General features: G+C 43.1%; 1 protein-coding gene across 1 annotated transcript; it reads left to right on the top strand.

Moving 5' to 3' along the window:
- Nucleotides 1-11,963: 11,963 nt before the first annotated feature.
- DRD3 (dopamine receptor D3) lies at nt 11,964-70,947 on the top strand. The gene is made up of 7 exons (XM_030205029.1): nt 11,964-12,154; nt 13,093-13,399; nt 16,735-16,847; nt 18,898-19,034; nt 50,238-50,434; nt 58,547-58,904; nt 70,751-70,947. Exons 1-7 carry the CDS (start codon nt 11,964-11,966, stop codon nt 70,945-70,947), a joined length of 1,500 nt encoding a protein of 499 aa, XP_030060889.1.
- The last annotated feature ends 1,142 nt before the right edge of the window (nt 70,948-72,089 follow it).

Raw genomic sequence — 72,089 nt, 5'->3', positions numbered from 1 at the left:
CATGATACAATGTGAGTGGAGGTAACCTGTGAAAAAGGGTCCCACTCCAAAGGCTTTTGGAAGTTAAATGAGAGTTTATTGGAGATTCCAGCAGTGCAAGAGCATATCACACAGGAGTTGGATAAATATTTTAGCTGTATTGATAATGGGCAGGTTAGCCAAACTACACTTTTGAAGGGGATGAAAGCAGCTATTAGAGGGCATTTATCTCTATGGCAGTGCATGTTAAGTAGGAGAAACAACATAGAGAAAGTGACCTGCAGAAACAGAGGACTTACAAAAATGTCATGAGGCCATGGGTGCAAGGAAGATGTACTGGAAGTTGGTAAAGGTCAAGAAGGGGTTGGACTTGGAGTCAGCATGCATAGTGTGTACCAGTAAGACCGTATTAAAGCAACAATATTTTGAGCAAGGCAATAGAGCCTCAAGACCATTAGCAAATAAGTTGAAGGCATAAGAAATGAAAGCTAATATACTGAAGGTGAGAGGTAAAAGTTAAAAACCCACCTTTTGATGCTGCTTTTAACTCCTAACCCTTATTCACTTGTTCAGAACCCTTATTTTATCATCCTCACTTTAATAGTCCCTTATCTCTTGTTTGTCCTGTTTGTCTGTCCTAATTAGATTGTAAGCTCTGTCGAGCAGGGACTGTCTCTTCATGTTCAAGTGTACAGCGCTGCGTATGTCTAGTAGCGCTATAGAAATGATAAGTAGTAGTAGTAGTATACAGGGGTACTACAAGAATATGATGTGCATAGCCAACAAATGCTTCCAGGAGTTTTACAAAGAATTGTATAGGCAGGATTTGGTTTTCCAGGAAGCATAAGTAGAGGAATACTTGGCACAGTTTGCCCTACTGAAGCTAGAGGGGGAAGAGACCAGGGAATTAGGCCATGAGATCACAGTGAGTGAAGTGGAGGCCACAATAACTTAAAAATGGGTAGGCCCCAGGCTTATATGGCCTAATGGCCAAGTGTTATAAACAGTTTCAGAGTCAATTAGCCCCTCAGTTGGCAGCTTTATTTAGGGGTCCTTTTACAAAGCTGAGGTAAAAAGTGGCATGCAGTAGTGTGGGCACATCTTTTTGGTGCACACTGGGCCACGTTTTACCCAATGTCTCTGTTAAACTTAGATATTAAATTACTGGTGAAAATATTAGCTCAGAGACTTATAAGGTTTTTGCCTAAGCTAATCCACAAAGATCAGGCTGGATTTATGCTTGGAAGGGCACTGGAAGATAATATGAGGAGGGTTATTAGTCTAATGTGTTGGGCAAGACAATACTGTCCTTACTGTTGACCACAGACACTGAAAAAGTACTTGACGGAGTCAATTGGTCATTTATGTTTGCTAATTAAAGAAGATGGGCTTTGGGGACAGTTCCTGTGGGTTGATCAAGGCGATGTGCTTAATTCCTAAAGCACAGATTAGAGTGACTGGCACTTACTTGCAGGAATTCATATTGGTGAGAGGTACAAGACAAAGGCATCTGATATTCCCGCTATTATTTGCCATAACAGTACAACCCTTGGCAGCAAGTGGTCAGGCAAACTATAATTGTCAAAGGAATAGCAGTGGGGGAATTTATGTCCAAGACTGTTTTATACACGGATAATATTTTGTTTACTGTGGCAAATCCTAGGTTGGTATTGCCAAAGGAAATGCAAAGTTACAGTGTAGTTTCAGCCTTTAAGGTACATTATGAGAAATGAGAGGTGCTAAAAATACACTTGGAGAGGGGGGAGGACGAGAATTTGAGGGAGACATTCCCAGTTAGGTGGGTGAAAATACAAATTAAGGTGTAAAGATTGCAGCACAGCTGGAAGATCTATTTGCTCTTAATTACAAGATTTTGATATCTCAATTAGGAGAAAATTTGGACAGATGGGACTGTCATAATTTTTCTTGGCTAGGAAGGATAACCAGTATTAAAATGAACCATCTGCCAAAATTGCTGTATTTATTTTATAAGTTACCTGTTAAGGTCCTAGTGGAGCTTTTACAACTCCTACAAAGAAATATTTTTGATATATCTGGAAAAGAAGACTCCCAAGGGTGTCAAGAGAGGTGTTATATAGAAGGAGGGAGTTGGGAGATCTAGTGATCCTTAATTTAGTAGAATATTATAGAGCAGTGCAATTTACCATCCTATTAGAATTTTGTTGCTCCACTTGGGCATAATTTACACTGTTGACATACGAGGTTTAGGAGCCTGTGCAAGGCATGTTTTTGGAGGGGAAGAAATTTTCTAGATAATAAAGAATTTACTACTGGTTTAATTTATAAAGCCTTCATTAGATGGGAGAAGTTGGGCTTAACAAAAGTCATCAGAAAACAACAAGGCAAGGAATCCACCAAATCCAACATGAACATTTATAAAACCAGGAGGCAAATCATATAACCGGTTAGCACTGAACTGAAAAACGGCTATTTCAAGAGTGTTCCAGGGGTGGAGTCAGCATCTGGTTGGTTAAGTGCCAATATTCAGCACTTAACCAGCCAGGTTAACTGCATAAATAGGACTGCATAAAAGTCAGTCCTATCTTTATGCAGTAATTTATAGCTGCTTAAGTGTGATATATCGTACTTAGGGCCCTGTTTAAAAAGCAGCACTAAGGTGCGCTAGCGTATTTAGCGCGTGCTAAATGCTAAAAACACCCATAGGAATATATTTATTTATTTATTTGATGCATTATGGGTGTCTCCAGTGTTTAGCACATTCTAATTTTAGGCACATGCTAAAAACGCTAGCGCGTCTTAGTAAACAGGGCCCTTAACCAGTTACGGTTTAGCCAGCTCCAGAAACTCAGAAATTCAATGGCGCATGGCCTGGTATTGAATTTCTAGGTTTAATGCCAGCCACTGGCTGAATATCAAGCTCATAGCTTCTTGCCCTAGAGCAGGGCTTTTCAACCCAGTCCTTGGGACACACCAAGCCAGTCTGGTTTTCAAGATATCCATGCATGAGATAGATCACATTCATTGTGAGTATCCTGAAAACCTGACTGGCTTGGTGTGTCCAAAGGATTGGGATGAGAACTCCTGCCCTTAAGCAACTCTAATTCACCTTTTAACCAAACTATGCAAATTGACCTACCTTATGAAATATTCTTTGTAGTTGTCCTGAACATCAGATCTGATTGGTGGAGTGGAAAATCACCTTTTTCTCAAAGAATTCTTGTCAAGGAAATTAAACTAAACTGGGTTGCCACTAGTCCTAACAGGTGTTAAAAGAGAATACACTTGCACATGTAGTATGTTGCAGTGTTCCCATAGCTGCATTTCTAATCTCAGATATCAGAATGATTAATAGAAACCCAGCTGCCTCATTTGGCTTTATTTCTTTAGGAAAATTGCAGTAAAAGAACACAGATAACATATCTAATTCCATTAAGGGGGCTTCTGATTTTAGGTTTTCACTGATAATCACTAATAAACATCTCTAGTGTAAAAAAAAGTAAAGTAGATGTCTTATGGGTAAACAACAGAAAACCCCCACTTCCTTCTGCACTCTGTGGCCCTCCCCCTTCCCTACCTTGAATTCTCCACTATATTCATGTGCCTTTTCGCTGCTGAGGACTCAACAGCTGCACAAATGTATGTATATGATTCTACCGGAAAAAGAACCTACCAATGACACCTTGGTCAGGAAAACACAGATTTTTTTTTTAAATACTTTCAAAAAGCTCTTAATTATCTGGTGGGGGGAGGGGCAAACATCCACATTTAAAATATACAACACCAAAGTACTGAAGCCTAATTATAAGGTGCCTGTGCCTGTTATATGAATACATCTCGTCAAAATTCTAGAACAAAATAACAGTATTTTTGTAGGAGAAGTTGTCAAATAATAATTCCCCTTTTCCTCCTGTGGTTGGTCTTTAAACTGTATTGTATTGGCATGTTTCTTTTCCTTTTTCTCACCTTCCTTTGATTTCCTTATTTAGTTTTAAATGAAATCTCTTTGGCGACTTGTTTTCTCCTCCTTTTAAGCTAGCACGTCTTCCGTTTTGCAACACAGACTGAACTGAGTTTTGCTTGCTTTCCTGGTCCCCTCCATTCCAGATTAAAATACATTGATAAAAGAGAGAGATCGACATCCTGTGGACAATAGATAGCAAGAAAACGTGAGAGAATATAGAACAATTAATAACAGAACTGAACGAAGCATAACTGTGGCGGCAAGAGCTAGAATGATGGATGGTAATAGCAAAACGTAACCAGGGGGAAAAAAAAAAAGCAGAACGTAGAAATAGAGAGACCAAAAATATCAGTCAGAATAAGTTAAAAGATAGAAGTAAATAAAAGAGCAGAAGAAAGACACGGAAGAAAATGGAATAAGGGGAAACGGAGAAGTCTCCTGCTTCAGCACCAAGGACAGAGACTCTCTCAACCGCAGCTAAGTGACGTATCGGATTCACCCAAATCAAATCCCAACAGAGATGTTAAAAGATGTAAATATGTGAGGCGCCTAGAACAGTGACTTTTTCATCAAAATGGATAATTTTCTCTTGAGCACTTTCGACTATACTGAAAGGACAAATATTTGCTTCTTTACCATGGTTTTGGAACTATATGGAAGGAAGAGGTGAAGTGTTAAAAGTATAAGCTTCAGATATTCGCTCTAAGTGTAAAGGTAAGTCTAAACACACCGTTTGTTTTATCAGGCTTTTTCATTATTCTATAAACCTGTCTTTTAGAGCAGTCTTTGGCTTCCGATAGTGATCCATTTTTATAGAAACAATCTAAAATAGCCTAAGATCATTGAAAAAAGTAATATCTTATGTTATTGGTGTTTCTGTCTGGCATTCACCCATTTTCCTTTATGGTTACTTTTTTCCCCTCTTATTCCGTTTTCCTTTATTACATTGTTTTCCATCCATTTTTGCACTCCTTGACTTTCTGTAGCCTCTTTTCCCAATGTTCCTTCTCTACTTTTTTTTTTTTTAGTAGTTCTCCCTTTTATATATATTTTGTATTGCATTTTTTTTATTCTCTGTCCCCACTTCTCCTTTTCTATTACAGAATCTGCACATTTGGATTACTATAGTCTTGTTTCCTTGCAGTTAGGAAAGCAGTTGGTGTGTCCAAACTATTTTTGTAATGGATTCCTTTTTTGCGGTTTTCTGTGACCTTCAGAACAGTGCATTTATCCAAAGTGTGGGGAACTAATACCTAGATGTACACGCTAGAATTTTGAATGGAATTCATTTCCTATTTGTTTTAGAAGATGTCATGGGGTGAATTTAATGTATAAATAACCCACTGACTGCAGTTAGAAATAATATTTTCCAAGAATCGTATTAGATATTTTGGTTATTGTATAGTGTTTTAGTGGACTTCTTTGATTTGGTATCACAGACCACCATTTAGCAACTTTAGAACTGAAATGTATACACATATAACCAAATCAAAGCACTTTAGATGAACTTAAGAACATAAGAAGAGTCAGGCTGAGTCAGACCAAGGTCCAGCCCAGCAACTTGTCTCTCAGTGGCCAATCTAGGTCATCATACCCAGCAGATCAAAAAAAGTCCATAGCTCATTTCCAGGGATGAGCAATGGTTCTCTCAGGGTAGCTGCTAATCTTTTATGAACATTTCCTTCAGGAACTTTTCCAAACCTTTGTTGAATTCTGCTATGTTACATACATGGAATATGTTACATACAGAATGAGGAGTGGCCTAGTGGTTAAACCACCAGTGTTGACATCCCAAGGTGGCAGGTTTAAATCCTACTGCTGCTCCTTGTGATTTTGGGCAAATCACTTAACCCTCCATTGCCTCAGGTACAAAATTAGATTGTGAGCCCTCCAGGGACAGAGAAATACCCAGTGTATCTGAATGTAGCTCACCTTGAGCTACTACTGAAAAAGGTGCAAACAAAATCCAAATAAATGCCTTAACTACAACCTCTGACACAATATTCCACAGTTTAAGTATGTGCTGTATAAAAACAAATTTTGCAAATTGTTTTCATACTGTTGGTCATTAGTTTTATGAAGTGTCATCCTGTTTTATTGCTATCTGAAAGGTTAAACAACTGTTCCCTATTTAAATGTGCCACCACACTCATGGTTTTAAACACTTAATTGTCTTAATTTAATCTTTTTAATTGTCTTTTCTTCATGCTACAGAGCCCTAACCTATTTAGTCTTTATTCAAAAAGGAGGTGTTCTATCCCCTTTATCTTTTGGTTACCCTTCCTCTGAACTTTTTCTTGTTCCTCTATATCCTTTTTGAGAATAGACTGGATCTGCACACATTACTCAAGGTGCAGTCACATGAAAGACCTATCCTTTGGATATTTGTCCATCTTTTTAGTTAAAGGCAATTCATTCTCAAATCTTAATATGGCCTGCCATAGTTATAAACAATGTGTTGCTGTAAGGTGTTTACCCTAATGAAATTGCTTTGATTGCTCTTACTCCCATTCCTAAAAATATAGAAGGAGAGCTCACTCAAGTTGAAAATTTTAGACTAGTGGCGAGTATTCCATGGATAGCAAAACTCCTTGAGTTTGTGGTGAACTATCAATTCTCACTTTTTAAAAATAAGGATCTATGTATTTACATTCCTCACAGCATGGGTTTCACCCAATGCATAGCACGGAGACAATGCTTATAGGGGGAATTCTATATATAGCACCTATAAAATTGGCACTAAAATCAGTGCCAACTAAGTGTATTACTACTACTACTACTACTTAACATTTCTAGAGCGCTACTAGGGTTACGCAGCACTGTACAGTTTAACAAAGAAGGACAGTCCTGCTTAGTTGATATTTCAGCACTTAAATCTATGTGCATCCATTTACACCAATGAAAATGTGGCGTCAATCCCAGCGCATAGATTTAGGCACACTGGGCTATATTCTATAACTAGGAGGGCCATAACCGAACGGGGCCAGCCATCTCTAATGCCGGCCCTGTCAAGCGGCGTACCTGACTGTATTATTGAAACAAGATGGCCGGCCATCTTTCATTTCGATAATACGGTCGGGGCAAGCCAAATCTCTTAGAGATGGCCGGCGTTAGAGATGGTCGCCATTGGTTTTTGCCGCTAATGGAAACTAATGGTGGCCATCTCAAACCCAGCCAAATCCAAAGCATTAATATTCCCTTATCTCTTGTTTGTCCTGTTTGTCTGTCCTAATTAGATTGTAAGCTCTGTCAGGCTGGGACTGTCTCTTCATGTTCAAGTGTACAGCGCTACGTACATCTAGTAGCGCTATAGAAATGATAAGTAGTAGTAGTAGCTAGCTTTCTAAAACTTAATACATAGAAAACAAAGTTAGTATGGTTTATTAGAAAAGGAATGGAAAACAAAAATTAAGATGTTATAATGCCTTTGTATTGCTCCATGGTGCGACTGCACATTGAATATTGTGTTCAATTCTGGTCACCACATCTCAAAAAAGATATAGTGGAATTGGAAAAGGTGCAGAGAAGGACGACCAAAAAGATAAAGGGGTTGGGACGACTTCCCTATGAGGAAAGGCTGAAGCTGCTAGGGCCCTTCAGCTTGGAGAAAAAATGGCTGCGGGGAGATATGATAGAGGTCTATAAAATAATGATTGGAATGGAAAGGGTAGACGTGAATCACTTGTTTACTCTTTCAAATATACTAGAATTAGGGGACATGCAATGAACCTACAAAGTAGTAAATTTAAAACAAATTGGAAAAAATATTTCTTCACTCAACGTGTAATTAAACTCTAGAATTCACTGCCAGAGAATGTGATAAACGCAGTTAGCGTAGCAGGGTTTAAAAAAGGTTTGGCTATCTTCCTAAAAGAAAATCCAATGCTTATTTCTAGGATAAGCAGCATAAAATGTATTGTACTGTTTTGGGATCTTGCCAGTTACTTGTGACCTGGACTGGCTACTGTTGGAAACAGGATACTGGGCTTGATGTTCTTATGTTTTTATGTTATGTTAGAAGGTTTTTTCTGAAATAATAAACCTTTCCTCAGATACTTCTTTAAAAATCTAATATAATAAAACTCACCCTCAACGTTCTGAGGACAACGTTCTGAAGTCACTCAGACTCCCAGAACGGTTCGTAAGTTCATGGTGGTGAAGCCACTGACCAAGACTCGCTGCCCCGCCCTCACGTCAAACGTAATGACATCGAGGGCGGAAAACCAAAAGAAAAATGAAAGAAGGGACCGCATCCAGGCAGGGGGAGGAGTAGGGAAACACGCTCCGCGTGTTTCCCTACTCCTCCCCCTGCCTAGGAAACGCTGGGAAACAACCTCGCAAACCACCTGAAAGCTACGAAGTTAAAATGAAGCCCCGCACACAGAATGACCGAGGACCAACACCCCCCCACCGCGCCGCCCCCACCTCGCGCACCGCCCCACCAAAACAACCAACAAAGCTCATCAAAAGAAAAGAAGCCCAGCCAACAAAATGATGGAGGTGCAAACAACCACCCCCCCCCCTGAGCTGCCCCCCCACCCCTAAAGCCACCCACCGTCGGGTAGCTTTGCTGGCGGGGGACACGAAACCCCGCCAGTACAAGTCCTGTCTTCAGACTCCGGCGTGAACTTCAGCATTTACTAGCCTATGCAGGCAGGGCTTCTGTGCATCTGACGTCATGCACGTGCAGGACGTCCGACGCAGAGAACCCCGCCCAGCAAAGGCTAGCAATGCCGAAAAACAAGCGGAGTCAGCAAACAACAAAGGACTTCTGCTGGCGGGATTTTGGGCCCCCCACCAGCAAAACTACGTAACAAAACGGTGGGGTGGGATGGCGGCGGGGGGGGGCATTGCGGTGGGTGGGATGGCGGCGGGGGAGGAACATCGCGCGGAGGAGGCAGTGACGGCAATAAACGAAAAAACCCCTGCAATCTGGCAGCGCTACCTTCCCTCATCTTCAAAACAACGCTTCCAAAAACCCCTGCCCCCCCCCACACACACTCACTCACTCACTCATCTGGCAGCGGTTCCTGAACCCCCCAACCAAACACACACACTTACTCACTCACTCTCATTTGGCCACACTTCCTAAACGCCCCCCCCAAACACACACACACACACACACACACTCACTCTCTCATCTGGCAGCGCTTCCTGAAAACCCTGCCCCCACACACACACACACACACTCACTCACTCATCTGGCAAACCCCTCTCCCCCCCCCCCCCCCCCCCCCACACACACACTCACTCTCTCGTCTGGCAGCGCTTCCTGAAACCCCTGCCCCCCCCCACACACTCACTCATCTGGCACCGGTTCCTGAACCCCCCCCCCCACCCACACCCCCTCCCCCCCCCCCACACTCTGTCTCATATGGCAGTGCTTCCAGAAACCCCGTACACACATACATACACACACACTCACTCACTCTCATCTGGCAGCGCTTCCTGAAACCCCTGCCACAACCATACACAGTCACTCACTAATCTGGCAGCCGTTCCTGAACCCCCCCCCCCCCCCCCACAGACACACACACTTACTCACTCACTTTCATTTGGCCACACTTCCTGAACCACCCCACCACCACCTCCACACACACACACACACACACTCACATCTGGCAGCGCTTCCTGAACCCCCCCCCCCCCCCCCCCCCACACACACACAAACTCACTCTCATCTGCAAACGCTTGATAAACCGGCCCCCCCCCCCACATACACTCACTCATCTGGCAGCGCTTCCAGATCCCCCACACACCCCTCTTCTTCCAAGCTGAACCACCCAACACATCCAACACATCCCTCCAACATACACACTCTCTCACTCAAAATCTCATCTGCCATCGCTTTCTGAACCCCCCCTCCACCCCCCCATACACACTCACTCTGTCTCATCTGGCAGCGCTTCCTGAACCCCCCCTACCCCCCCACACACACACTCACTCTCTCTCTCTCTCATCTGGCAGCGCTTCCTGAAACACCATACACACACACTCACTCTCTCTCTCATCTGGCAGCGCTTCCTGAACCCCCTGCCCCGCCCCCACACACTCACTCACAATGTCATCTGGCATTGCTTAATGACCCCCCCCCCCCCCCCCACACACACACACACACTCACTCTTATCTGGCAGCGCTTCCTGAACACCCCAAACCCCTCTTCTTCTAAGCTGAACCCCTCCAACACATCCCCCCCACACACACACACTCTCTCTCTCCTTCACCAATTGCTTAGGTGCAGTGGCGGCAATCTCAGACACCAGAGAGAGAGGGGGGCCTGACACCATAGAGAGAGAAGGAGGGAGGTATCTCTGTCACACACACACTCTCTCTCACACAGACAATGTCTTTCTGTCTCTCACTCTCACACACTCTATGTCTCACAGTGTATCACATTCACTCTCTATGTGTCACACAGTCACTTACACACTCGCTTGGTCTCATACACTCAGTCTCACAGAGAATCAGTGTCTCACACACACTCTCGCACACACTGTATCTGTGTGAAACACACTCTCTCTCTCTCTCTCTATCACACTGTGTCTCACATACGCAATTGCACACACTCTCATTCTCACACACACACACTCTCTCACAGACACACTCACACCCAGATTCACTCTCTCTCTCACACACACACTCGCACTTTCACTCTCTCTCTCACACACAGTCACTCTCACATACACTCTCCAAAACATACACACTATGAGGAAAAACTTGCTAGTGCCCGTTTCATTTGTGTCAGAAACGGGCCTTTTTTACTAGTTAACAATAAATTAAAAGTACTTGATATAATTTTAGATTCTAAGCTATTTAATGAACACTAGATGCTTTGGTAAGGAAATTCTTTTTTCATCTAAGATAATTGAGAGTTATTAGGGCTTCCTTAAGCCCTGGTGGATTTCGAGCAATAACACAGGCAATTTTGCTTCCATTATTGGATTATTGTATTTCTTTATATTGCCATTTAACAAGCAATTATTGGCATTAATTAGAATTTGCATGCACAACTGTCTAAGTGTATTCTGTAACGTGATGCGCATACATTCTAAGTCGCATAGTTGGAAAAGGGGGTGTGGCCATGGGCATGAAATGGGTGGGTCGTGGGCATTTCTATAATCTATGTGCATTGTTCTAGAATACACTCAGTCCACGTGTAATTTAGGCGTCAGCATTTACACCAAGTTTTACTTGGCATAACTGCCCACAACTAAATTTAGTCGAAGGGAAGGGGACTCAGCATATTCTATAAACCACACAGAAATTTAGGCTTATTCTATAAAATACGCCTAAATTTAATCATATTTTATAGGATATGACTAGGTGTATTTCATTTTGGCACTGATTTTTTAGGCATGATATATAGAATCTAGTCCTAGATTTCTTTTTTTTTTCTCCTTATTTTTATTAAAGGCTTCAAAGTACAACAGGAGCAAATAGTACACAACAGAAGCTAATATACAAATGCAAACTAACCCCCCCACCCCCCCAAAAAAACACCATGGTATCTGTGGGAAAATATAAGAACATTCCATGACAATACCTAGAGGCAGTAGTCAGGTAGTGCTAAGGGAAGCCTGACAAAACAAGTCTAACCGGGCCCAAGTCTTCAAGAAGAGACTTCACCCTATGACATTTAAGGGCAAGAATTAGCTCATATTTCCTGATGACACAAACGTAGCTCCATCATTCATTATAATTCAGATTTGCATTATTTTTCCAATGGGAAACAATTAAATGCATTGCGATAGCCAGCGGTATATTAAACAGTTTCTTATCTGACTGTAGGAGAGAGATAGAAGGAGAAGAGGCACGCAAAATCACAATTTCATAGGAGATTGCTGCAGTCTCAGGCAAGTGAAAAATAACACACAACTTCGCCCAAATAAGTCGCCAGTACACTCTGACGTTTTTACAGAAAAAAAACCATATGTGCAAGGGTTCCATCCTGCTCCTGACAAGATCAACATTGGAAGGTAGTACTCTTAGTAATTCGTGCAACTCGAGCAGGCGTCCAGTAGGCTCTGTGGAAAACAAAATATGAGGATTGGGATATCGCTGCTGACTTTGTGGGACGCATGGAGTCAATCCAGAAGGTATACCAGTCGAATTCTGATGTGTCAATACTCAGATCCTGCTCCCAGGACTGCTTTAGCAGAGCAACAGTGTCAGCGTACAAATTCTGAAGCTTTTTATACAATAGAGATGCCTTCTTACCCCCGGATGCAATGGTGAGGCAGGAGGAGACAAAATCCGAAGGGGCTGTTGTAACCGAATTGGAGTCTAGTCCTAGATTTGTATTGAATTTTTTCAAAATTAGTAAATGAATCAATAGTGCCCTCAGCTAAAACTAAACTATTAGAGTGCAATCAAATATTCTATAGCTGACAACAACATTGATTTTCACAGTGATGTAATGGAGGGTCTCACCAAATGGAGTAGAACTGGCAACAGCCCCCTCATAGGGCATTAATAGCATACACCTTTATGGCTTGCCTGCATATTACTGGGAAAGGGGGCAAAGGGTAAAGACATCATTCGCAGTGGGGAAGGGGGAGAAGACTACTTCAGCATTAGCATCTGCAGCATTTGAGGGGACCATGCTCACCTATGCCAAACCCAAGCTATGCCTGCAGTAACATATGTCACTGGATTTTCACATGTTTGAACAAAAGAAAATGAGGCAACATTAACCTATTTGCTTATTAGGGGTTGAGTGTAATGTTGTATTTTTATTAATATTCTGAAAACTTAATTTAAAATCATTTCACAACAGCTGTTCAAGACTAAAGAAACATAAATAGGATGTGAAAGTAAGAGAAAAGAACGTTCTTATTCAATCTATCACAACCAGATAAAACTGAATTCTCTTCACCCGATTGCTTCAATCAATATGTCACCAATGAGCATTAACGATTTACCCCCTTATCTCTTATGCCGAAATGAACTGTTTATCTAACTTACTTTATATTGTACTTTAACATTTATGATCTTTATTGTAACACTACTTTGTATTTCTCATTCCGGAAATGGCGATCACCATTACGGCATAATGTAAGCCACATTGAGCCTGCAAAAAGGTGGAAAAATGTGGGATACAAATGCAACAAATAAATAAATATAAAGTTCACTGCATTTTCAGTAATTGTGCTGTATGTCTGTTTTACAGGCAGCTTACCTTTCCAGTTTTCCAAATGGCACTGCTGAGTGAAGTGGGTATATACCTCAATGTTAGCAACCCCTTACTACTGGAACAAAGCAACTCTACAGCACAAGCCTTGCCCCACCCTCACAGTTACTATGCCCTCTTCTACTGCATCCTTATTTTTGCCATAGTGTTTGGCAATGTGCTGGTCTGTTTGGCAGTGTTCAGAGAGAGGTCCTTGCAAACCACAACAAACTACCTGGTGGTAAGTCTGGCAGTGGCAGACTTGCTTGTTGCTACATTGGTGATGCCTTGGGTAGTTTACATAGAGGTGAGTGTTTTTAGGGGTTTTTTTAAAAATATGTTTAGTGGGCTGGCTTTCAGATGTAATAGATGGTTTGGTGGATTTTTATTTATGATATCATGCTTTATGTATTTTATAATGTGTTCATTGTGCCATGCTTCATATTAATTACTGAGGCATATAATCAAGTTTGTAAATTATATTAATTTAATTTGGTTATTATAGCCTACAGAGCACCCTTTACAGAATACTACCTCAGCGCAATTCTCATGCCTAACTTTGAGTGTGAGTACTTACACCTGTCAAAAGCTGGTATAAGTGCTCTCGCTCAACTGATGGAGGCTAGACATGCAAATGCCAGTATTCTATAACATCACATCTAATTTCTGGGAATGCCCGTGACCTGCCTATGCCCCTCCCATAGCCACACCCCCTTTGAGTTGCACACTATGAAATTTAGGCACTTGTGCTATGGAATAGGGCATAGGAAGATCTGTGTGTATCTGTGTATAACTCCTAATTATTGCCAATTAAGTGCTTGTTAACTCCAATAATTGATGATAGCGCCTAATTGGCGTATGTTGGATCCGCACCTAAATTTTGATGATCTATACAGAATCCATGGAAAAGTGCCAAGTGCCCCATAGGTATAAAATAACGTATGCATCATTTAGCATGCACTAATTCCATTAGCACTTACTTAACTTTAGTAAACTGGCCCCTAAAATTTTGAATAATATATTCAATAATTTAACTAAAATTTTGACTTACATTGGCAACCAATGAAGAGATGGCAGTAATGGAGTTGCTCTATCCCATTTCTTTCTACCTAGAATCAATTTTGCAAAATACCTAATTACATTATATTCTAGCATGTGAGGTTCTATTACATTATATTACAATAACATATAACATTCTAGGATTTGAGGTTCTATAGAGGCCTCATTGGTACTTATGTAGAGTCTCATGACCCGAACAAAAGTGATCTCTTTAGTCCTCTTTTTCAACCTGTAGGTCAAAAATTCCAAATTTTACTTTTACTGTCCTAATAAAATCTTAGACTCAAGCGAATATTCAAAAATTGTGCTGAACAAGCTGTGAGAACCACATTCCAACCCTCCTACAAGCATGGCTACTTCAAGAACTACAGAAGGCAGAGCTATGTACTGCCGTGCAGAAGACCTTAATTAAATTCCCATGTCATAACTTCTGCTCTCTGATAGAGATATTTCAGAGACAGCTTTCAATGTCCCTAGGTGAGAGGGAGTCTTGGCCATCATTCAGTGGTTTCATCTAGTGGCCAAACATCCACATTATCCAGATTGTGGAAAGAGCCACAGTTTGTGTGGCCCCAAACTTAGGACTGGCACTGCAGTGATTGAGCTGAGTTTTGGGAAATAAAAAGGGAAAACCCTTTAGGTAGTTATTATGAATGAAGGTTCATGCCAATCTAGCCCAAAACGTCAGGTTCCAAAAAGAGCTGGAAGTTTAATGGAGAAAGAGGACATTTGCAGGCCAAAAATAAGAGCTACAGGAGTACTGCAAGGAAGCTGAGGAAGAAATTCAAGAAATAAATTGATCATTTTAATTGTCACAGGATTTACATTACAAATCACCTCTAAAGCATCTGAAATATTGCCATGTTGAAAGCTTTGAAAAAGAATTCTTATAGAAAGGAAGAGTACAAGTAGCTTATTTAAACTGATGTATTGCTAAAATTTACCTGACACTTGAATAACTTGCAGTACATTTTTCTTGGTGCAAGTTGTACATAGGAAAGTACATTGTTCATTGCTTACACAGGTGTTTTCATTCATAATGCTATCAGTTATAGTTGGTTAGTTCTGCTTTTAATTTTGCATGTTAAGGACATTTGTACGGAAATCCTAATTGATCAGTCATTATAGAACAGTGGTCAGGGTCTCCACCAACATAGTTAGGGTCAAAAGTGTAATTCATGAGCTATCTAGTAAATGTTGAGGGGCTGCTGGAATCAATGTATAGGCCGCATGGTAGATAAAGCTCCATTGTGGACATTTATAGAATGCTAATCTGTCTTCCTTATTGGACCCCAGACAGTGCCTCTCCCGAAATTCAAATTGTTAAAGAAAAAACTTAGAAAGTCATTTACAAAGCAGCAGTAAGCCCATACCCTGGCTTAGGAGTGAGCTTTATTCCTGTCATGGTATGTGCAAGACTAACCCATCTGGAGAAATTGCCCCAGAGACAAAATTTATTTGGCAGCTTGACATCTAGTCTACCACTAAGGGTCAAGCAACACTATCTCCCCTCCCACCCCTCCCCCCCAAGAAACCTAGACACCAGGGAGACCCCCAGTAGGTAATGAGGGATCATTATGGGGTATTGAATGCTGAGGGAAGGATCAAAAGAGTCTTTTTCAAGCATGGGCCCTTTAAAAAATAGCAGGCAAGACTTAGGACCTGCCATTTTTGTGTCGTTGCAGCCAGGAACGCATATTGTTCCCAGTTGCAGCAATGCAAAATGAAAGTTACCATGAAAGTCACTTGCACCTCAAATTTTGCTATGGTAAAATGTGATATTTTTCTGCAGCTTAGTTACTTCCCCCGTTAAAGTACTTTTTAATAAACCCTCAAACATTCTTACCTTTTTACCAATATCGGTTAACGTGCCAAGGAAGATTTTCTGCATTATTGTTTCTTTTTTAACATGGGATTTATGGGTTTGTTTGGGTTTCGATTTTAATTTACAGCTCAAAACAGTTCTGGGAGGAAACCATTTGCTGTCATCAAACTGTATCTTTATCTTCTGTGCTTCTCAGTAGTGTGGTGTATTTCCATGCCAGTATCTTTTCCTCTTCAGTAAACAATCTTTTCTATCTATCATGTTGAGGTTGGTCGCTTCACTAATCTCTTAAGTCCTGGTGTGTGTGCATATGCCTTTCTGTGTATATTGATATCTGTGTATTTTTTTTCTGCCTATCAAAGATCAGTTTTGTCTGATAAAGCTTATCAGTCTTCTTCCAGAAGCAGCATTTCAATCCTTCCCACAAAAAAGATCAGGGCCAGTGTCATCACAAGCAAGCTCTGTGTTTTTTCCATTCTCGCTGTAGTCTTTACTCCATGGTGCCTGATGGCTGATTTATCCATTATTGAGTTACATCAGATTTTCAGAAGTGCCTATTCAAAGGGTTCCTTAAGCTAAACCCAGCCTGACAATCAGGTGCTTTTTGTTCTATGCTGCCAAGCAGAAGGCTGGGAATTATCTCCTAGTTCTGGCCCTTAGGTTATCCATGGCTAAGATTGTTGCCTCTTTTTAATATGAGAAATATAAGTCTCTGATTGCTCCAGCTCCTTATGTTTGATCACTGTGTTACTGCCCAGGTGACAGGAGGAATCTGGACCTTCAGCCGCACACACTGTGATGTTTTTGTGATGATGGATGTCATGATGTGTACTGCCAGCATTCTGAATCTGTGTGCCATCAGTATCGACAGGTAGGACCTTAAGCATTAAAATCCATTTTAAACACCTAACGTGGTTCAGTAACGTGGTTCTCCCTTATATCGGGACAGCGCATTTTATCCAACAACCGGTGCCAGAGGGCCTTCTGAAACTATATATATATTTTTTATTATTATTTATTACAGTGGGGGTGCTGAAACACCCTCATGTATAACAAAAACCACCTGCCACACCCCCAGCACTTATGGAAACCTGAGAATTCTACTACACATGGTGCTGCTTGTGACTTTTTCAAATAAATAATTGTAACTTTAGATTTTACATATTTTATGGAACAAATAAAAAGAAAGCAAAAAGCTTAGAGTGCGAGGTGTCCAACATAAAGACAGCTGCCAGTACCGAGCATAGGTGACAGTGGAGGTTCAGAGGGATGCAGAGCAGCCCTATTTCTGTGATGTCATTTGGGATCATGACCCTCAGGAGTCCTTTTACTAAGGTCCACCAAAAAATGGCCTGCGCTGGTATAGACATGTGCGTTGGGTGCACACAGGTCCATTTTTTAGCGCACCTGCAAAAAAGACCTTTTTTTAAGCCAAAAATGGACGCACATAGGATGCATGTGCATGTCTACATGGCTTAGTAAAAGGGTCCCTCAGTTTGGAACCACCTCTGTAGAGAGTCCCAACATACTAAGCATTGTCCCATAGTCACAAAAAAATGAGAAAAGCTTGAGTGTATCAGGCCCTGAGGTGTGGTTGCCATATTTAGTTCACTTGAAATATCATTCCTTGCATTAGCCAGCTCATTTTGCCTTGACTTGATGAAGGATTGCTAGTCCCTGTAAGCTAGTCAAGAAATATATTAAGCTAATCCAATTAAAAGGTGCGTCTTCTGACTTTTTGTTCACTGTGACTATGAAAGAATGCAATCATGGGTATGTAGCTTTGAGTTATTGGAGGTCGTGACCTACTTATGAACAGAAATGATGTACAATATGTTCCATTAGGTGCCAGTGGAAAGGAAGGGAAGGAAAAGATCTAGACCTAGAGTTGGTAAGATGTGCCACAGGGCTCATTTATAAAGAGGATGTAGACTGAACCATCTGAAATAGGATGCAGTGGCAAAAAACCATTATTGTCACCCACTTAGGAAAATGTGATGAGGCTTTCTACTGTTTAGTGCAAGATGCTAAGTTCTCTGGGAGGTACTATTATTGCTTTTTATTGAGAAGAAAGCCTCTTATCCAATAGATCATGGAGCATCACCATGCTTAGTTCATTTGTACCCTGTGCTTTCCCACTCATGGCAGGCTCAATGTGGCAATGGAGGGTTAAGTGATTTGCCCAGAGTCACAAGGAGCTGCCTGTGCCTGAGGTGTGAATTGAATTCAGTTCCCCAGGACCAAAGTCAACCACCCTAACCACTAGGCCACTCCTCTTATGAATTATTAGAATATTTGAAACAGCACAAAGAATCATCACGTTTCACTGTTGGCCTCAAGGACTGCTGACAGATCAGATTTTCAGGATACATCTAATGAATATGCATGAAGTAGATTTACATATATTGGAGATAGTATGCATGTAAGGGAGGAAGTTATCAATGTGGGCTACCATTAAGACAGGTTATTTTTACCACAAGTAGTGCTATTAGCACAGGGTCCTATTTTATGCATTGAAACCCTGTGCTAAAATAGCACACCTTGTGGTAAAATAACTCATCTTAACACTAGCCCATATTGATAACTTCTCCCATTAATATCTCATGCATATTCATCAGAGTTTCCTGCACTCAAGGACTGGTAATGAATACTTCTACATTAGAACTTATAATACATTATACTAAAAATGAACTGACTCAGTGAATAACAAAGTTTGAGTATCTCTAATATATTCCCAGAATCTCAATTTTATATTCTCCTCTCATCTCAAATTACTTTGCTTCCCCTTTCTTCATTGTTTTTTGCTGTACACCCTTTGTTCTTCACGTTTTGCTTTACCACTTTTTGATTTGTTTTATCCTTTCTCCTCCTTTTCTTCCATCTCCACTGTCATTAACCTTCAATGCTGGTTTCTTTCCCAGGTACACAGCGGTTGTTATGCCAGTTCAGTACAACACAGGACAGAGTTCCTGCCGACGGGTCTCCCTCATGATTGTTGTCGTTTGGGTATTGGCATTCACCATCTCTTGCCCACTTCTTTTTGGCTTCAACACCACAGGTAATGCAGCTGGATAATTCAGATAAGCGATTTTTACTGTTATTGTTTATTATTTATAAAGGACCAAATTCTATAAATGGCGCCTTAAAAATTGGCGCCAAAAAACTACACACATAGCTCAATTCTATAAACTACACCTAAAGTTCGGCGTAGTTTATAGAATATGTGCATGTGCCATTCTTGCAATTAAAATTTAGGTGCATCCATTTAGGCTACCTAAAGCCAGGCATAAATATCTGTGCGTAAATTTGTATTCCATAATAGTGCATATAGTTTTTTGAAATGCCCACAACCTGTCCATTCCACGCCCAAGCCCATGCCCCCTTTTCAGCGGTGCACATCAAGAATTTATGCATACCATGTTATAGAATATGCCTAGAACATTGTGAATTCTAATTAAAGCCAATTAGTGTTGTTAATTGGTTGTTAAGTACCAATTATTGACACTGATTGGCTTGTTAATTAAATTGTGTACGCAATTTGGTCATGCAGCCAAATTATCGCTCACAACTTAAGCCACCATTTATAGAATTTTGAGGGATAGTGCATACCAAAAAGACACAGCACTGTACAGACATATAAGCAAAATGAGCTCGTAGCAGAGTGTTTTATGGGCTCAAGTAGCTGTTCATGCAATTGAAAGCAGGTATATGTGCACAAAAGAAAGCTCATAGAAAACCTAACATGCACTTTTATGCAAACTTCCATGGATAGTGCCCAAAATCAGGCATGTAAATTTGGGCATGCAATTTAATTGGGTAACAAGCCGATAACTAGCAATGATTGGACACTATAACAACCAATTGTTGCAGTTAATTGGCTCCAATTAGGATTTGTGCATGCATCTTGCTAAGTGTTATTCTGTAAAGATGTGCATGCAAATCTTTCACCATTCAACTGAAAAGGAGGTATGGCCATGGGAAAAGCACGAGCAGGTCAGGGGCATTCACCGAAGATGTGTGTAGCTTTATAATTTGGGGGGATCCGGGCTTAAGTTACATGAGAGGATTTACACCAGGTTCTAGTTGGTGTAAAGCCTCATACTCAAAGTTGGGTATGAATCCCAATGCTACAAGCTATTCTATAAACAGGGTACATTTGTTCGTCTCTCAGATTTGGGCAGCATTTACTGAATCTAGTCCTGTATGCATGAGTAGTCCTAAGCGGTAGAAAATGGATAGAGCCAGGGTGGGATCAGCACTTATGCAAGTATTTTATGAAATATACACATATGTTCTGATTTCTACTGACACACACATGAATCTTTATTTATTTATTTAAAATATTTATAGCCCACGTGGTGAAACATCTATAACAACAACATAACCTTCATATCTTCTGGTTACTCCTGTTTTTGAACAGGGGTAATTTTACACAGGAACTTTTGTTATAGCTTATCTTATAAAAGCACACAGGCATGTATGCTGCTTTGTTATAAAATTATTGTCATACACCTTAAAACATTCTGGCTGTTTACTATCTCTCCCCAAACTATCTCCAACATATGATTAATTAAACTGAAAGAGTGGGTTCCCACTAGGCCTGACCTATAAATCTATTGTAAAAATTCTTAGATGAGATATAAAGAAGAGTTAAGAATGAGCCCCTCTACCAGCTTACATTGATTTGCTTTTGCTTTTCTAGCAAATATTTACTGTATGTACCACAGTTGCACTTGGACCTTAGCTGCAGCTAGAGTGGAATCACAACCCCTTACCTTGGCCTCTAGCTCTGTTCTCAAATTCTTAAGACACCTTACCAGAATTGCTGCCATGAAATGTATTCAGTTGCAAAGATGGCAACATCCCCATTGATGGCATGAGTATGCTATTTGTAATTTGTCTCCTGGGATTCTATTTTATGGCCCTTCCTATTTCCCCCACCTTCCCATCATTCTTCTTAGTATGAAGGAATTTTCAATGCCCCTACTGCCCCAAAACATACCACTACTGTCGGTGTCTAGTAAATATAAACCTACTTTGCCTTAATAGTTCCCTTCTATCATTGTCTTAAGATTGCTGAAATATGAGCAACTTTCCTTTCAATATTAATGGGTGTTTACAACAACCATTGTGCTGCAGTTCAATAACTGAGCACCTATAAATAGATGAGAGGAACCTATCCTATAAAGGAATGTAGGAGCTTACAGCGCCTACTTTCCATTATAGAATACAAACATAATAACGAAAATACACACCTATAATTTAGGCATGAGCACTTAAACCAGACCTTTAGCTGGCAAAAGGGTGTGAGCCTAAGTACCAGAAATATATATGTAACTTTTACATAAGTGTGAATCCTGCCCACACTTCATCCATATTCTGCTCATGTGTACGCCTGGCTATAAAACATAGGCTATGTAGTATATGTTTGTATTTGCAGAATAGCATTTAGGCAGAATGTTGGTATATACGTATGTGTATATGCTATTATTCTAATGAGATATATAGTAACATAGTAACATGGAGGCGCATAATCGAACGGGGCGCCCAAGTTTTCTTGGGACCGTCCTCGCAAGACGGCTCCACGAAGGGGTGGGGAAACCCGTATTATCGAAACAAGATGGGCATCCATCTTTCCTTTCGATAATACGGTCGGGGACGCCAAAATCAGCAAATTTAGGTCGACCTTAGAGATGGTCATCCCCAGCAGAGGTGGTCATCCCCAGGACTTTGTCATTTCTGATTTTCGGCGATAATGGAAAGCGAGGATGCCCATCTCAGAAATGACCAAATCCAAGCCATTTGGTCGTGGGAGGAGCCAGCATTTGTAGTGCACTGGTCCCACTAACTGAACGGAAAAAAGCTTCCCTTACCGATCCCTTAACGATTCGGAAAGGAATGGGCATGCATGAAATTGAATTCAAATGAGCTGCTCGCTGTTAGCTCATTTGCACATGATTTCCTTCCTAAGGAGGGGAAGCCAGTGCAGAGCAGTCAAGCGTTATGGGTGGCTGCTCTGTGCATGCCAAAGACAGCTTCATACATGCAGACAAGCTGCGTGTATAATAGCCGTCTACAACCTTAGAGAAACACAAGTCCAGGGGAAAACATCCAAGGAACGTCTTTTTTTTTTAAGAGTATGGGCGAAGTCTGTCCAAAATGTGCATGTTTCTATGAGAAGGATGTCCATGCCTTTGCTATCCCTCTGACACCCCCTTTATTTATTTGGATTTTGGATCACAGTAGTAGCAGTGGGATTTGAACTGGCCACCTCGGGATTGCAAGACCAGTGCTCTAACCACTAGGCCACTCTGCCATTCCACATCCTCAAAATTTGGCTGTTCCTGTGGGGGGGGGGGGGGAAGGGGGGGGTTAGTTAAGGACGTCCACGCCTTCGTTATGTCTCCGCTGACACACACACACACACCTCCCCCCCCCCAGGGACCTGCATACTGCCCCCCTCACAGGACAGCCAAATTTCAAGGGCACAGAGTGGCCTAGTGGTTAAGCACTGGTCCTGTAATCCAGAGGTGACCAGTTCAAATCCCACTGCTGCTACTTGTGATCCAAAATCCAAATAAATAAAGGGGGTATCAGAGGCATAGCAAAGGCATGAACATCCTTCTCAAAAAACATCAACATTTTGGATATCCTCAACTGCCGGCACAGGGATGGAGGCATAGCAAAGGATGTTCACCTATATTCCAAAAAAAAAAAAAAAAGTTTTTAAAGTTGTTTTTTTCGGTGTGGGAAGTGGTTAGTGACCACTGGGGGAGTAAGGGGAGGTCATCCCCAATTCCCTCGGTGGTCATCTGGCCATTTAGGGCACATTTTTGTGGCTTGGTCATTAAAAAAAAAGGACCACGTAAAGTCGGCCAAGTGTTCATCAGGGTCTCCCTTCTTTTTTCCATTATCGCTTGAGGATGCCCTTCTGTTAGGCATGCCCCAGTCCCGCCTTCGCTACGCCTCCGACACATCCCTGGGAACTTTGGTCATCCCCGCGACGGGAAGCAGTTGGGGACGCCCAAAATCGGCTTTCGATTATGCCGATTTGGGCGACCCTGAGAGAATGACGCCCATCTTCCGATTTGTGTCGAAAGATGGGCGCCCTTCTCTTTCGAAACTAAACCTGATAGTGACGGCAGATAAAGACATGAATGGTCCATCCAGTCTGCTCAACAGTCACATTCATAATCAAATCAAGATTAAAATTAACAGTGAACGTGATATTAAATACTTGAATCTTGGTCTTTCTTTATTGTTGCTGGTACATAGACTGTAGAAGTCCACCCGGCTCTGTCCTTATGTTCCAACTCCTGGAGTTGCCATCAAAGCCCACTCCGGCATATCCGATTCTGTCTTGTCATTTCCAGGACACAGACCGATTACTGTAAAAGTCTTCCCGGCACTGTCCTCACATTCCAAATTACTGGAGTTTCCGTCAAAGCTCTCTCCAGCCCATCCTAAACCAGATTGCTGTATGTGGCACTCAGACTGTACAAGCCAGCCCAGCACCAGTCTTAGTTGATACAGCTAGAATTGCCATCTAAGCACCACCTAACACACAAACACATATGCAACCCTTTAAATTTTGTTTTTTATTCCATTCATTTTCTAATTAGAGATCCTCTGTGTAGTCCCCGACGCCTTTTTGAATTACATAATTGGTGCGTTACTGTTTGCACTTACTTTATAGAATTACCCTGTATGTGTTTATGTTTATTTAAAACTTGATATACTGCCTTTACATAATAATATGTCAAAGCGGTTAACAATATAAAATATTAACATAAAATCAAATCAAAGAAAAAAAAACGCCATTATCAACAAGAAAGTAGACAATCATCCACACAAAGATAAAATAAAGTATCTACATTTAAAAATACAAGTAACTGTTGGACTCATTTTTGAAAGAGAAAAACTTCCAAATTGTTATTTTCAAAACCTGTTTTTAGACGTTTTTCTATGAAGTGCATTTAGATCACAAGGGGGCATGTCAGGGGTCTGTTAAGGGCGGGATCTGGGCATTCCTAACACTTGGACATTTTTCTACCATAATGTAACAAAACAAAACCATCCAGGACTAAAACTAAGACCTTTTGAGCCAGACCTTTTAGAGTCAGAGCAAGGCAAATTGGAGTCAAGGCAAGGCAGGAGGAGTCAAGGCAAGGCAGACACAAGAGGCCCATTTCAAAGGCATTGAGAGACTGGGCCCCGTCACCCTAATTGTGCCCAGAGAGCTGATGTCAGCCGGGATCACCTAGCCTGTTTCCCCGTCGCAGAACTCTCTAAAGGTGCACTGGTATGCAAACACCTAGAGACACCATCGGCCATCAGTGAGAGATGCCAGGCAGGAGTGACATTCTGGAGCACCAAAAACTGCAATGCTGGTAGCCCAACCAACCCTGAAAGCCACCCCATGAGGCCACAGTCCAGACCTTGCTTCCCCGCCAAGGTTTGCTGGTGAGTCAGGGTGCAGGGCACAGCCCAGGGTCATGAGAGTGTTGTGAGGTGCTCTGTAGACCATGAGCAGCCATATTGTTTCCTTATTTCCCAGCTGGATTAGGAGGCATTCTGACTCAGACAGGTGGGAGATGGAGATTCTGTGCAGTTTGTTTCTTGGATCAGGATTGCTAATCCTCCACCCCGCTTCCCTTTTCTTGGTTGGTGCAGGATACTGAATCCTGTGGGGCATAGTTCAGCCAATTGTACTCCTCCGCTTTCATCCAACCAGGTCTCAGTTATTCCCAAGATGTCAAGGTGGTATTCACTGATGACATCACGGATCATAGGACATTTTTTATTGGCTGATCTGGCATTTACTGGGCCCAAATTTCCAAATAATGGTCTGTTAGCTGTGGTTATAGTTGTAGTTTTAGGGGTTACTTGATGGTAGTAGGCAGGTATTCATATGGGTATAGCTAGATTAGTGTTTTACCTCTTGAGTTTGTGTCCTCTAGGCAGATGGGGGAGTCTATTGTTTCTTCGTCCCCAAATTACTGAGATGTACAGTGGTGGAAATAAGTATTTGATCCCTTGCTGATTTTGTAAGTTTGCCCACTGACAAAGACATGAGCAGCCCATAATTGAAGGGTAGGTTATTGGTAACAGTGAGAGATAGCACATCACAAATTAAATCCGGAAAATCACATTGTGGAAAGTATATGAATTTATTTGCATTCTGCAGAGGGAAATAAGTATTTGATCCCCCACCAACCAGTAAGAGATCTGGCCCCTACAGACCAGGTAGATGCTCCAAATCAACTCGTTACCTGCATGACAGACAGCTGTCGGCAATGGTCACCTGTATGAAAGACACCTGTCCACAGACTCAGTGAATCAGTCAGACTCTAACCTCTACAAAATGGCCAAGAGCAAGGAGCTGTCTAAGGATGTCAGGGACAAGATCATACACCTGCACAAGGCTGGAATGGGCTACAAAACCATCAGTAAGACGCTGGGCGAGAAGGAGACAACTGTTGGTGCCATAGTAAGAAAATGGAAGAAGTACAAAATGACTGTCAATCGACAAAGATCTGGGGCTCCACGCAAAATCTCACCTCGTGGGGTATCCTTGATCATGAGGAAGGTTAGAAATCAGCCTACAACTACAAGGGGGGAACTTGTCAATGATCTCAAGGCAGCTGGGACCACTGTCACCACGAAAACCATTGGTAACGCATTACGACATAACGGATTGCAATCCTGCAGTGACCGCAAGGTCCCCCTGCTCCGGAAGGCACATGTGACGGCCCGTCTGAAGTTTGCCAGTGAACACCTGGATGATGCCGAGAGTGATTGGGAGAAGGTGCTGTGGTCAGATGAGACAAAAATTGAGCTCTTTGGCATGAACTCAACTCGCCTTGTTTGGAGGAAGAGAAATGCTGCCTATGACCCAAAGAACACCGTCCCCACTGTCAAGCATGGAGGTGGAAATGTTATGTTTTGGGGGTGTTTCTCTGCTAAGGGCACAGGACTACTTCACCGCATCAATGGGAGAATGGATGGGGCCATGTACCGTACAATTCTGAGTGACAACCTCCTTCCCTCCGCCAGGGCCTTAAAAATGGGTCGTGGCTGGGTCTTCCAGCACGACAATGACCCAAAACATACAGCCAAGGCAACAAAGGAGTGGCTCAGGAAGAAGCACATTAGGGTCATGGAGTGGCCTAGCCAGTCACCAGACCTTAATCCCATTAAAAACTTATGGAGGGAGCTGAAGCTGCGAGTTGCCAACAAGGGTTTTGCCACCAAGTATTAGGTCTTGTTTGCCAGAGGGAGTAAATACTTATTTCCCTCTGCAGAATGCAAATAAATTCATATACTTTCCACAATGTGATTTTCCGGATTTAATTTGTGATGTGCTATCTCTCACTGTTACCAATAACCTACCCTTCAATTATGGGCTGCTCATGTCTTTGTCAGTGGGCAAACTTACAAAATCAGCAAGGGATCAAATACTTATTTCCACCACTGTATGAAGATGTTTGGTTTATTAGGCCAAAGCACATTCTTGTTTAAAGTAGAAAAGATTACAGAGCTCTCTATCTATTCAGTATAACAAAAAGCCAGTTTGTCACTGGCAGCAATTAACAGTGGAGTGTTAATTATGCAGACAGTGTTTGATGAGAATCTGAATCCCTTTGAAGTATCTCCTTCCTAGGAAGCTGAGATTCTTAGGAGATATGCAGTCGCAGTTAGCCTTGTAGAACTGCTAATTCTACATATGTTTGGTGCTTTTAAATATTCAAACAAGGTAAAATAGTTTTAAAGTCTAGTATCTAATATCTAACAGGCACTTCTGTTTGCTAGAAACAGGGACAGGGAAATATCTCGTGTACATTTCTTACAATTGAAACAATTGCAGTAAATACTAGTGTACAATGCAGGTAATGTAATACTAACAAATCCTTACACTAGCCTGTAACATTCAAAACAGCTGCAGTGTTGCTATAACTAATTGGAGAAAAGCCCTCAGAAAACAAAGGAAGACAATCCTTGGTTTGAGCGCTATTACCTTATGTAGTCATAGTAACTTGGTAACATAGTAGATGACGGCAGAAAAAGACCTGCACGGTCCATCCAGTCAGCATTTAGTTTCTATCATTGGGCTAAAAAAACTCCAAAAGCTTTTTTTTTAAGTGTTTTATAACAATTTATTTATTTACCGCCTTTTTGAAGGAATTCACTCAAGGCGGTGTACAGTAAGAATAGATCAAACATGAGCAGGAGGCAATTAGAGCAGTAAAAATATTCGAACAGCAATACAAAGTATAGCATGGTATACTACTTGCAATGACAACACAATATGTACTAGAACATTATAATTGGTAGTGAAGGGTAAGGCAAAGTTGTAACATATAGATGAGTAAAAAGTGGGAAGAATTAGAAAGTAAGGTGATTGATTTGAAGAAAGTTGCATGTGAGGTCAGAGAGATGGTTAAATATTATCTCAGATAGGGTAGGAGTGGATAAACATGTCCTGCTGCAGTATGTGCAGCCTGAGTCACTCCTTGTGTGTGTGAGTGAGACTAACAAGTTAGTTACTTCTTCCATTAAAGGCTTAGTTGAAGATCCAAGCTTTTACCTGCTTCTTGAAGTAGAGGTAGTCTTGTGTTAAGCGGAGCCTTTCAGGCAATGCATTCCAGAGTGTGAGGGCTACTCCAGAGAAGGCTTGCTTGTGGGTATCACATCGTGTAATGTCTTTTGGAGAGGGTGTAGTTAGTGAAAGTCCTTTGGAGGACCTTAGTGTCCTTGGTAGTGTGTGGCGAATCATCCTATTCTTCAAATACTCGGGGCCATTTCCTTTCAGGGCCTTGAAGATCAGACATACAGTTTCAAATTTAGACCTGTACTGTACTGGTAACCAATGACGTTTTTGCACAAATGGTGTGATGTGGTCACGTCGCTTGCAACCTTCTATGCTTTTAAATCTAAATAAAGTGCGACTATAAAGGTGCAATTACTATGCAGACTTTTCCAACTTCAAAAAAAGTATTGCTGGTTTCTTCTATGCAATCTTTTTCAATATCAAAGTACAGCTTGTTAAAAGCTAAAATGCAGCGAGACATAAAGTATATGACAGCACTTAGTTTTTATTGTTCTACGGGGCCACCGTTTCACTCCTAGATAGGCTTCTTCAGGAACAAGTGCTGAATTACAATGCAGTAATCTGGAAAAGCAGAGATGTCATTTATAAGCTTAAACTTAGCTAAATAATCAAATCCAACAGCATAAATGAAATGGCTGTATTTCAGGCCTGTGAAATTATTTGGAAGTTTTAATGCAACAGGATATCAGAAAATTAGAGATAATATAAGTTAAAGATATGAACTTCAACTCACAGATTGTACCATTTGTAATTCTGTTACCCGGAAATGGCAACCACCATTACGGCAAATGTAAGCCATAATGAGCCTGCAAATTGTTGGGAAAAGGTGGGATACAAATGCTACAAATAAATAAATAAATAGTGATGGTTTCATTTTGCAGTTTCTGATCCTGATGTCCTTTGATTATCCAATTGATACAGATCACTGGAGGCTCTTTTGTTGTACATCCAGCTCAGATCATATACAAAGGGAAAGGGTGCCTGCTTGAAAAGTGCAAGGAAGCAAAAAGTTACCTTTATCCTCAGCTATAGAAGTGATAAGTAGTAGTAGTAGTAGTAGTAGTAGGAGTAGTAGAAACTCCTCCCTCTTCTTCACTGCCTCAGTTGTCACATAGAAGACAAACTGATACATTTGCTGGCAGCCAGCTTTGGTCTCACAAACATGACATCATCATGAACTGACAGAAAAATCTCACAGATCAAAATGCCAGTTTGATTCCATCTATATTCTATCAAAACCCAATTTATATATGGGTTACACACAGAACACAGTTAGACCCTCATAAAGGAGTCTTTTTACTAAAGGGTTGCTGCGTGGCAAAGGGCTTGTCGCACGGCAACCTGGAACTACCGTTGGCCCAATGCAGCCACTAGCCTAACGCAGCCGCCGGCAATAGTTCTGCCTCGAGTGTGTGCCATTTCCAGTGCTATGGAAATTTTTCTGTAATTATTAGCATGGAGCTAAGGTTACAACCGGAGCCCTTACCGCCACCTCAATTGCCACGCAATTTTACTGCTTGGCCATTGTCGATTTTTGGCCGTTTTTACCCGCTGTGGTAAAAAGGGCCCTGGCATGTGGCAAAAACAGCTGCCACTGCTACCGCAGGGCCCTTTTTAACACAGCTTGGTAAAAGGGCCTCAAAGAGAAAATAGAATTAAACTGAAACTCCAAGAAGCCAGACATTGCATGTAGTACAACACCAGAGAAATGCAAACAAATTCATTTCCTTCTTTCATAAAATACATCCTAATATCCAATCTTTCCCACTACTGTTTGACTGTAACTACTACAGTGAGCCCTGTTACATCAGTATACCTATTAGAACACTGAAACAAAGCAGATTACTACACATTAACCTAGGCACTCTATTATAACATTACCCCCAGAAGGGCAGTTCTACTACTACTACTACAAATCATTTCTACAGCGCTACCATATTACGCAGCGCTTTACAATTGAACATGAAGAAAAGACAGTCCCTGCTCAAAAGAGCTTACAATCTAAATCAGGACAGACAGACAGACAGACAGGGCAAATAAGGGAAAAGGGTGGTTTGATAGGACACATAGGCGCCTCGAAGGTGCATATTTGGGATATATTCTATAAAGGAAAGTAGGCATTTACTTTCCTTTATAAAATAGTAGTATGATTTATATGCACATATGGGTCTAGCTGTGAGCACTAAATACCAGCGATAGAACTGGTCTAAAAGCTCACAATAAGATTGGGGAGATGTATGTGTAACTTGTAAGTATTCTATAAGTTATGGGCATAAGTGTGCATCCTGCTTATGCTCAATCCAGACTCCGCCCATGTGAACGCCCTCCTGCAAAGTACATAATACTGAAGATATGTGTGCCTGTACATAAGAACATAAGAGTAGCCATACTGGATCAGACAAATGGTCCATCTAGCCCAGTATCCCGTTTCTAACAGTAGCCAAGCCAGGTCACAAGTACCTGGCAGAAACCCAAATCATGGCACCATTCCATGCTACAAATCCCAAGGCAAGCAGTTGCTTCCCCATGTCTGTTTCAATAACAGACTATGAACTTTTCCTCCAGGAACTTCTCCAAACCTTTTTTTAAACCTAGATACGCTAACCGCTGTTACCACATCCTCCGGCAAAGAGTTCCAGAACTTAACTATTTGTTAAGTGAAAAATATTTCCTTCTGTTTGTTTTAAAAGTATTTCCGTGTAACTTCATTGAGTATCCCCTAGTCTTTTACTTTTGGAATGAGTAATAAATTGATTTACTTCTACTCATTCTACACCACTCAGGATTGTGTAGACCTCAATCATATCTCCCCTTATCAATCTCTTTTCCAAGCGGAAGAGCCCTAACCTCTTTAGCCTTTCCTCATACAAGAGGGGTTCCATTCCCTTTATCATTTTGATCACTCTTCTTTGAACCTTTTCTAATTCCGCTATATCTTTTTTGAAATACAGCAACCAGAACTGAACACAATACTCAAGGTGCAGTCGCACCATAGAGTGATACAGAGACATTATAGTATTTTCAGTCTTATTCACTATCCCTTTCCTAATAATTCCTAGCATTCTGTTTGCTTTTTTGGCCACCACCGCACATTGAGAAGATTTCAGCGTATTATCTACAATGACACCTAGATCTTTTTCTTGAGTGCTGACCCTCAAGGTGGACCCTAGCATCAGGTAACTATGATTCAGATTATTCTTTCCAATGTGCATCACCGTGCATTTGTCCACATTAAATTTCATCTGCCATTTGGATGCCCAGTCTTCCTGCAATATTTCACAGACCGTATGTGTTTTAACAACCTTGAATAGTTTTGTGTAATCTGCAAATTTAATCGCCTCACTCGTTGTTCTGATTTCCATATCATTTATAAATATGTTAAATAGCACCAGTCCCAGTACTGATCCTTGAGGCACTCCACTGTTCACACTCCTCCACTGAGAGAAATGACCATTTTACCCTACCCTCTGTTTTCTGTCCAATAACCAATTCCTAATCTACACCAGAACATTGCCTCCTAGCCCATGACTCTTTAATTTTCTCAGGAGTCTCTCATGAGGAACTTTATCAAAAGCTTTCTGAAAATCTAGATACTACATCAACTGGCTCACCTTTATCCGCATGTTTATTCATGCCTTCAAAGAAAAGAAGCAAATTGGTGAGGCAAGACTTCCCTTGGCTGAACTCATTTTGACTCTGTCCCATTAAATCATGTTTGCCTATCCTGCTTATAATCGAAATAGAAAAACGCCTATATTGTGACCCAAATCGGGAGATAGACGTTTATCTCACAAAAACGAATAAAGCGGTATAATCGAAAGCCGAATTTGGACATTTTCAACTGCACTCCGTCGTGCATGCGGACAAAGTTGATGGGGGCATGTCGAAGGCGTGGTGAAGGCGGAACTGGGGCGTGGTTATCGGCCGATCAGAGATGGGCGCCTTTCGCCGATAATGGAAAAAATATATGTGTTTTTAGCAAGAATTTAGGGCACTTTTCCTGGACCCTGTTTTTCCACGAATAAGGCCCCAAAAAGTGCCCTAAATGACCAGATGACCACTGGAGGGAATCGGGGATGACCTCCCCTGACCCCCAGTGGTCACAAACCCCCTCCCACCACAAAATATGCCGTTTCACAACTTTTTATTTTCACCCTCAAATGTCATACCCACCTCCCTGGCAGCAGTATGCAGGTCACTGGAGCAGTTATTAGGGGGTGCAGTGGACTTCAGGCAGGTGGACCCAGGCCCATCCCCCCCCCCACCTGTTACACTTGTGCTGGTAAATGGGAGCCCTCCAAACCGCCCCCCAAACACACTGTACCCACATGTAGGTGCCCCCCTTCACCCCTTAGGGCTATAGTTATAGTGTAGACTTGTGGGCAGTGGGTTTTGAGGGGGATTTGGGGGGCTCAACACCCAAGGGAAGGGTGCTATGCACCTGGGAGCTGTTTTACCTTTTTTTTTTTTTTTTGTAAAAGTGCCCCCTAAGGTGCCCGGTTGGTGTCCTGGCATGTGAGGGGGACCAGTGCACTACGAATCCTGGCCCCGCCCACGAATAAATGTCTTGGAGTTATTCGTTTTTGAGCTGGGCGCTTTCGGTTTCCATTATCGCTGAAAAACAAAAACGCCCAGCTCAAAAAAAGATAAACGTCCATGTTTTTCGAAAATACGGTTCGGTCCGCCCCTTCACGGACCCGTTCTCGGAGATAAACGCCCATGGAGATAGACGTTTCCGTTCGATTATGCCCCTTTATGTGTTGCATAATTTTATTGTTTATAATAGTTTCCACTATTTTGCCCTGCACTGACGTCAGGTTTACAGGTCTGTAAGTTCTCGGATCACCTGTGGAACCCTTTTTAAAATAAGCGTCACATTGGCCAACCTCCAATCTTCAGGTGTGTAGCTGGACTTTAGTTAATTATGTGCATATGTTTTCACACATGCATGTAAATGACTAGAATACCAACATTTACACATGTACTTGCCACCTAAATCTATACAGCTCATTATAGAATCACCTCCTAAGTGCATTAATCAGGTTGCCAAAATCATTAAGTTGTATACAATTAGCCTATAGAGAGTGGTGTCCATAGTGTTACATAATGCAAAAGACAGAACTAAAAACCTAACACAAACAGGATAGATTAATAAACAAGACTCATGTGTCCCTTGGAAAACTCATCTACTGTTATTACAGACTTTAGGGAGAAGTAAGATGAGGCATGAGTCATTAAGTAGCATATCCTGCTTATAATTGAAAGAGAAAAACGCCTATATTGCGACCCAAATCGGGAGATGGGCGTCTTTCTCCCGTGGGCGCCCAAATAGGTATAATCGGAAGCCGATTTTGGGCGTTTCCAACTGCAATCCCTCGTGGAAACGGGTAAAGTTGACGGGGGCGTGTCGGAGGCGTGGTGAAGGCGGAACTGGGGCGTGGTTATCAGCCGAGGAGAGATGGGCGTCTTTAGCTGATAATTGAAAAACAAAAGGTGTGTCAGGTTCTCAGGTTCAGAGCCTGCGGGGCCGGGCTCTGGAGCAAACGTGAGCCCTTGGGCTGCTGCCGAGGAGCGACAGCAGCAGGCAAAACCCACCAACCAACACTGGGTAAGCACACCGTCAGGGACTGCAGGCACTGCCCAGCGAACCAGAACACCTGGACTGGAATCCCCCGGACTGGAGGACACAGGACTGGAACACTGGACTGCAATCCCTCGGACTGGAACACACACCGGACCGGAACACACTGAACTGGAGCACACCAGACTGGAACACACACCGGACCGGAACACACTGGACTGGTCCCCCGGACTGGAGGACACAGGACTGGAACACCGGACTGGAGCACACTGGACTGGTCCACACAGCTTCACCTGCACTTAGCTACTAAGCCCCCCAGAAGTTGAGCTCCTGGGTTCGAGTAGCCGACAGGATTTACTGGATACCGGATGACATAGGGACCAGGACTGGAAACAGAAGTGCTCCTAAACCTAAACTGATCTACTTGCTCCCAAGCCCTAAACCAGCAGGAGTGTTCCTAACAGTAAACTGACAAAAGGATTTCCTAAGCCCTATACTAAACAGGAGCTCCTAAGCCCTGCTCAAGAAAGGGACTTCCTAAGCCCTAAACTAACAGAGCAGGGTACTAAATACAAAGCTAACACAGGTGCTACTAAGCACCAAGCTACAAGCAGAGCTTTACACTAATAAGCTAAACACAAAACTAAACCAGCTACCTAAGCACTGCTCTAGCAAGCTAGAAACAACTAACAAGGTGCTTCCTAAGCACTACTCTGGCAAGCAACCAGAAGAGCTCCTAGCACTAAAAGGGAAGACAGGGGAGCCACAAGGAGGGAAGCTAACACATAAGCCAAAAGTGCTTCTAAAGCACCAAACACCAACAGCAAAGACTGCAAAGCTCCCAATAGCACAATCCCAGAAGTACTTCTAACAGCAAACTCTGCAGTGTTCCTAACAACACCAAACCCTGAAGTACTTCTATCAACAACAGAGCTTCCAAAGCCCTACACACAGCAATGCTACCAAAACCAAGAGGGAACAGAAGGGAACCAAAAGGGAAAAGCAGGAAAGCTAAACACACAGTCACCAGTGCACACTGCACTAACACTAACCTGGCCCTTAGCAAAAGCAAGCAGGGAAACTAGACACAACGTCAGAAGTGCACACTGCACCACCCTACCTACAGCAAACACCACTGTTGCAAAGGCCCTGAAGGAAACAACACCACTTCCTTATCAAGGCCCTCCCTGATGATGTCACACTCCCTAGACCTAGGCAAAAGCACACTGACCCAGAGAGGCCCAACCCACACCAATGCAAAACCGTGAAACACTTGAAGCCAGTACACCCAAAGAGAGTTAGAGCAACTCAGACTACACCCACAGCTGCAGTGAAGAGACAATTAGCCCCATGCTGCTGGAAGCTGCCAGCACAGAGAGACAGAGCCAGCTCAGAAAGGAAAGAGAAAAGAAACAGAAGCCAGCTAAGAAGCTGACCCTCAGGAAAGAGGTAAGTTTGAGAGGGGTTCAGACCCCAATCATAACAAGGTGTTTTGACCGCGATTTTGGGTCACTTTTTTTGGACCCTTTTTTTTCACGAACAAGTCCCAAAAAAGTGCTCCAACTGCCCAGATGACCACTGGAGGGACCACTAACTCCCTCCCACCAAAATAAAACCCACTTTAAAAACTTTTTTTCCAGCCTTTATGCCAGCCTCAAATGCCGTACCCACCTCCATGACAGCAGAATGTGTTCTATCCTGTGACAGCCTTTCCCTGGTTCTGATGTGGCTCTCGGGTGAGTGTGACACCTTTTCTGTTAAGGGCACTGCAGAGTCACATCGGCAATGCATTGTGGTGGGTGTAGGGTATTGGGCTCCGTGATTCCAATAGCTTGTGTTACATGCTCACGATGTTGGTAGTTGGTAGGCTGTACTCCCATGGTGCTTTTCCCTCTGCTTACTGGGTCAGAGTGTGCCCTCTTTTGTTTCTGATAGTCCATGAGGTAGTGGCCATTTTTGTAAGCCAGTTTTAGATCCCTTTCACGTGTTAGCCACATTACAGAACTTAGTTTTTACCTTGAATGTGGCTGAAAGAGGGCATTTTCTGCCAGCTCTGACCTACTGCTCATCTCAGTACCAGGGAGACTCGTTGCCAGTGCAGCACAACCTCTGATCTGCAGTTAACTGTGAGTAAGCATGCTTATTCCAATAAAGGACGTTTTTGGAGAGATTAGTCTTCAGGTGTCAACTGGTGTGCCAATGTTATATAGCAGCAACAAGTCCTAGAGGCCTGCGTGTATGCAGGTCCCTGGAGCACTTTTAGTGGGTACCGCATGGCACTTCAGCCAGGTGGACCCAGGCCCATCCCCCCCTACCTGTAACACTTGTGCTGGTAAATGGGAGGTCTTCAAAACCCACTGTACCCACATGTAGGTGCCCCCTTCACCCCTAAGAGCTATGGTAGTGTTGTACATTTGTGGGTAGTGGGTTTTGGGGGAGGGGGGTTGGGGGCTCAGCACCCGTGGTAAGGGAGCTATGCATGTGGGAGCTTTTTCTGAAGTCCACCGTACTGACCTCTAGGGTGCCCAGTTGGTGTCCTGGCATATCAGGGGGGGCGAGTGTACTACGAATCCTGGCCTCTCCCATGACCAAATGGCTCAGATTAGGACGTTTTTGAGCTGGGCGTTTTTAGTTTCCATTATCGCTAAAAAAACACAAACGCCCAGCTGAAAAACATCCATTTTTTCAATAATACGGTCTGTCCCGCCTCTTCACGTACCCGTTTTCGGACATAGACGCCCATGGAGATAGGCGTTCGCGTTCGATTATGCCCCTCCATGTCAGCATAATCTGTTGCCTTCAGTTCATTGTCAAGTACATAAGTATTGCCACACTTATTCCCTTGTCTTTCTATTGAATTGTAAACTGCTTTGGGCAGTATAGAATAAACATAAGCATGCAAATCGTCATTTCATTATTATGTCCTTCCCACTCTACCTAATTTCAATCCCTCACCTCCATGGAGGATTCGAAATCAAAATCCAGGCTTGCAAGAAATACCAGAATTGCAAAGGCTGCAAACATAGTTTGGGGTTGGCTCCTTAACCCAATGGCAGCAAAGAACTTTCTTTGCCAAGCAAGAGTCCTGGGTTCAGTTCTTGAGCCTGGCTTCTGTTCTTTGGATGGTTGGGGCCAAGGATAGTTGGTGACAATGTCCATAGCTCCTTGGAGGGAAGGAGCCCCAGTCAGCTCCCAACTCCACCATCTGGATGCTCATGTACCAAGTTCTGGATGGCCACTTTCCACTTTATTCTATGATCTCATGCATACATTTCTGAAATTAGCGTGCACACGAGTATGCAAATTATAGAATAGTGTGTAACTTAATAAAGTAAGCGCTAATTAGCACTATCAATAATTGACTATAATTGGAATTAATGGTACTATTTGACACCAATTTGCAGTTACGTGCATAACTACACGTAAGTCAAAATTCTATAACTTTAGTGTGTAAATCCTTCACATAACTGCTATTGGGTGTGGATATGGGAGGGGCATGGGCGGAAGCAAGAGAGAAGCAGAGGTTGACAAAGCGACTTCCAAACTGGGAGTGGATGTTCAAGAATACACCAGGTTTGTGTTTTTTGGCGGCGCAGTCGCCTACTTCATGTTTCACAAAAACACACTGTGTGCAAAATATAAACAGAGAAAGCTATATATATATGTATATCTGTATCTATATATCTATCTATCTATATTTATATCTATTTGGTCGCCCGCCGATTCATTTTTTAGTACGTATGTTAAAAAGGCCTTTTTAAATTTTTTGTCGAAAATGGACATGTGACAAATTGAAAATTGCCTTGCATCCATTTTGGGTCTGAGACCTTACTGCCAGCCAATGACCTAGCGATAAAGACTCACACGGTAACTGGGCAGTAATGACTTAAGCATGCCACTTGGCGCACGTTGGTTGCGCACGCCAGAAAATAAAGAATATTTTTCAGATGCACATATTGGACGCACTCCAAAAATGAAATTACCACAAGAGCCACATGGTAGTCAGGCAGTAACTCCATTTTGGCACGCGTTTGGCATGCGTAGACGTTTACGTGGCTTAGTAAAAGGACCCCATAGTCTCAAAAGAGATTAGATGGGCTATGTAGTAAAACAATGCATCATATAATGAAACAATATACTGATCAAACCTTAGGTGAAATAAATTCTATATACAAAAGGTCAAATAAACATAAATACAATGAAATAAGACATGTCAAACAATGCCTAAGAGAAGACTACAGGCTGAAACCATACTTCTGTGGAATGCAATACTATGGAGCTCATTTTCAAAAAAGAAAAACGTCTAAAAAGTGGCATGAGGCAGCATTTGGATGTTTTTCTCACAAAACATTCATATCTGTATTTTTGAAACCTATTTTTCAGATGTTTTTCTATGCTGTATGTCTGCAGTGCATCCAGATCTCAAGGGGGCGGTGTTGGGGGCAGTGTCAGGGATGAGTTAAGTACACAAGCGAACCAGGAGTAAGCACTATTTAGCGTCATACAGGATAAAGAAAGGGTGCCCTCAGATCTTTTTATCACTCATGTGGCAAACCAATATAGTGACCGCTAAAAGTTGAAAGATTGCATTTTTTTCATCAGGCCACCCACTTCCGTGAAACTGAAGTGCAATTATGTGAAATAATTTGCAACAAAGTGTGATCTGTACTAAGCCTTTAATATATCACACTTGAAGAATAAAATCTCAACATGGTGATATATCGATCAAACAAAAAAAACAGCACCACGGGCCTTTAAAAATGGAACACAGTTCTTTAATGAATGAGCCTTGACAAAAAGACCCAACACGGGCCATGTTTCGGTGACTAACACCTGCGTCAGGGGTCCCCACGTCTCATACAGTAAAAGCTACAAAGCACCAAGGCACTTTCACTTTCTGTATCCATTTGGATACAGAAAGTGAAAGTGCCTTGGTGCTTTGTAGCTTTTACTACATGAGATGTGGGGACCCCTGACGCAGGTGCTAGTCACCGAAACACAGTGGCGTAGCCAGAAGTCAATTTTTGGGTGGGCCAACAGGTTGGATGGGTGGGCACTAGATAGTGGTGTGCTGGTAAATGTTTAACAACAGGCTCTCTCCCCGGTCCACCTCTGCACCCCCCCCCCCCCCCATCCACCTGTGCACCTCCCCTCAAAATTGCAGAGCTGGCTATAGCCGGGGAGAGAGCCTGTGGGGGGGGCAATGCATTACTGTCTCCAGGAAAAAAAAATTAAATGATCCCAGGTTCCAATTTAATTCATGTTTAATGTGGGATAAAATGCCATAAATAAGTAAATAAATATAAACTTTTAATGTTGAGCTCCTGATTCTCAAAGTGGACATATTCCGAACACTATAATGAAAATAAAATGATTTTTTTCTACCTTTGTTGTCTGGTGACTGTTTTTCTGATCATGCTGGCCCAGTATCCGATTCTGCTGCTATCTGTCCTCTTAATTCCGTTTCCAGGGCTTCCTTTCCATTTATTTGTTTATTTTCCGCCTTTCTTCTTCATTTCTTGTCCTACATCCGTAAGTAAAAGCTGGGTCCTCCGCAAACTTGACTGTCCAGTGGATCCAGCTTTTGCCTATTTTCTTCATCCATGTGCATTTTTTCTACTCTCTTCCTTTTCTGTTATCTCATCTCCTTCCTCACTCCTCCCTCCCCCTCCATGTCCAGCAACCCTCCTCTCCCCCTCCCCTCCACTCCATCCACCCATGTCCAGCAACTCTCCTCTCCCCTGCCCTCTCCCCTTCTTCCACCATGTCCAGCAAACCTCCTCTCCCCTTCCCTCCATCCAGCAACCCTCCTCTCCCCTTCTTCCACCATGTCCAGCAACCCTTCTCTCCCCTTCCCTCCATCCAGCAACCCTCCTCTCCCCTTCTTCCACCATGTCCAGCAACCCTCCTCTCCCCTTCCCTCCATCCAGCAACCCTCCTCTCCCCTTCTTCCACCATATCCAGCAACCCTCCTCTCCCCTTCTTCCACCATGTGCAGCAACCCTCCTCTCCCCTTCCCTCCATCCAGCAACCCTCCTCTCCCCTTCTTCCACCATATCCAGCAACCCTCCTCTCCCCTTCTTCCACCATGTCCAGCAACCCTCCTCTCCCCTTCCCTCCATCCAGCAACCCTCCTTTCCCCTTCTTCCACCATATCCAGCAACCCTCCTCTCCCCTTCCCTCCATCCAGCAACCCTCCTCTCCCCTGCCCTCTCCTCTCCCCTTCTTCCACCATGTCCAGCAACCCTCCTCTCCCCTTCCCTCCATCCAGCAACCCTCCTCTCCCCTTCTTCCACCATGTGCAGGCAACCCTCCTCTCCCGTCTGCCCTGTTTCCTTCCTGCCCCCCCCCCCATACCTTTAAATATTATAGTTTTGCTGGAGTCGCGGGCAGCCGGCATTGAAGACATCAGCAGGCTTACGCCGGTTCCAGCAGCCTTCCCTCTTCCCTCGTTGCAAGTCGGATGATGGCTCCGCCCTCTTCTGACGTATTTCCTGTATCTACGAGGGCGGAGCCATCATCCGACTTGCAACGAGGGAAGAGGGAAGGCTGCTGGAACCAGCGTAAGCCTGCCGATGTCTTCAATGTCGGCTGCCCGCGACTCCAGCAAAACTGTAATATTTAAAGGTACGGCGGGCGGCGGTGGCGGGCGGCGGTGGCGGTGGCGGGGGGCGGGGCAGTGGTGGGCTGGTACGGGGCACCTATGCTGCCGTGAGAGAGAGGGAGGCAGATGCGGGATCGGAGCTCAGCCTGCTCCCTCCGCTCCGCTGCCTCCACTGCTGGGTGGGCCTGAACCAAAACTGGGTGGGCCTGGGCCCACCCAGGCCCCATGGCTACGCCCCTGCCGAAACACGGCCCATGTCGGGTCTTTTTGTCAAGGCTCATTCATTAAAGAACTGTGTTCCATTTTTAAAGGCCCGTGGTGCTGTTTTTTTTGTTTGGACTTTAGTTTGTACTTCGTTCCCTCTCTTTTGTTATATCCGATATATCGAACAAAATCTTATTCATAAAATACTTATCTTATGAGCTTGGCATCCATATGTCAAAGAGGATGCCTAGGGCTCTGATGATAACAAGGCTCTCCAAATAGAGATCACGCCAGACTCTCCTGTATAACAACGCCCAATGCCGCAGGTTTCAGACAGAAGCTTTCTTCAGGGAGTCAGGTGAGGGTCATCTCTTCAAAAATGCAGTCGCTATGCTGGATAAACTCCACTGCAGTTGTGTTTTTATTGGCTCCTGGCAAGCGAGCTGGCACAGTACATAAGCGATGACACCACTGTAACAAAAAACTTTATTATACCATGTAATAGCATAGAAAATACATTGTCCAGGAATCCACTAAGGAACGCTAAAAAAAAGTTGCATAAAAAACTTTACAAAATATTGTGAAATAACAGCAAAAATCCACCACCCACCCAACAGCAGCCTAACACAACTGATGCAACTTCAAGCTGTGCCATCCTAGTCCATGCCCCCATTTAAAACTGAAGAACTGAGTTTGGAATTATCGTCTTTGGATCAATATCTTTACACCTTACAGAAAGGCAAGATTCAGACATTTCAAAGAGACCAACAAGACTATGCAGCAAGTCCGATTTATGCCTGGTTATGTGAGCCCATGGCGGTGGCACTTAACTGACAACCAGGCATTATTTTAGAAGCCTTATCTAGCTCTGAGCACGGGTTCCTCCTCTGTAGAGCAACATCCCTATAGAGGAGGGCATGGAGGACAACAGTGTAATCGGGGCTCCTGACGTACAGGGAGACAAGCACACCAGCGATTTGTAGTTCAGCAACCACAATTTCAGTCAGTACTTCAGTCTCCATCATCTATGTCATAGCAACCACAAATGCCCTATTTTCCATCTCAAACTTTACAGCAACCACAAATTTTGCAGCCTTTACAGACATATCAATCAATGTAGACACAAGTTCAACTGCAAATTCAACCACAATTATTGTCTTTTTTAGGTGCAAGAGGACCAATTACAAATCCAGTCAATAACAGGGTCAAATGTAATTAATTTATCCCGCTTTCAACTGACCACAACTCAGTAGAATCTTTTGGAACAAGGATTTCTTTTGTAGCTACAGTATTTAATAACAGTTTAACTTGCATTGATTTGGCTCGTAATTTTCAGAATTTACAAGTTAAATTATTTTGCAGAAAGGGCCAAAGTGCCATCTGAGGTTTCTTTGGTTTGTCCTAAATCTTGCTGGGTCCCACCAGGACCAATTGATCCATATATAGAAACATTTAAGGCTTTGGTCCTTCGGGATTTGGAGAATTTGGAATTGACTAATGAAAATAGGTTTAAACGCTTTATCAACTTGATCACCACCAAATGGCAAGCCTTACATGAAGTATCTCAAGAAGATTCTATTATCATTCATCCAGCAGAAAATTGTGATACAAGACAGAACCTCTTATGTAGCTGAAGCCCAGTGTCAACTTCTGGACTATTGCCAGTGGATCCCATTGATCACCTTCAGTGGGAAGTTTTTCAATTGGTTGATTCTGCTGTTACTGCAGGTTTTTTGCAAAACACTGAAGCATAATTAATCAAAGTGATCCATCCAAAAACTCCTGTTTTTTTTATACATTTCCCAAAATTCATAAAACGTTGCAAAATCCTCCAGGACGCCTTACTGTATCCTTTAGGGACACCATTTTGGAACTGCTGTCTCAGTTTTTGTATATGTTTTTCCAACCTTTTGTTAAAAAAGCACGGTCATATTCGAGACACGTCTCATTTTCTTAGGAATTTGTCATCTCTTGGGATTTTGCCTTCTCAGACACTTTTGTTTACTTTGGACATTGAGTCTTTATAGTCTAATATTCCCCAACAAGCAGCTTTGAAAGTGGTTCAGGATACTTTGGCTATTAGATCAGGTGAAGAACGTATTCCTTCTGCTTTCCTGTGTGACGTGGCACATATGGTGTTATGTCACAACTATTTCCAGTTTGGGTTACAATTTATTTTGCAAGTCCATGGAGTGGCCATGGGTACAGCAGAAACACCAAGTGTAGCAAATCTCTATGTTACCTCCTTTGAAGACAGATTTTTGTATACTTCTTTTTGGTTTCAACACATTACAGTGTGACCCACGAAAACACAGTGCTATTGGCAGCATTCTACAAAGGTCTTTTTCAAGACCAACCCACAGTATCATCATATGAGAAACAATTGACATCAGAAGTCTTTCAGATCAGTATCAAAGACTCCTGAAGCAGTCCTGTGGCCAAAACATAGTACTGTGTCGAGTCTCTGATTAATAAAACCTACTTAAGACTCAATCACTTTGCCCTGGCTCCTTTGGGTGAATGGTCAACTTGCCACTGTCTTTGCTTTTTACTGATTCGTTGATTACATGTTTTTGATTGGAATTCTACGGACAGCAACTTGATTTATTTGTTTCTTGGTTAAATCCTTTGAATTCACACTTACACTTTACAATGAACAGCCATTGTGATCATACTGCTTTTTTTAGATACTTGGATATACAAATCACAAGGTGCACTGCATACTACATAAGTATACAGATCTAAATACTTTATTAAGTTTTATCAGCCATCATCTGTTTAGGTTAAAAAAATTCTTTGCCTATAGGGCAGTTTATGCGTCTTCGGAGAATTTGTACCGCAGATAGTTTGTTCAAACAGCAATCATTGATTTTGGCTACAAGATTGAAAAACAGGGGATATCCTAATCATAGCATTCGACAGGCTTATAAGTGGGCTTGGTTTGCTCAAAGATCATTATTACTTTTAGACCGACCTCGAGAAAGCATGAACAAGTTAGTCTGTGTATTGAGTTTTTCTACACTGGCTTCTCAAGTTGCCCAATTGTTGTATAAACATTGGCCAGTTTGACCTTCCATTCAATTTTTAACAACATGCTTGCATTGCATATACAGAGGTTGCAATTTAAAGGATACTTTGGTACATTCTTCTCTGGATTATGTGCCTCAGTTGAGGGACAATGGAACACATACACCTTGTGGATCGTGCCAATTTTGTCAACAAACTAATTCTATTACAGAGTTTCAGCACCCACGGACTAGGAAGAGTTACAAGTTATGACATTTTACCATTTTACCATTTGTTTAGCTATATTTGCAGTATACATCATATTTTGTCCCTGTGAACTTTTATACATGGGACAGAACTGTCGTATGGTGAAAACCCGTTTGGTAGAACATAAAAGTCATTTGACAACTCAGACTTTTTCTGCTCCTATTGTAGGCCATTGTCTTCAGTTGAGCCACAGTTTCTTGGACTTAAAATGGCCCATAATTGACTGTGTGCCTGTCCTGTCTTGTGGCGGGGATCGGGAGGCGATCCTGGCCCGCCGCAAGCAATTTAGGATCTTTGAACTACAATCCGTGTCACCTTTGGGTTTAAACGAATGTATTGAATGGAATACAGTTATATGATATGATATGGTTTCTGTGTGAGGCTGCAGTAGGGTGGGTGGTGGATGTTTTGCTGTTATTTTTATGGAAAAAAATTTTACCATTCCGTAGGTGGATTCTTGGACAAAGTATTTTCTGTGCTATTACATGGTATAATAAAGTTTTTTGTTACAGTGGTGTCATCACTTATGAACTGTGCCTGCTTGTTTGCCAAGAGCCAATAAAAGCACAACTGCAGTGGAGTTTATGCAGCACAGCGACTACATTTTTGAAGAGATGACCCTCACCCGAGTCCCTGAAGAAAGCTTCTGACTGAAACCCATGGCATTGCGCGTTGTTATACAGGGGAGTCTTGTCATAATCTCTATTTGGAGAACCTTGCTATCATCAGAGCCCTAGGCATACTCTTTGACATATGGATGCCAGGCTCATAAGATAAGTACTTTATAATTATGATTTTGATCAATATATCGCCATGTTGAGATTTTATTCTTCAAGTGTGATAGATATATTAAAGGCTTAGTACAGGTCACACTTTGTTGCACATTATTGCACTTCGATTTCACGGAAGTGGGTGGCCGGTTGAAAGAAATGCAATCTTTCACCTTTTAGCAGTTTTTATATTGGTCCACCATGAGGGTGATAAAAAGATCTGAGGGCACCCCTTCTTTACTCTGTATGACGTTAATTAATGCTTCGTCCTGGTTTGTTTGGGCATTTATCATTTATACCAGTGAGGTTTGGGTTTTCTGTTTTGGGGGCGTGTTAAAGGCAGGATTTGGGGGTTTCTAAGACTTGGACGTTTTTCAGCCATAATAAAAGAAAACAAAACAATCCAGGACTAAAACTAAGATGTTTTGAGTCAGACCTCTTTTTATAATGAATAAGGCATAAAAAGGTGCTCTAGTGACCAGATGACCACTGGAGGGAATCAGGAATGATCCCCCCTTACACCCCCAGTGGTCACTGAACCCTCCCAGTCCCCAAAAATGTAATTTAAAACATTACTTACCAGCCTCTATGCCAGCCTCAGATGTTATATTCAGGTCCATTAGAGCAGCATGCAGCTTCCTGGAGTAGTCTAGTGGTGGGTGCAGTGCACTGCTGACAAGTAAACTCAGGCCCATACCCTCTCCCTACCTGTTATTCTTGTGGTGCAAACTGTGAATCCTCCAAAACTCATTAGAAACCCACTGTACCCAAGTATATGTTCCCCTTCCACCCATAAGGGCTATTGTGGTGGGTGTACAGTTGGGGGTAGTGGGTTTTGAGTGGTTTTTGGTAGGCTCAGCAGACAAGATAAGGGAGCAATGATGAGATGTGTACCTGGGAGCATTTATTTGAAGTCCACGCCTTCCTTTTTATTATTTATCTAATGTGTTATTCATTTTGTCTTATTTAAATGTGGTGATGTCATCATATGTCTCTTTCCTGTTGCCCTTCATTGTAGTGGCATTTCTAAAGCTGTTACTCTTGACCCTGCATATTGGTAAGTGAGCCTTTTATATCTTGCTTTCTCGAGGAGTATATCTGTTTTTCACTATTATGCAGTAAATTAACCGGTCTTTTTTTGTCTTTTTGTTTTTACTCTTCTGGTCCCACATGCAGTATATTTTTATGGAAACACAAAAGAGCAATTCGATAAGAGAGAAATATTAATTTATTAAATAACAAAAATATTCAGAAACAGCTCGACACAGGCCGTGTTTCGCCCAGCAGGGCTGCGTCAGGGGCTATATAATATTCCTTTACTGTCGAGGAAATATTAGTATCGCTGTATAAAATGTCTAGAAGATGTGGAAGCATATATCTTCAAAGGGTTGTGCAAAAAAACAGCATACCGGATAAGTCATAAAAAGGAGCGACGCAAGGTCCGTCCTGCACCCACACAACTCTGAAATGCTGAAAAACGTTTTCAGCAGTGCATTTCAGGCAGGCACTTCAGGCAGGCAGACCCACCCTCTCCCACCTGTTAAACTTGTGGTGGTAAATGTGAGCCCTCCAAAACCCACCACAAACCCACTGTACCCACATGTAGGTGCCCCCCTTCATCCCTAAGGGCTATGGTAGTGGTGTACAGTTGTGGAGAGTAGGTTTTGGGGGGGTTGGGGGGCTCAGCACCCAAGGTAAAGGAGCTATGTACCTATGAGCAATTTGTGAAGTCCACTGCAGTGCCCCCTAGGGTGCCCGGTTGGTGTCCTGGCATGTCAGGGGGACGGACTAATGCACTACAAATGCTGGCTCCTCCCATGACCAAATGACTTGGATTTGGTCGTTTCTGAGATGGGCGTCCTTGGTTTCCATTATCACCGAAAATTGGGGACGACCATCTCTAAGGTCAACCTAAATATTGAGATTTGGGCGTCCCCGACCGTGTTATCGAAACGAAAGATGGCCGCCCATCTTGTTTCAATAATACGGGTTTCCCTGCCCCTTGGTGGGGGACATCCTGTGAGGATACCGTCAGGAAAACTTGGGCTCCCCGTTCGATTATGCTCTCTATATATTTTAGTTTTTACAATTTTACATCTTCTCCACAATGAACAGTGTCCTGTTCTACACTGAGTTTTACATCCATCAGTTGCACCTGCTTCTACATATACTCCCGACCTCTTTTATAAAGCCACGCTAGAGGCTGTAGGTGCAGTAATGCCAACACGTTGCCACATGGCTTTGTAAAAGGGGACGAGGGGATAGAGCTATGGTTTCTGCCTGTAGTCTCCTCTTAGGCATTGTTTGACTTTGACATATCCTTTTTCATTGTATTTATGTTTATTTGACCTTTAATATATAGAATCCATTTCACCTAAGGTTTGATCAGTATATTGTTTCATTATATGACTTTCACTTGTCTTATGCATTCACTACATAACCCATCTCATCTCTTTTGAGGCTTAGGGGTCCTTTTACCAAGCTGCAGGAAAAAGGGCCCTGCGCTAGCAGCATGGGCCATTTTTCCCGTGATAGGGCCCTTTTTACCGCAGCAGGTAAAAAGCCCCCAGACAAACATGGCCACACGGTAAGAGAACTCTTACCATGTGGCCATGCAATAGGGAGCCCTTACCGCCACTGTGCAGCAATGCCTGAATACAGCCGCACAAGCCAATTATTAGGTTTTCTTTTCCCCCTGGATATGGAACCAGCTCGGGGTTGGACTACTGAAGGCGACCACGTTGGGCCAGCGGTAGTCCCAATTTATCGTTCTGTATGCTCGCATTGGGCTTACCGATGCTTGTTAAAGATCCCCTATGTTTGTATTGGCATTATGCTCTATTTATGCAGTCCACTTCATATATACATAGGGCCCTGTTTAATAAACCACGCTGTAAGTACACTAAAACTTAGCATATGCTAATACTAGAGATATGGGTGTCTCTAGCATTAGCATGTGCTAATTTGTAGCCTGCGCTAAAATGTTAGCGTGCTACAGAACGGCTTAGTAAACAGGGTCCATATTTTTTTATAAAATATTTTCTTATGTAAGTTTTTTTATTTCTGTATTCTTTTATATTCTGTGATTTTATGGTTTGTTTTGGAAGGTAATTTGGTTTGATAGATAGATAGATAGATAGATAGCTTTCTCTGTTTATTGTTTGCATACAGTGTGTTTTTGTGACCCCTGAAACAGGTGGCTGCACCCTCCGAAACAAAAACCCATGTTGGGTCATTCTAGTGCTTTCAATAAAGTATTCTTGAACATCCACTCCCGGTTTGGAAGTCATTTAGTCACCCTCTACTTCTGTGTTATTTCCTTGAATTCCTGTAGAGACTGCAATCCTGTTCCTATTTTTGCACCACAAGGGGGCAGGTCAGGGTCATGCCCAGCACTTATGTTCTAAGGCTATAGAATATTGTCAGTTACATGTGTAACTGATAGCATTTAGGCACAAGCATGTACACCAGCCTTTGACATGACATAAGTGGTCACCCCAAACATTAACCCCGGGATTCTATATATTGTGCTGGGATTTTTGTGCAGAAATAAAAGCATATTCCATAGCATTGTGCATATTAGTTAACAAGCTAATCAGTGCTGATAATTGGATGTTAACAAGCAATTATCAGCACTAATTGACATCAATTAGAATTTATGTGCCCTACTGTCTGTGTGTATTCTTTTTTTGTTACATTTGTAGCCTGTACTTTCCCACTCATGGCAGGCTCAATGCAGCTTACATGGGGCAATGGAGGGTTAAGTGACTTGCTCAGAGTCACAAGGAGCTGCCTGTGCCTGAAGTGGGAATCAAACTCAGTTCCTCCGGACCAAATTCCACCACCCTAACCACTAGGCCACTCCTCCACTGTAATGTGGTGCCCCTTTATAGATTTGGAGGTATATCAAACCTTAATAAACTGTACACTGTAAACTAGCTGACAGATATTCAGAGTGATTTAAGTGGGCAGGAGAGGCTCTAGCCCACTTAAATCACTTTGAGCTGCCTAACCACAAATATTTAGTGGCACTAAACTGGGAAGTGCCACTGAATATTGTCTCTGACCACCCATATTGAAACTGGATAGGTAGTGGAGGAGTAGCCTAATGGTAAATGCAGTGGGTTGTGCACCTGGGGATCAGGGTTTGATTCCTGTTGCTGCCTGACAGTCAGCAGTGGGTTGAGATCCTGGGGAACCAGCTTCAATTTCCTCTGCAGCTTTGTGTGACCCTGGGCAAATCACTTAGCCCTCCATTGCCCCAGATACAATATATAACTTAGATTGTGAGCTCATCAGGGACAGTGCAAACAGGGCCGGCCCAAGTCAAGATGCCGCCTGAGGAGGAGCTAGGATGCCACCCTCCCATGCCGAGATGCTGCCCCCCCCCTTCATACCTACAGCCCAACCCTGCCGCTGGCACCCGCCTCTTCCCTTTACTGTGGTTGCCTGAGCCTCTGATGAAACAGGAAGTTACATCAGAGAGGCAGCCCCAGTAAAGGGGAGGCGGATCCCAGCGGCAGGGCAACATATGGGAATCGCTGCCGCAGCCGAGTAACACCATGAAGGGGAGATGCCGGGTGCTAGTGGCCTAATGTTCGAGCCACCCCTGAGTGCAAAGTACCTGTAATTGAAATTGTAAACCGCATAGTCACACCAAGGATCACTTGCGGTATATCAAGTGCTGAAAATAAATAAATAAATAATGGCAGTTCAAAGTGCGGTACTGGGGAGGAGCCAGCGAATATGCGGGTGCTGGCAGTATTCAGTGCTGGGACCACATAGCTAACCTGGCCAAGTTAGAAAAACTCAAAAGCTGTCCTAACTTGTCCAGGCTAGCTAGGTACGTCCTGGCAATGAATATCAGCTGGGACATGAATTCATTTTTTACTGTTATCTTTCCCCCTCCAAGCCCCCCCCCCCCAGTCAGCCTTCTCCTGGCCTCCCTCCTCCCTGGTACGTCCCCCACCTCTTATCCCTGGTGGTCCTGTGGTGTGAGAGGTCTTGGCAGTCATTTTCCTATGATAGCCGCAAAGGGCAGGAGTGAGTGGGCTTCACTACTGCCCCCATCGCACCCACTGGAAATAAGAGGTAGGCTGGGGGTGCCTATCTAGACCAGGGAGTGTTGAGTATTCTGGGGGGAGGGAGAAGGGGTTCATACTGTTGTCAGCTTGGGAGGAAGGTGTCAAGAAGGGGGAGGGGCAGAGGGGAAAATAAAAACATCAAAAAAGCTATGCAAGCCCTGGTTGAATATTGGCTGGGACTCGCATAAGCTCCAGTGGCCAGGGCCCTTTCATGTAGCCTTGGATATTCAGTGCCAGTGCCCAGACAAGGCCTACCACTGAATATCAATGATTAAGCTAGACACAAGGGGGGGTTAAGAGGTAGGGAGGGAGAAGGATGTTGGATGCCATTGGGTGGGTTGAGAAGTAGGGAAGGATAGGGATGCCTGATGAGGGAGGATTGTTAAAGGTAGGAAAGAACAGAGATGCTAGGTGCTGTGAGGGGGTTGTTAGAGGTAGGGAAGGAGAGAAATGTAGGGCACCATAGAGGGGTTCAGAGGTAGGGAAGAAGAGAAATGCTGAACACCATGGTGGAGAGGACTATGAGATGGTAGGTAAGGGAAGGGAAGAAGTTGAGATTGGAGGCAGGGTTGGGGAAGAGCTGTGACACCTTCAAACAAAAAGGCATTCTGCTGCCCCTGCATTGCTATTTTTCCCATACTATGGTCATTAGTAAACATAGCTTTCTAGATGTTACTCTTCTCATTTCTGCAGTGGCGTTCCTAGCCAGGATGGCACCTGGGGCGGATCACCGATACGCCCCCCCACCCCGGTGAAATGACACCTCCCCCCCCCCCGGCAAAATGACACCCCTCCCGGGTGCACGCCGCTGGGGGGGGGGTGCCACGGCGCACACCTGTCGGCTCCGAAAAGTTCGCTAACTTTGCTCGTTCACTGCAGCTCCCTCTGCCCCGGAACAGGAAGTAACCTGTTCCGGGGCAGAGGGAGCTGCAGCGAACGAGCGAAGATAGCGAACTCGGAGCCAGGCGTGCACCGCGGCACCCCCCAGGGGCGTGCATCCGGGGCGGACCGCCTCCACCCCCCCTTGGTACGCCACTGCATTTCTGTACAAGTGTTTTAATGTTTTATTTACCTGAGGGCTATTAAAAAAGGGTCCTCTAAGTTATCTGTCTCTTTCCTCCTCTCACTCCCCAGGAGATCCCACTATCTGCTCTATATCCAACCCAAACTTTGTCATCTATTCCTCCATGATGTCCTTTTACCTGCCTTTTATGGTCACACTGCTGGTTTATGTCCGTATATATATTGTGCTGCGGAGGAGAACGAAACGCATCATTGGCACCAGAGAGAGCGGCGAGAGCATGAGACAAGGTCACAGTCACTCAATGCATGTAAGATCTTTTAAAGAGGGAACAAAATGAGGAAAAGGGCAGAATAAGTGGCTGAGGAGAGCTTAAGCTATATCAGTGGCAGGCATAAATGGGTATGCCTAAATGTGAGAAGTTACATGCATGGCATATAGTTTGCAATATGTTGAAGACATGCCCATGCCCCTCCCATGCTCTGCCCACATGTATCCCCCCCCCCCCCCCGCCCCGTGCAATTAAACACATAATACCAATTTTTGCAGCAGTTGTACCTCTAATTTGCACACACTCAGTTATAGAATTGCCCTGTATCTCTATAAGTAATGATTTACGTTAGGACAGAAAAATGCACCAAAAAAAGCATGTAGCAGTATTCTATAAACTGCCACTAAAGGTCATAAGAACATAACCAGGGCTTTTTTTGAGGGGGTACTTGGGGGTACTGAGTACTGGCACCTTTTCCATTGTCTGCTAAAATTGACCCATGGTCCCCAAGTTTTAATGAAAGAGCTCAGGCTCTACATGCCAATTCTGCCATCTCATAGATTCTGTGACTGGTTGCAGGGGGCCTGGCTATTGTGGGGTGGGTCTCTCAGTGATCACCCCACCCCTGAAGGGTGGCCTGGCATTTGAGTACCGGCACCTTTTTCGCTAGAAAAAAACGCACTGGTGTTGCCACACTGGGACAGACTGGAGGTCCATCAAGCCCAGTATCCTGTTTTCAACAGTGGCCAATCCAGGCTACAGGTACATGGCAAGTTCCCAAAGCAGTAAAATAGATTTTATGCTGCTTATCCTAGAAATATACACAAAGAGAAAAATAAATGGCTAAGCTCTACCTCAAAGTGGTTGTAGCATACATAAATTGGAAAAGGAGAGCTAATTGGCTCAACAGCAATGTATTAAAAAAAAAGGGCGTCTCATCCAGTCACAGCGACACTTGTATGCGTCTGGCTTTTATTGAGCCTATGTGCTCGTGACAAAATGTAATCATCGACTGCCCCCAACCACCAGTGGTGCACTAGAATTATTTGCTGTGAAGTTCCTTGTACTGAATTCTAAATATATGTGCTTTGATATCGCCTTATGATCATCACTCTTTTTTTTATTGTGATTTTTTCGCTCTAGTGCATTCACGGGGTTTAAAGTCTTTATTTACAGTGCTGGTTATGCTGTTAAAGTCAAATAAAGCAATGTGTAAAGGACAAGTATCAACTTATCTCAATTGTCCTTGGAAGCTGTGGGTTCTTGTGTTACTTTCAATCCAGCGATTGTTGTACCCCTCAGGCTTCACTTATAGAACTTGATCCGATCTCCGAAATTAATGCCCACCCGACAGGAGCCTGTTTCGCTATTGATTGCTTTGTCAAGGGCGATAGGCATATATCTATAAAAAATGGAGAACATGTATTTAATCTATAGAGCTGTAACTATATATTAAATGTTGGACATACCGTATAAATTGATGGCGTCCGGTCTCACTTTGGCAGAGTTCTATGGCGGCAGTATCTGCTGGAAAAATGGCGCTGGTATTCAGTTTTTAAATACAGAGAGCTCCACCTCTCAATTGTGACGTATAGGTCAGCTGTGTGTTACCGATCTTAAAAGAAACATGCCCAATGCAAGAAAGCGTTGAGGCCATAAGGTTCTACTGTGTTGAGGCGGTATATCCATCGTGCCTCTCTTTGTAAAAGTAACCTATCGATATTACCACCACGAGCATTGGGAATTATATGGTCAATAACCATACATTTTAAAGATTCACAGGAGTGTTGGTTATTGATGCAATGTTGTACTAATGGGGCACCCATAGTCTTTGCTGCTATGCGTGATCTGTGTTCTATCATCCGTGCGTTTAAAGATCTTTTAGTTTTACCAATATATGCCTTGTCACAAGGGCATTTAATATAATATATGATGTGAGTGGTACGGCAGGTGGTTTGATGTTGTAATTGGTATATGGTGCCATTATGGCAAAACTGGGCTGACTCGATGGTTGAAGGACAAGTTTTACAGCCAGTTTTATTGCATTTGGAATGGCTGCCTTGCTGACTGGTGGGTGCCAGACCCATTGGAGGGAGGTCTGCTAGACTTAATATTTCACTTAAGTTGCGTGATCGTGAAAAGGCTGTTCTCATACGATAGTTAGCGAAGACAGGATGAGCACGCATAATGTCCCAGTGCTGTTTGATGATTTTAGATGCAGTTTCTCCACCCTGCACATATCGCATTACGAATGTCATAACTTGATCTTCTTGGGAGTCCCGTTTTGTGCCTTGAAGTAATAAATTTCTGTTAACATATTTAGCCCTAGTGTAAGCCCGTTTAAGGACCTTCTTGGGGTATCTTCTATGCAATAATTTTGAACTGAAAATGTGAGCTTGTTGTTTGAAATCGGTAACCTCAGTACATATACGCTTGAACCGTAGGAATTGCGAGAAGGGGAGACTGTCACGTAGAGTTCTTGGGTGACAGCTACCATATTCAAGAATGGTATTTCTGTCTGTAGATTTAGTATGTACCTTGGTCTGAAAGGTACACTGCTGTAAACATATTTCCACGTCTAAAAAATGTATAATACTGTCTGATGATGTAGCAGTAAATTTTATGCGTGGGTGACAGTTATTAAGCCATAATTGAAAATCGCTGAGCTCTGTGTTGGTGCCTGTCCAGATGATAAAGATGTCATCAATATATCTACGCCTTGTCAGAATGTTGTGTTTAAATGGAGAAATCGATAACCAGCGTTTTTCAAATGCATGCATAAACAAATTCGCCATTGTGGGGGCGAAAGTAGCGCCCATCGCTACTCCCGAGGTTTGCATGTAAATTTTTTCTCCGAATTTGAAGAAATTCTTGCATAAAGCTAGCTTAAGTAGAGATACAAGAAAATCAGTTGGTACTGCATGTGGTCTTTGTCTTTCCTCAAGTATTCTACCCACTATTTCTAGCAATTCATCTTGGGGGATCATGGTATAAAGAGATTTGATGTCAAATGTTGCCATAATACATTGCTGTTGAGCCAATTAGCTCTCCTTTTCCAATTTATGTATCCTAGAAATAAGCAATGGATATTCCCCAAATCCATCTTAATAATGGCTTATGGACTTTTCTTTTAGGAAGTTATCCAAATCTTTTTTAAACCCTACTAAATTAACTTCTTTTACCACATTCTCTGGCAACAAATTCCAGTCATTTGATATAGTTCAGACTGTGAGTGTAATAGATTCTGCTTCACATGTTGAAGGGATTTGAAGTGAGTTTTCCTGTGTGAATGTTGAGCAAGTGAATATGGTAATGAATTAAGTCAGATCAGGTTCTGTATTTGATCCTTGTCATGCTTCTGTTGCTAAGGCTTTAGGTGATGTGACAGTTAATTTTGTTACCCATCTAGTCGATAAACCTCTGACAGAGGGTAATTTGTCAGATTCTTTAAAAATTGCATCAGTTAAGCCATTAATAAAGAATGAGAGGCTTGATGATTCTAAGGCTGATAATTTTAGGCCTATTTCCTCTCTTCCATTTTTAGCAAAGGTAATTGAAAAGGTCACTTTATCTCAACTGGTACATTTTTTGCATGAACATCAAAATCTTGATCAATACAAATTTGGCTTTAGGTGTAAGCATAATACCAAGAGCCCTGCTTACTAAGGGCTCCTTTCACTAAGTGGCAGTAAGCCCAAAGCGGGCTTACCGCTCGCTATACAGGAAGTACCACTGGGCTACCGCAGCATTCTGGCAGTACTTCCCACCCCTAGTACGCCGGCGCTATAAAAATGTTTTAATTTTTGTATCCAGCAATAATCGGGCAGTGCTGCACGCTGCCCGGTTACCGCTGGGTTAATGCAGAAGCCCTTACCACCACCCATTCTTAACGCCACCTCAATGGGTGGCAGTAAGGGCTCCCCCCCTGAAATGGCCGTGCAGCAAGTGTTTTACTTGCCTCCATTTCCTGCAGGAAGACAAGACTTCCCTTTAACCAGCTGTGGTAAAAGGGGGCCTCGGCTCATGTGTAAAACACACGCCAATGCCAGCACCGGACCCCTTTTGTCGCAGCTTGGTTAAAGGGGCACTAAGCCACACTATAGGCCCACTAACTTTTTAGCATGCGCTAATGATAGAGACACCCATTATATACCTATGGGTGTCTCTATCGTTAGCACGTACTAATTTTTAGCATGCGCTAAAAAGTTTGCGCATTACTTTCTATGACAGATATTATCAGGGCAGGTTTCAACAAAGGTGTTTCTTTCATATTAGTCTCATTGGATATCTCTGCTGCATTTGACTCAGTTAGCTATGCACTGTTGTTGCAATGTTTGCATTTAATTGATATTATTGGCATTGTTGGAAATTGGTTTTCATCTTTTCTAAAACAGCGCAAGTTTTGCATTGTACAAGGATTAGAGAGATCAGAGATTATAGATTTAACAACAGGTGTTCCTCAAGGTTCTGCTTTTCAGCAATTTTTAAAAATATTTTTCTTCTTTTATGTGCCCTTTTGAAGGATTTGGGTCTTCATTATTTGATTTATGCAGATGATACTCAATTCGTTTTTAAATCTGAAAATTCTATGATAGAAAGTACTCGGTTTTTATGTCTTTATTTGAGGTCTATAAATCAATGGGTGAGAGCTAATTGACTTAGTTTAAATATGTCCAAGACCCAAGTTATTCTGATGCCTCGTTTTCCATGGTTGATGCCCCGAAGTCCTTTTGTATTGCTAGAGTTGAGATAACTTTTAGCAGAACCATTTGGTTGAACAGTTAGTATGCACATTAGGAGCAATGTAATGATCAAAGCAGCATGCAGAGAACCAGGGAAGCCTGGTTCAAATCTCTGAGTGGGTTCTTCTGATCTTGAGCAAGTCACTTTGGGGCCCTTTTACTAAGCTACGTTAGGTGCTAATGCGCACCTAAGGGTCCTATTACTATGCTGCGGTAAAAAGGGCCCTGTACTAACGGTGGGAGGCTGTTTTTGCTGCGCGCTGCGGCCCTTTTTGCTGCAGCCGGTAAAAAGGCTGAAAATGGCACACGTTGGGGCTGGAACTACCACCGGCACCAGCGTTGGGCCAATGGTAGCTCCAAACTGGTGTATGGTAAGTCCACGTTGGGCCTACCGCCCCATTGTTAAAGGGCCCCTGATGTAGCTTACAATGGTGCACTGCAGGACCTACTCAGACACCCTGTGGTAACTGCCAAATGTGCACACACTAAAAATTTTGTATAAGGGGCATGTCAGGGGCAGAGAGTGGGTATTCCTGTGGTAATCAGTTAGGGCAGCTACATTAGTATGTGCTAACTGGTTAGTGAATAGATAACACATGAGCCCTCATTACCTACAAATTGTGTGGTGGTAAGTGCTTGTGCAATAAATTTTTTTAATGGCCATGTGTTAATGGCAACATTAGCACATGGCCATTAATTTTTTAAAAAAGCCATTTTTTTGGCTGCCGTACAAATGGCCTTAGCACACAAGAAAGACCAGAGTCAAGGCGCACTAAGACTACTTTTTACCGCAGCTTAGTAAAAGTGCCTCTTAACCCTCCATTGCCTCAGACACAAATTTAGATTGAAAGCCTTTCAGAGACAGGAAATACCTATTGTACCCTAATGTAATTCACCTTGAGCTAGAACTGAAAATGTGTGAGCTAAATGAAAAGCCCTTCCCTTCTAGAGGTGCTGGTAATGGATGGCTGCAGAGACCCATATGTGTTTGGACTGGATTTTAGATGTAGTTTATTTGCGTTTCAAAACCTGTGCTGATGGTGAGCTGCAACATAGGTTCAGTAGATACAGTAAGTCCCCTGCCCCAGAGAGTTTACAATCTAAAGGGGTCTTTTACTGAGTCATGGTAGTGTTTTTAGCTCACAGTAGAAATCAGGTTTGGCGTCTCAGCGTTTACCTCCAGCTGATTTCTACTGTGAGCTAAAAATGCTACCAGGTCTTAGTAAAAGACTCCCTAAGTTGTTACCTGAGGCAGTGGAAAGTGAAGTAATTTGCCCAAGGTCACAAGGAGCATCAGTGAGGAGAAACGGAATTTGAACACCAGCTTCCCTGGTTTTCCGGCTTCTGGTCTAACCACTGGATCATTCCTTGCTCCATTTATTAGTGGTTGACAGTAGAAAGGATCTCATTGACACAGTCTATTGAATGGATTACCAACTCTTTTAAAATATTTTTAAACTCTGTAAACAAAAAAAATCACTTACAGTATGCCCTCTATTGTACATCAAAGAATAAGTCTAGAAGGTGATTTTATATTTCATTTTTATATATTTTTTTCAGGTGACAATCCTGCTTATAATCGAACGAGAAAAACGCCCAAGTTCCGACCTAAATCGGGAGATGGGCGTCTTTCTCACAAAAACAAATAAAGCGGTATAATCGAAAGCCGAACTTTGGACGCTTTCAACTGCACTCCGTCGCGGATGCGGACAAAGTGGACGGGGGCGTGTCGGAGGCGTGGTGAAGGCGGAACTGGGGCGTGGTTATCACCCGAACAGAGATGGGCGCCTTTCGCCGATAATGGATGCGTTTGTAGCTAGAATTTAGGGCACTTTTCCTGGACCCTGTTTTTTCACGAATAAGGCCCCAAAAAGTGCCCTAAATGACCAGATGACCCCCAGAGGGAGTCGGGGATGACCTCCCCTGACTCCCCCAGTGGTCACTAACCCCCTCCCACCACAAAAAATGATGTTTCACAACTTTTTATTTTCACCCTCAAATGTCATACCCTCCTCCCAAGCAGCAGTATGCAGGTCCCTGGAGCAGTTGTTAGGGGGTGCAGTGGACGTCAGGCAGGTGGACCCAGGCCCATCCCCCCCCCCTACCTGTTACAATTGTGCTGCTTAATGCTTAGTCGTCCAACCCCCCCAAACCCACTGTACCCACATGTAGGTGCCCCCCTTCACCCCTTAGGGCTATAGTAATGGTGTAGACTTGTGGGCAGTGGGTTTTGAGGGGGATTTGGGGGGGCTCAACACCCAAGGGAAGGGTGCTGTGCACCTGGGAGCTCTTTTACCTTTTTTTTGTTTTTGTAAAAGTGCCCCCTAGGGTGCCCGGTTGGTGTCCTGGCATGTGAGGGGGACCAGTGCACTATGAATCCTGGCCCCTCCCACGAACAAATGCCTTGGATGTATTCGTTTTTGAGCTGGGCGATTTCATTTTCCATTATCGCTGAAAAGCAAAAACGCCCAACTCACACCTTGGCGAATAAAACATGGGCGTCTATTTTTTTGGAAAATACGGTTCACTCCGCCCCTTCACGGACCCGTTCTCGGAGATTAACGCCCATGGAGATAGGCGTTTCTGTTCGATTATGCCCCTCAACATCTACAACCATGAATCAAACCTGTCTTTTGCATCACATAATTCCACTTCCAATGAATTTTACACCACCCAGTTACAATCCATGCCATATCTACAACAGAGAGATATCTAGAACAAAAAAAAATTCTACTCATCATTACTATATAGCCCTCATACTAATACTTTAGTCTTTTTATCTCCACGATTCCTCTTCCATCCTCACCTTACAAGTATGTTTCCCCTTTGGTTAAGAAAATATAAAACTCAGCTTCATTCAGGTATCATCCAATGTCAAGATAAAGCACCTATGAATAAGACACTGGTATTTATTGTTATTTAACTCACACCTTTTTCAGTTGTAGCTCAAGGCAAGCTACCTTCAGGTACAATAGGTAGGTCACTGTCCCTAGAGGGCTTACAATATAATTCTGCACCTGAAGCAATGGAAGGTTAGTGACTTGCCCAAAACAACAAAAAGCAGCAGTGAGATTTGACTAAATATTCCTCTCAGCCAGGGCCTAAGACCATTACTTTCGCAGTACTTTCAGCTATTATCACAAAAAGCAGAAAATGATAGCTTTGTTAAGCATATGTGTTGGGAATACTAGTGTACGAGCCTTCCACAAAGGGTCTGTTCCTGTAACTTTGCTTTGATGTTCAACATTCTTCTCATTTGGAGTTCTCTCAGTTTCTAAATATTCACTCATATTACTGAGAACCCAGGTATAAATGAGCATAGAAAGATATCCCCTACACAGCATGAACTAAGCATTGTGTCCTTGCATTCTATGCCTAGCTTCCTCACAGGGATTATTTTCCTTTTCAGAAAAGTAGTACTAAAGTTTTGCCCAAGCATCAAGAGTCCATCTCATCTCGCCTGAAGCTGAACACTTCCCATAGGGAACCCTCCCCCAGGAAGCAGCTGCTATCCCAAATCGATCTGCAGAATTACTATAGTCTTAGTCATGGCTCCTTTGCCAGGGCTGAAAACGAAGAGGATGAGGAAGAAGACGAGGAAGAAATAGCTATTACAAGAGAACTGCAAAGCCCTGTACCCAAGATAAGCTTAGAAGTGTGCAAGCTTGCTAATGGCAGAACTACAACCTCCTTAAGACAAATGCCCCAACGCAGATGCATACAGTTGAGGGAGAGGAAAGCCACTCAGATGCTGGCTATTGTTCTTGGTAAGTAAGAGCTAATGTCAAGCAGCTGTGCAGAATGGATAAGGAATTTTGGTCTTTTTCTGCTGCCCTTGACTATATTATTATGCTACTATGTTGTGCTTGTGTAATCACAAAGCATTAAAGATATTGTATTACCAAAGTCAACTTTGGGAATTATAATTGCAGTAGTTTTTATTCTGGAACAAAGCTAGATGTGGGCTTTTTTTCATTTCCTCAATGTAATCCATCTGACTGTGTTGTACTAATCTGTGAAGTATTAATAACTCAGATCCTGCTCTGCCTCAGCTGGTTCACCAATATCATATTGATTTTAGCTACATCTTCTATTTTGAAAACAAGATCACCCTTTTATTTTGGCATGGAAAATCAGATGCATTTTGTCACTTTATTTTAGTAATGATTTTGCCAATAAGAAATGGACCCTGCTATTGAAAACAACTGGATGAATATTTTAAATTACTTATCCGTATAGCAGCAGCCACTATAAAGATAATTCCTTCATCCGCAATTTTCAGTACCACTGAAATTTTTCTCTGACCGCTTTGGCAATATTCGTGTGGAAAATAATTGTGTAATAGTTCATCTAGGTTCAAGTATGTGCTTCTTTTGGGCATCTTTTAAAAAGACACAAAGGCGTCTATGTGTCTTTTTAAAATAGACCCACAAGACCTGCAGAAATTGCTGCTAAAGTGAAGCCATGGACATTTACACCAGCAGATGCAAATGTTCTTTCATAAATTGTGATTGCCCACACTGCACCCAAAACCTGCCCCTGAGCATGCCAACACAAGAGTTGCATACAAGTATGCATATTTTTGTCACCACATGTCAGGGGCAGACTGAGAGTGGTCTGGACCCCCGGACAATGAGGACCATTTGCCCCCCCCCCCCTCGGTCCTGCTGCCTCCCCCCCACCCCCAGTCCTGCTGACCTTTTCCTTTAGTCCTGCAGTGCCGTCTGCCACTCCACTGACAGTAGAACTTCCCTCTGCCACAGCCTGCACTTGTGGAAGAAGGAAATGGTGTCAGAAGAGGGCATGCCATGGCAGACGGAAGTTCCAGTGTCAGCAGCAGATGGACGATTTAGCTGCCAGTGCCCCGCCCGCTTGTGAAGGGGGAGTTCAGGGATGGAGTCAGGAGCACAGGAGGGGGAGGAGATGGGGGTGACCCAGAGAGAAGGTTGTTGTATCGGGTATATGGGAGGGAAGCACTGGGACCCCCCACAGCCCTGGGCCCTCAGTCTCTGTCTGGTTGCCTGTTTGGTCAGTCCACCCCTGCCACATGTACTTTTACAAGGTGAATAATTTTATAAATGCTATTTTACATTCGTGTACTATCATATATGGGCAAAAGTGATTTTATGTTCAGCTATATGTATAGCAGCAATATTCAAATAGCTATCTGTATAACTATACAATTTAAGTCAGGACAGAAAGTTTGCTATATGAACTTAAACCGCTTAGTTTTACATATGGTGGATGGAAGGGGGAGAGGGGGCAGAAGTTGGATTGGGAGGAGAAACAGATGGTGAATAGAAGGCTGTATTGAGAGGGGAAACAGAGAGGGCAGAGGCTGGATGGAAGGGGGAGTGAAGGAGAGCAGATACTGGATGGAAGGGGAGGAGTGAAGGAGAGATGACGCTGGATGAATGGGGACAAGAAGGAGGGCAGACACAGGAAAGAAGGGGGAAAGAAAGAGGGCAGATGCTGGATAGAAGTGGGGAGAGAAAGAGAGCAGATGTAGCATGAAAGTGAGGGACAGATGCTGGATGGAAGTGGGAGAGAAGGAGGGAAGAGGGTGAGTAGGAGGGCAGACATTGGATAGAAGGGGAGAGAAGGAGGACATGCTGGATGGAAAGGGGAATAAAAAGAGGACAAACACTGGATGGAAGGGGGATAGAAAGAGGACACATGTTGGATGGAAGGAGGAGATAAAGAGGGTATGCTGGATGAAAGGGGGGAGAGAAAAAGGACACGCTGGATGGAAAGGGGAGAGAAAGAGGACAGACAATAGATAGAAAGAGGAGAGAGAGGGAGCAAATGCTGGATAGAAGGGCGAGAGAAAGAGGGCAGATATTGAGTGGGAGAAAGAGGATAGAGTAGTGAGAGACAGGGGAATAAGAAGAAGTGGAATAAGAGAACTGGGGTGAGGGAAAGAGATGGAAAGCTGTAGGTAGACACAGTAAAAAGATGGAACTTGAAGGCTGGATAGTAAGAAAGAATTATATCTGTACAAAGGTAGAAAAATAAATTGAAGAAAACTGAAAGGAAATGAGAAGCGAGAAAACTGACAAATGGACAGGAAATCCTGACAAGAGAGTTAAAAGAAGACAAGGAAATCAGAAACCAGAGACTTAGAAAAATATTTAATTTTAGTTTAGGATAAAAGTAGTGTGGTACCTGTGTTAATAAACTTTAATATAAATATGAACTGGAAATAAGGTGATACCTTTTAATTGGACTAATTTTAATAGATTTTTGACTAATGTTTGGAGACCAAATTCTCCTTCCTCAGGACAGGATACCATGATAGCAATATACTATCATGACCTCAGGAAGGAGGGTTTGGCCTCTGAAAGCTAATTGAAAGATGTATTCAGTCCAATAAAATGGTATCATCATATTTTCCATTTTTTTGCTTTATTTGCATTTATTAATTTGTAATGTAATGATTGGAAAATATCAGTTTTTGAAATTTATGTATGCTGTCTTTATATTTTGCACAGTACAGACAGAGATGCATCTTTCTCTGGTGTTCAATGTATACAGAGAGGGGCATAATCGAACGCGAACGCCTATCTCCATGGGCGTCTATGTCCGAAAACGGGTATGTGAAGAGGCGGGACAGACCGTATTTTCGAAAAAATGGACGTTTTTCAGCTGGGCGTTTGTTTTTTTTAGTGATAATGGAAAATAAAAACGCACAGCTCAAAAACGTCCCAATCCGAGCTATTTGGTCGTGGGAGGGGCCACGATTCATAGTACACTCGCCCCCCTGACATGCCAGGACACCAACTGGGCACCCTAAAGGTCAGTGCAGTGGACTTCAGACAACGCTGCCACATGCAAAGCTCCCTTACCACGGGTACTGAGCACCCAACCCCCCTCCCCCAAAACACACTACCCACAAATGTACAACACTACCATAGCTCTTAGGGGTGAAGGGGGCACCTACATGTGGGTACAGTGGGTTTTGCAGGCCTCCCATTTACCAGCACAAGTGTTACAGGTAGGGGGGATGGGCCTGGGTCCACCTGGCTGAAGTGCACTGCGGTACCCACTAAAAGTGCTCCAGGGACCTGCATACACACAGGCCTCTAAGACTTGTTGCTGCTATATAACCTTGGCACACCAGTTGACACCTGAAGACTAATCTCTCCGAAAACGTCCTTTATTGGAATAAGCACGCTTACTCACAGTTAACTGCAGATCAGAGGTTGTGCCCCACTGGCAAAGAGTCTCCCTGGTACTGAGATTAGCAGTAGGTCAGAGCTGGCAGAATGGTGTACAATGCCCTCTTTCAGCCACATTCAAGGGAAGAACTAAGTTCTGTAATGTGGCTAACATGTGAAAGGGATCTAAAACTGGCTTACAAAAATGGCCACTACCTCATGTACTACCAGAAACAAAACAGGGCACACTCTGACCCAGTAAGCAGAGGGAAAAGCACCATGGGAGTACAGCCTACCAACTACCAACATCGTGAGCATTTGCTACAAACTAGTGGAATCACGGAGCCCAATATCCTACACTCACCACAATGCATTGCTGATGTGACTCTGCAGTGCGCATAACAGAAAAGGTGTCACACTCACCCAAGAGCCACATCAGAACCAGGGAAAGGCTGTCACAGGATAGAACACATTCTGCTGTCATGGAGGTGGGTACGGCATTTAAGGCTGGCATAGAGGCTGGAAAAAAAGTTTTTAAAGTGGGGTGTTTTTGATGGGAGGGGGTTAGTGACCACTGGGGGAGTCCGGGGAGGTCATCCCCGATTCCCTCCAGTGGTCATCTGGTCAGTTGGGGCACTTTTTTGGGACCTGTTCGTGAAAAAAAGGGTAAAAAAAAAGTGACCCAAAATCGCGGTAAAAACGCCTTTTTTTTCTATTATCCGCTAAAGACGCCCATCTCTCCTCGGCCGATAACCATGCCCCAGTTCCGCCTTCACCACGCCTCTGACACGCCCCCGTCAGAGGGGGGGCCCAGTGCTGGCAGCAGGGCGGCATATGGAATCGCCACCTCTGCCGCCTTTTGGAAAATGGAAAAAGAAAGTAAACTTGGAAAAGGGGGTGGAAGAATGAAGGGGGAGTTGCCACCTCAGTTAGCCTAATAGTAAGGTCACCACTGGGCTGGTAAGAATGCACATGCCTAAATGTAAATACATGATGTTATGGGATTACACTAGAACAGGCTCTCATCATATGGCATCAGAGCACAAAAAGGAGGCACCCACTTAGATAATTGCCCCTATCTAGTTGGGGAGAGGGTAACTCTATAAGCGGGTGCCTCCTTTTAGATGGCCTAATGGCACACAGTGAGAGCTTATTCTATAATGGCATCTGGGTGCCCAGATTCCATTACAAAGTACTAATGTAACCCAGTACATTTAGATGTCCTCAGTTACACCAGCCATAGCCTTGATGTAACTGCAGGTGTCCAAATGCAGCACAGGTGCATGTAACAAAGTATTCTGTGCATTTAGTCTATACCTGAAAGCACCACCCATGCCCCTCCCATGACTCATCAATGTGAATGCCCCTCTTGCATTTACTATACCACTTACGGATGCCCATTACCATTGAATACACAAAAGTGACAGTATCCTGTACACCTAAGTGCTTAATTACAATGTAAATGCGGTTGCCTTGGTATAGAATTGCCTTTCTAATGGCTGTCAAGATAAAACAGAATATAAATCTTTTACATGAATAAATATATTTAAAATCAGTGCTTATCTGGATAGCAGCGCTGAATATATATGCTGCAGCCAGCATTTTAAACAAATCTCACAGCAGTGTTTAAAAACTAATTTAAGCAAATCTTGTTATCAAACAATCAAAGGCCAGCTCCAAATCCTTTCCTGATGCAGTGCATGTTCTCAGCCTCCTTTTCTCTCATTTTGTGTCTCTGGGAGGAAAGATCGTTTAGTAAACTAGATCAGAATGAATGTTTACAATTTGGAAACAGAGAGACTCAAATTAAAATGTATTTTGCCATGCTGACCTACAGCCTTATTTTCGAAAGTGATGGGCGCCCAGATTTCGACCCAAAGCGGGAGATAGGCGCCCATCTCGCAAAGGCGCCCAAATCGGTATAATCGAAAGCCAATTTTGGGTGTCTTCAACTGCAATCTGTCGCAGAAATGGGCAAAGTTGACGGGGCGTGTCGGAGGCGTGGTGAAGGCGGGACTGGGGCATGTTTATTGGCCGAGGAGAGATGGGTGCCTTCGGCCGATAATCAAAAAAAGAAAGGCATTTTTAGTGCAAATTTGGGTAATTTTTATTGGACCCATTTTTTTCACGAACAAGTCCCAAAAAAGTGCCCTAAATGACCACATGGCCACCGAAGGGAATCGGGGATGATCACCCCTGACTCCCCCAGTGGTCACTAACCCCCTCCCAGTATTAAAAAAACAACTTTAACAACTTTTTTTCCAGCCTGTATGCCAGCCTCAAATGCCATACCCAGCTCCATCACAGCAGTATGCAGGTCCCTGGAGCAGTTAGTGGGTGCAGTGGACTTCACCCAGGTGGACCCAGCCCATCTCCCCCTACCTGTTACACTTGTGGTGGTAAATGGGAGCCCTCCAAACTGCCCCCAAAACCCACTGTACCCACATATAGGTGCCCCCCCTTCAGCCATAAGTGCTATGGTAATGGTGTAGTGTTGTGGGCAGTGGGTTTTGGGGGGGATTTGAGGGGCTCAGCACCCAAGGGATGGGAGCTATGGACTTGGGAGGTATTTGATTTTTTTCTAATTGTTACAAGTGCCCCCTGGGGTGTCCGGTTGGTGTCCTGGCATGTGAGGGGGACCAGTGCACTACGAATCCTGGCCCCTCCCATGACCCAATGCCTTGGATTTGTTCGTTTTTGAGCTGGGCGCCTTCAGTTTCCATTTTCGCTGAAAAACGAAACCGCCCAGCTCAAATCCGATGCGTTTGCCGGGCACAAACCGTATTATCGAAAAAAAAGATGGGCGCCCATTTTTTCGAAAATACGGTCTGTCCCGCCCCTTCACGTACCCATTCTCGGACATAGACGCCCATGGAGATGGGGGTTCGCGGTCGATTATGCCCCTCCTAGTGTACCAGATCCTCCGAGTGGGCATCCCAGAATTTTTGTCACAGTATTCAGTGCATTATATTTCAGCTAGGACTCTCTGGTCTGCTCAAGAGCATTTGCCGGTAGTGCCATCCTTTCGCCATATCTCCCAAGTGACTCCAAGGAATTCATCATTTAATGCAACAGGTCCTGAGTTCTGGAATCAGCTTCCAGTATTTTTGCATGCTGAGTCTTCATTGCCTTCCTTTAAGAAGTAGCTGAAAACACATTTTTTTAGGGAAGCATTTAATACTAATCTTTAATTTGCATTCTTCACGTGTTTAGCTAGGTCGGCTAGCATGGTGCTATGGGCTGGGGTCTGGAGGCATGATAAGCAGGCAATACTTTTTTCTTTTCTGTTCTATCATATTATTGGCATTCCTTTCAAATGTTGTGTTTTATGGTATGTATTTATTTTTGCACTCCACCTTGATGGATGTTTGTTCTTTGGGAGACTAATCAAATTTAATATACCTGAACATGAACTACCTTTTTTCAAATAGTGAAGAGATTGTTTGCATGAGAGATTGTCTTGCTGTGCAGTTGCTGACAAGACTATTAATAATTTTTTTACGGACACCAGAAACAATATACACCATAGTTGCATCCGATAGACTCCTGAGGCAGGCCTTTTGGCTAAAACACTGGCCCATGTTGAGTCTGTGGATGCAAATAAAGGGCCAGTGGCGTTCCTAGGGGGGGCGGGGGGGGCGGTCCACTCCGGGTGCACGCCGCTGGGGGAGTGCCGCGCGCGCCTGTCCGTTGTTCGTTCCATGCTCCCTCTGCCCCGGAACAGGTTACTTCCTGTTCCGGGGCAGAGCGGGAGCATGGAACAAACGAAGGACAGGCACGCACGGCACCCCCCCAGCGGCGTGCACCCGAGGGGGGTCTTTCGCGGGAGGATGTCCTTTCGCTGTGGGGGTTGTGCTGCACCCGGGGGGCGGGGCGCATCGGCGATCCGCCCCGGGTGTCAGCCCCCCTAGGAACGCCACTGTAAAGGGCTCTAATTTTGAGTATCATCCATGTGATCTTTGTCTCCTTCTCTGTGGGTATGTGTTATCTGTGGTTCCCACTCATTTCCTTTTGGGCTCTGCTCCTGCCCTATGACCAAACTGATTTCAAAATCAAAATGTGGTGCATTTTCATAGACTAAATAATCTCAGTCACCACTGAATCAGTTACACAAGCGACTCATAGATTCGCCAACACCCACTGCAAACTAGACATATGTCCCAGTCATCTACTTAAATCCGCCCCCAGCCGATTGATAGAAGACTTCACATCTCACCTAAACTTCACGCTACAACAAGGTTCCTTCCCCGAGGAATATGGTAACATCCTACTTACCCCAATACCAAAAGACAATAAGAAAAAAAAAACAATCTCACCAACTACCGCCCAGTTGCGTCCATCCCTCTAGTAGTAAAATTGATGGAGAGCTTGGTGACCAAACAGCTTACAGAATACCTGGACAAGTACTCAATACTACATGACTCACAATCAGGATTCCGTTCCCACCATAGTACCGAAACTGTCCTAGTCACTCTCCTGGCCAAATTCAAACAGGAAATAGCCATAGGTAAAATCATACTTCTCCAATTCGACATGTCAAGCACATTTGACATGGTAAATCATAATATACTACTAAGACTCCTTGGCCACTTCGTGATTGTTGGAAACGTACTCAAGTGGATCAAGGGCTTTCTAACCACCAGAACATACCAAGTATCAAATTCAAACATATCACCACCGTGGAAAGCAACCTGTGGAGTACCTCAAGGATCACCATTATCACCAATACTCTTCAGCATGATGATGATCCCACTGGCAAAGTCCTTATCCAATCAAGGTCTTAACCCATTCATCTATGCAGATGATGTTACAATCTACATTCCCTTCAGACATGACTTGACTGAAATAACCAATGAAATCAATGATAGCCTGAACATCATGGACTCTTGGGCATTCTCATTCCAACTGAAACTGAACACTGAAAAAACACAGTGCCTTATCCTCTCATCTCAACAAACAACTACAAACCCGCAACCATAAATACCCTAGGACACACACTCCCTATTTCAGAGAACCTAAAAATACTCTGAGTCACAATCGACTGTAACCTCACTCTCAAGAGCCAAGTAAAAACCGTAATAAAGAAAATGTTCTACTCAATGTGGAAACTCAAACAAATAAAACCTTTCTTCCCGAGGGATACCTTTCGTAAACTAATACAATCAATGGTCCTAAGCCATGCAGATTACTGCAACGGAATCTATGCGGGATGTAAAGAACAACTCATAAAAGAACTCCAGGCCACCCAAAACACAGCAGCCAGACTGATAAATGGTAAAACATGATACGAAAGCACTAAACCCCTACAAGAAAAGCTGCACTGGCTCCCAATCAAAGAACGGATCATCTTCAAAATCTGCACTTTGGTCCACAAAATCATCTATGGTGCAGTCCCAGGATACATGATAGACCTCATAGATCTACCAACTAGAAACAGACTCAGATCAGCTCAATCATACCTAAACCTACATTATCCAAACTGCAAAGGGCTAAAATACAAAACAACTTTTGCATCTAGCTTCTCCTACATAAGCACACAACTATGGAATGGACTCCCATATGCAGTGAAAACAATACATGACCACCTAAACTTCAGGAAATCATTAAAAACCCACCTCTTCAAAAAATCTTATCCCACCGATCCAACATAAATCTTCACACCCAGCAACACATCATAATCAATGATCGTACTGGACAATTTACTTTCCTCTTTCCCCTCGACCTCATGATGCTTGATTCACTTCTACCTCATTTGACCACAACACAATCTTGTATTTCTTATCAACCAAAATGGCAAACACCTTTACGGTACTTTGTAAGCCACATTGATCCTGCAAATAGGTGGGAAAATGTGGGGTATAAATGTAACAAATAAATAAATACCACATTTATGTTATTTACAAACTGCTATCTTGTTGGCTTCCTTTCTACTATTGAATGTTTTGATTATGGGAGCTGATGTATTAAAAGTCTTCTCTTTGTATTTATGGGAAACATGCATGGTAAATAGGACTGCTTCATCTTGAAGCCCACCCGAAAGTCTTGAGGAAATGATGGCATCAGGTACTATGCAGGATAGATTTTGTTTCTGACAAATGACTTTGTCTGGGTAAGAAAAATGACCAAGAAAAATTAAGCATGTTTCTTGTGAATACATAGGACCTTAGGTACTGTTTTACCTATAGATTCAAAGCGATTTAACCGGCCAGAAACAGCTCCTGTCCAGTTAAATCATGTTTGGAGCTAAGCGCTAATTTTCAGTGGCACTTAACCAGTAAGTGCTTCTGAAAATAATGTGTTAGTGCCAAACTGAAAACTGGCTATTTGAGGAGCATTCCAGGGGCGGAGTCAGTTAATTGCTAATATTCAGTCCTATCTTTATGTGGTGCCCCATAGCCAGTTAAGTGCTGAGTATTGCCCTTCACCGGCTATGCGTTAGCCCGCTTTGTAAACCCAGAAATTGAATGCAAGTGCCCTAATATGTCCGGCATTGAATTTCCAGGTTTAACACCACCGGCGGTTAGCAAAACACTGATCACCACTAGCTGAATTTTGGGCCCAAAGGGGGCAATTCTATAACAAAGTGCCCATGTGGCGCCTATTCTATAAACGAAAGTAGGTGCCTACTTCCCTTTATAGAATACTAGCATAGCAGGTAAAATATGCAGCTATAGGTTAAGCATGAGTACTTATACCAGCTAATGTATGCTTATGCCTTAATTGCTGAAATACGCATATAAATTATAGCATTCTATATTTTACACCAGGGGTGGACAGACAATGATCTGGGCCCCCGGGCAAAAAGGGTCATTGGGCTCCTGCTGCTGCCCCCCCCCCCCTTTATTTCCAGCACACCCTGTACCCAACAGCCCCCCGGGCATACCATAAAGAGCCCTGGTGGTCTAGTGGCCTCTTCGGGGGGTAGGAAAGAACCCCACTCTTTCCTGTTCACAGCCACCGATGCTTTAGCTGGCACCGCCACTTCTTCTTAATGGCTGCCGAGACTTCCTGCAGCAGTCTTGTGGGTCTCGGCAGTCTTGGCAGCCATTTTGAAGATGCAGCGGTGCCAGACAGAGCAGCACAGTGAGCAGGAAAAAGTGGGGTTCTTTCCTGCCCCCAAAGAGGCCACTAGACACCAGGACCCTTTAAGGTAGGCCCAGGGAGGGCCCACTGAGGCTCAGGGGGCTGAAGTGTGCAGGGGGGAGGAGAGAGAGAAGCACTGGGCCCCCCAGACCCTCTGAGACTTTGGGCACTGCCCAGTTGCCCATATGGGGGGGGGGGCAGCATCTCTAACTCTGCTCTGCGGCACACAAGAGCAGGAGAGACCAATCAGCCATCTGAGTCATGCCAATGCTGGGCAGCCCACCCCCCCCCCTTGGAGGCCAGGCCCTGGGGAATTTTGCTCCACCAATCCCCCCCCCCCCCCCCTCTCAGCTGCCCTGTTTATACATTCTTCACCAATTTAACTACCATTTTTTAAAGACATGTACTACAGGTGCATCAGTGATCTCCCTTACTGGATTATTCTAGCAGCTAACTTTACTGCAAAGAACACATCTGTGTCATTAGAGTAAATATACCTTGACTCTAATGTGAATTTATTTTATGTCCCTAGTTTGATTACCTAATCAAGCCTGGAAAGTCTTTTACAGTAGCTAAACTTACATTGAGTTTGTGCCATGGAAGCCCACTTGAATCGCTTACATTAGGATATGCTGTTATTTTCTGTTAACAGAGCAGCCACTATTATATTGTATAATAGTTTAAGAAAAACTATCATTATTAAGCCAGGCTGAGAAACTCAACGCCCTACATATTTAAGAGGGAACATGATTATAATGATGAGCATGTCTCTATAAATCATTAATGTGAGAAACAAAATGCACATAAAATTAAAACAATCAAACAATAATAAAATCTCATTAATTACAATAACCAGACACACAAACACACACACACACAGTTTGCAGCAGCTAATGGCTCATAACATATTAGTACAGATAGTCAATAAACTACATCATTGGAACAGGCTTCTCAACTCTCCCAGAAACAGGCACAATTTAACCTTCTTTCTAAAAATAATAATAATTTGATTTCTCTCATATATCCATAGACAAGGTATTTCAAAGGGCTGGGGCTGCTACAATATAGTCTCCTGGCCTATTTGCTGTCTTCCTTGTGAGCTAGAAAGATGTAACCCAGCTTGATTTGACCTGAACTCTCTAGTTGGTACATCAAGGTAATCAAGCACACCCCTTGCAATAGCCTAAAGGAAGGGTTAGAATATTGAATTTAAACTGTTCTATCACAGCTCGGTGTAAGAATTATCCTAACATGTTACCTGACACTATTGGTTATAAAATTACAAGTGTCATCACATATTTTGCATAAACTAAGTAGATCAAAGTGAGATAATTTTCTGTTTTGTCTTTTTGGGGGGATTCCCCCACTTTCAGGTGTTTTTCTAATCTGCTGGCTGCCTTTCTTTCTGACCCATATCTTGAATACACACTGCAAGACTTGTCACGTGCCCCCGCAGCTCTACAGTGCCGCCACATGGTTGGGTTATGTCAATAGCGCTCTCAACCCTGTGATCTACACCACATTCAACACTGAGTTCCGTAAAGCCTTCCTGAAGATCCTCAGCTGCTGACTTCAGATTGGTGGAGAGAGAAGAAGAGAGTGCAACATTTACAAAAGTGATAGCTAAGAGAGGCAGAGCAAGGAGCTGCTGCAGGACCCCAGTTCTCTGCTGCTGGCAGGATAAAAGCTATATTAAAGTGTAGTGGTGGCATGGTAGGGGGTGGGGTTGCATCCTTCGTAACTTCCCAATCCCACAGAACAAATTAAGGCAGAGAAATGAGCATACCTTGGAACATCCATTTATCTTCTGAACAATGAAACAAAACTGCAATAAAAAAAATCTGCAAAAACATAATTTTGTGACACATTTATACTGCTACAGTAATTACATATGAGGCAGATAATCCGAGTACATGGTGACATGCATAGCAAATACTGGAACACAGTAAAAGACTATGAACTGAATAATGGATTTCCCTGTAAACGGGAGAACAGGAAGAGGAGAACTTGAATACCCTATACTGAATTTCACTTTGGACACCAGGGTGTTTGTTACACAATATCAGTTAGATTTACTAATGTGCACTACTGTTTTAGCATGCATTGGCATGGTTAACACATGTTAATATGAAAGTCCCATTTTATGCAATGGTATCTACAATAGTTCCTAGTAACATACATTAATTGCATAAGAACATGCTAGCACAGTAGCACATGTTAGTAACTCTAGATGCCACCACCAGTATTTTCAGATGAGGCAAAAATAAGTAACCCCCTAAAGTTTCTTGCTGTTTTCTTAGCAACCGCTTGGAATTTCAATGCAAAATATTAGTGCTTTATTTGCTGTTACAATCTACATTTATGTGCCAAGTGGAAGTTACAGACTTTTTAGCATGACCACCTAGCGATTTTCACACATTCAAAAATGTTTGCACTGTAAAGCTACCATTATTTGGGAAAAAAAAAAAGTTGGGTACCAGCTTACTGCTAATGATGTCACCGTGATGTAGATTTTTGTCTGGGGAGTAATGCTGGAGGCCTATCACATGCTCCACCCAAAGCTGCAAACAATTGCCAGACTCAAGGAAGCACTGCAGATGATCTGGGACAGCCTGCCACAGGGACCAATCGACAAGGCTGTTAAGAATTTCCCCAAAGCGACTGAAGGCCTGTATTAAAGCTGGGGGTGGACAGTTTGAGCATTCACAGTGA

The sequence above is a fragment of the Microcaecilia unicolor genome, chromosome 5, assembly GCF_901765095.1.
Source record: "Microcaecilia unicolor chromosome 5, aMicUni1.1, whole genome shotgun sequence".
Taxonomy (NCBI): domain Eukaryota; kingdom Metazoa; phylum Chordata; class Amphibia; order Gymnophiona; family Siphonopidae; genus Microcaecilia; species Microcaecilia unicolor.
This window is presented reverse-complemented; position numbering and strand designations above follow the sequence as displayed.

Coding starts and splice junctions, on each gene's coding strand:
- DRD3 (XM_030205029.1), top strand. CDS start 11,964: ATGAGGATTGGGATATCGCTGCTGACTTTGTGGGACGCATGGAGTCAA. Junction 13,400..16,734: donor CTTGGGTAGTTTACATAGAG/GTGAGTGTTTTT, acceptor GTTACTGCCCAG/GTGACAGGAGGAATCTGGAC. Junction 16,848..18,897: donor TGTGCCATCAGTATCGACAG/GTAGGACCTTAA, acceptor TTTCTTTCCCAG/GTACACAGCGGTTGTTATGC.